At 39.0% G+C, this 72,089-nt stretch overlaps 1 long non-coding RNA gene across 1 annotated transcript; it reads right to left on the bottom strand.

The window, feature by feature from the left end:
• Window positions 1-37,781: 37,781 nt before the first annotated feature.
• On the bottom strand, window positions 37,782-43,786 carry LOC114270098 (uncharacterized). Its single transcript, XR_014337441.1, has 4 exons — window positions 43,711-43,786; window positions 43,500-43,581; window positions 39,893-40,051; window positions 37,782-38,076 (listed from the first exon to the last, which is right to left on the bottom strand). It is a non-coding gene; the product is annotated as an uncharacterized LOC114270098 (long non-coding RNA).
• Between the last annotated feature and the right edge of the window lie 28,303 nt (window positions 43,787-72,089).

The raw sequence follows: 72,089 nt of genomic DNA, 5'->3' as shown, positions 1-72,089 counted from the left end.
ATCAAGCATCGGACCAGAGTTAGCGGCGTCGACTCGAAACTTGTTTTTGTCAAGCCAACTATTGTGCGTTACTGCGAGGTTCCGAACCATTGCATGTCAGGGCTTATGGGTGATTCAAATTCACCCTTTTGACATTATGTTTATGTTTATGAGATAAAAATGTTTATTGGGTTTTGTTAACTGTTTTCGATAATAGGATTTAATTCCCTACATTGTGTTTTGTCTTGTATTTGTATTTGGGGTATAGGTGGTTATGAATATGGCTATGTGCATAAAAGTTTATTTCCATACAGGTCCTCACAACTTATTGGACGATGTATATTATTATTGAATGGCTTCCGCGAGCCCCTTTATATTGTAATATTGTCATTATTGTTAAACATGCCTTCGGTAATCACGGATTACTGGCCAGTTACGACGCTAAACCCATAGGGGCGGGTTTGGGTCGTGATAGAGTGGTATCAGAGCATGAGTTCTACAGCGCACACGCGTCCAAATGAGCTATAGGATGTCCTAGAAAAGAAATAGGGACATTACATTGACATGTGTGAGTGTGTGTGGAATTGTTATGTGCATAGGCGATAAAAAAAAATGTGAATATGAATGTGAAAATGTTTGTGAATATATCTGAAAATGAAAATAAAATTACGAGAACCGTCTCCCTGTAATTATTGTTACCTATGTTACATATAGACAATGGAAAGAATAATAACTGTATATGAATTTGAATCCTCTAATGCTCAAATTGACTAACTAGGGAAAATGAACAGTGAAGTAAAACAATTGCTACAAATTATGTGCAAAATCGTTATGTGATAATTATTGTGGGAATCATACACTCCTTGACTTGGAATGACTAGTGAACATGCTGACTGAACTTGGTGAATTATACGAATTATGAATTTGTATTGTATACCTTGGAACACTTAATATGGAGAACTTTTTGATTTGGAAACCTATGTCAATTATCGGCGAATGAAATTTTTTTGTTAAGCATTACTAGAGGGCTAATGATAGACTTGTGAATTTGTGAACATACTGGATTTAAAATAATTGACTCTGATCTTGAATACTCTTGAACACTATTGATGGACTCCGGAATTTGAGAACTTATTGACTAGAATCTGCTCTGAACTATTAGTTATGACATTTATTTTGGGAAAAACAAATGGAACTGGGATTGCCTTCGTAGAATATGAATTTCTGATGGGTACTGGTAATGAATGACTGACAATTGCCTATAGGAACCTGTACTAACGTGAATGTGCTTGTTATCATCTACTTATATGAAACGATTAAACTGCATGACTTACTCACTTGTGTAATGTATTCTGAACCATGTGTGAAAGAACCGAATGGCTGATAATCTGTCACTCTATTGTGCTACATTACCAAATCAGGGTTGAAGACCTCTTCTGTGGCAATGGAATGTTTGAATTTGTTATATCCGGAAGAATTATGCAAGCATTGATGACCTTAAATTTTGAGAATTTGCTGGGTTGGTCATTTACACCGTACTTAAACAATTGAATATGAATTGTTATGAATGACATTTTAAACTCTACTGAAAATGGATGGACATGGGACCATACCATAATTGACTGTGTTGTGAAAATGTTGCGTATGATTTGAACCATGACCTCCTTGAAATATTGTGATGAAGTAATGATGGATTAATGACATTTGCTCCAATTTGTTCATGAAATATTTCCTATCATTTGCTTATATGGAATAACAAAACTGCAAGAACACATGCTTTGAGATATACTATAGACCGATAAGAACTGTTTAGAATGTAAAGTAAGGTTGGAAATTTGTTTGCTACAATATTGAAATGACTATCTTGCCGAGACATATCTTTGTCACACCACCGAAAACCTCTTGGAATTATGGAATCCAGATGGATATTATTCCTGTTGGTCGATATTCACCTAATGGAAATTATGATACTATGAATGAAATTATTGTAATCTACTTATGTTAAATGACCGAACTACATGAATGATTTGCACGTATGATATTCGGGACTTATATGAAATTTTGTTGAACTGTACCACTTCATGATATCAAAATTTTGGGAAAGATCGAGAAACTTCGCTTATTTCTTTGCCGAATTATTGTGATCATGGGTGTTGAGTATGGGAAAATTTGGTTAATCTTGTGTACTACGGTATAAAGAAAGAAATTATTTGAGCAACGGAAAATGAAATGAGAAATGGGACCCGAATTTGAGTTGTGATATGGTAAGAGGAAATGCTAATCAGGGAGAACATTTGCACTTACCCCATAAAACACCCAGAATACTAGAACGATGACCTCAAGAACCTTTACTGTTGTGACTGAATATCCATGTATTAATTGACTATGGACTTATATGCACTTTTACTCGGAATGATTGACATATTACTAGCTTCTATCTATTGAACTATCAAAACCATGATTTTGTGAGCATGTGATCTGCAAGTAAAACCCGAATAGTGAACATTATATCATGTATAATTGTGAACCTTTCCGCCTACATGTGAGGCATATTTGAGAACTGTTATTTTGAATATGACGTGGTACCTATTGATGCAACTTGATATGAACCATTATGACATGACTTAAATATAACCGTGAGAATTGGTGGACTTAAAATTATTGTGAAATTGTCAATTATCTATTCAAGCAACCTGATTGTGACCTCTAAATGAAACCGTGATCAAGATTGATGGGATAGAATCGTCATCTAAATTGATTGTTTATAACAAATGTCCAGAATATATAGCTAAAAAATGTTGAATTGTCTGACTGCTTGCCTTGACCTTTGAACTATTAACCGATTTATGTTCGGATTATGTATGCTAAGGGAATGATTAGAACTTGAATTTGAGACATCACCTCTTTGCTAAGTTGTATGCAGATTGTCAAGAACGAATTACCTTGTTTCTGACTGCTTGTCTCTATTCAAACTCGATGTTACAAGAATTATTAACCATGAACTACATTGATTATGGATACTACTTGAGAGTAAAAACTTTGTACATCTGAGAGTATATGAATTCGGTACATTTTGTGATTGATCGCCTCAGTAGCATATTTGTTGTTATGGGGATAATCTCTAGATTTATTAGATATTCTTGATGACTACCGGAGGATGATGAAAGGCTATAATGAAGCATGGAATTGAATATTGACGTGGACTGTGACCTGTTGATTGGTTAAGAACATATGTGTGATGTTAGAGATTGATTGTTTCAGGAATATCGAATTCTATAACTACCATCATGGGGGAGATATGAAGTATGTACGTCAAGTGACTAATTGTTTCAATGTTATACTACCATGGATGTATACGGGAATTTGATCTATTTATAAATCTGATAACTTTTGAGTAACTGCGAATGGGCAACTTAGCGAATTGTTACGTTTGTTTCCTATAGTTACTGCTGATGTTAAGGAAGTATGTGAATTACCTGTATCATGTATGAAATTGCTTTGATATTACCGTGACAATTTGATTCAAAGCCTGGTTACCTTCGTGTTACTATACTGTGAATGTGATGTTATAATTATTTGGAAATATATAAACTGAGCATGTCTTATGATTGACTCCGTGAGATTACAGTAGCATGCAGTTAAACCTGTGGAAAATGAGATTTATGGATATCATGTGGTTGCTTACGTCAGTATTATATTGATTGCCATGGGATTACTGTATGGATTTATTTTGAATTCAGAATGACTTAACCAATTGTGATGGATCATGGAACTGATGATTGATTTGAACAGTGAATTGTTGAATGGCGTATAGTGTAGACTTAAGACATTTGATTTACATATGAAATATATGTATAACGTAAGTTTGGAGGACCAAACTTCTTAAGGTGGAGAGGTTGTGATGACACAGAATTGCTAATTGTGATTTTAATAAATTAGTTGTGTTAATTCTAATTGAACTAAGTGCCTAGTAATTTAATTTGTGCATATCTGTCCAAATTGGAAAATTACATGATAAGGTCACAACCTTGGAACTGAAATTGACAATCATATTGGGTGCACAAATTGAAATTGAGTACATGGATAGGCTCATGGGAATTTTTAGAGCCATTTGAGAAGTTTAATTGAAAATTGATTCAGTTCACTGAAATTGTCTATGATTGAATTGAGCCTTAATTGGACCTAGTAATTATATTCCTACATGTTAATTATGTGATTAAGTATTATAGATTGTTATGAGATTTATTGATTTGTATTGTTTGAACAAATAGGTTAAAATGAAAATTAAGCCTGTCCGATTCGCTAATTTTAACAAGTTAAAATTAAATCATGGAATATGAAATTAGAGCCTAATTTACATTAGTATAATTTAAGTTAGTGTAATTGAGATTTCAACATGATGAGGGTTAGTTTAAGTTGAGTGAAATTAATTTACATTAATTATGTGATTAACCTAAGTTAAAGTGTAGAATAAAATAAAAGAATTAAAACAAATTCCCACTCATCAGTTTAATTTAAGAGGGGGACTAGTGGGTCTTGTTAAGTCTTTCACTTCACTTACACATAGAGAGAGAGAGAGAGACTTGGAGAGTGAGAGTTCAACATAGATTAGCAGAAGAAGAATTAGAAAAGTAAGAGAAATGAGAGAGGAACTAGCACTTGCAGACCAATCCTCCATGAATTGTTCATTTTAGGCAAGTATTCTCCACCTATTCCATGAAATTGACATGCTTACTTAGAATCCTTTAGGTTTAAGTTGTAATTGGCTGAATTTCAAGATTAATTAAAGGATTTATTCTTATATCTAAAAGCTTTGAATATGCATGTCTTAATTTGGAAGAATTGAATGAATTAGCTCCTACATCTTACATGCAAGCTAATTTACGAAAGAATTGAAGGAAATTGGACCTAAATTCAACATGAATGGCATGAATTCATGATATCTGTACGAGCACAAAATATTCTTCTCGTATAATCCTGTTGATCAAGTTTGCGCCCCTCCAAACGCCGTCGCTTTACTTCCTAAAAACACAAACGTGAGCTAGCCGGCGGGTGTGTGCCGGATACCTCTCTGATGCCTAAGTCAGTAAAATAGACAAATAGACAAAAGCTCTGTGTATTTCGAGAATCAAAGGTATGTTACCTATGCATAGGTTATGTTGTGAGCTTTTATAGGTTCTGCGTGGCATAATCCTAGTACTCCTTAACGTAGAGTCCTCATAGGAATCACATTCCTGAAAGATAATGCTTATCCTTCCACACCCCATTCACTGCTTAAACCATGTGAGATGGTTTTACCTCGGTTAGATGACAGTATGACCAAGCTAACACTAGCCCTTTGCCATGCTTAATCCAGCGCCGTCATATGCAACACATAGCTCGGCTCTTGTTCACTTGCACCTTGGTTTTGCCTATTGAGACCGAGCTAGCTACAACAAACTTTGACTGAGCTAACAGAGGCAAGGTCCACCTTAAGAAGCCCAAAACACCTCAGCTCCGAATACTATGACCAAGCTAATTATCACCACTCCGACCGTGGTGACTGTAACCATTCTAGGACCGAGCTAACAGCAATAGTCCACTTTACTAAGCCCTTTTTACCACGGCCCATAGATTGGCGCATTACTACGCCTGGGCCTAGCTCGGCCCTGATGCACACAAAAACTCCCTCTCAATTGCCCCTTAATTCCATCTGCCATGCATGATTTGGGATTACCTACTACCAGCCGAGCTAAAACTTTAGACCTTCGACTGAGCTAAATTGTCACCGGGCTACCGATTTGTTCGGCCAAAAAATGTCTCTTCAGTCACGCTGTACATCTGAATCGCTTGCTATTCCCATAGACACGTGGTTGGCCCCCATTGGTTAAGTACAGTCGTGATAACCCTGGTCTGTATTATGCTAATTAATCTTAATTATGATTGTGATTATGTGTTTGATGTGATTTTGAGTGCCATCTATATGAATATATGTGGTTTTGAATTTTTATCTATTCACCGTAGGAAAATCTGTTTGATTATCTACTTTAGAATTTAAATTGAAGGCCTTATCGGCCACAGAAACCGAAATTGACTACGCCATTGTGATTAGCGTAATTTTTAGAGCCTACGGTAAAATTTAATTGAAAATTGATTCGGATCAAATTAAATAGATTAAATTAATGAAATGGTGCTCAATTATTTAACATTAAAGAAATGTGTTTGAGAAGGAGCTTATAAAGGGCCAATTTACACCCTCATTCACTTTGCTTGAGCTCAAAATCAGATTTTATACTTTAGAGAGAGAGAGAGAGAGGGTCAGCTAGAGAGAGAGAAGGTGAAGGCAATTGAAGATTGTGCAAGAAACTTGAATAAATTGAAGACCAACTCAAGAATTAACCATAATTTGGAAGATTAAAGCTCCTAGGTAAGTAAATTTATGAGTTTGAGCTTGTGATTTCGTGAATTCAAGTGGTTTGGTAGCTCATGGCAAAGACTGAGTTGAATATGGAGTTAGAATGTGCATGCATGCATAGAATTATCATGAATTGGCAAGAATTGTATAATTTATCATGTAGCTTGTTAATTATGAAAAATTGAGTTGTTGGATCATACATGCAAGCATGATTTGGGTGAGTTTTATGTATGTAAACATCACTTGAGCCATTTGAAATGGAATTGGAGTTAAAAGATTACATGCATGTTTGATTAATGAAGACATGGAGTAATGTGAAGTTGAATACACATGTTTTGAAACTATGAAGAGAAATGTTGGTTAATTTGAGAATTTGATCATGGTTTTGAATAATTGGTCCCTGTAGACACCCCATTTTTGACCGCCCTTAAGCCTTGGGCGCCACTACTGATGGTTTACTTGGTGGTGAAAGTTGTGCAGTGCAAAGGTTCGATTCCTTCGGCAAGAGGAGATTCAAATCCCAACCTTACACCTTATTTTGGACCAAAGCTAGTTTGAATGGTTTTTAGACCTTAAAACCCTCTCTTTCAAAATATTTTTGAAATAAAGTTCCTACGATGTTCTGACGCTCACATTTTGTTAAATGTCGCGCTTTTCGGTAAACCGAGCGAGGACAAAGTGGAAATGAATAAAATAGAGATGAAATCTTTCAAAACACCTTGTTTAGGGATTTGGAGTTGAAGAAAATGAGAAAAGAGAGAAGAAAACTAGTTGAGGAGAAGTTCGACATGAATCCGTGAAGGATCGAAGCTGAGCGGCTTCACCAAAATAGGCATAACTTTGTGTACAGTTGGAACTTTGATGCAAGGATTCCACCATTGGAAAGATTACTTTCGGGGCTTTAATTTGGACACAAGAATGATCTAAAAAGGAGTCCATATGAAGGAGTTATGACCATTTGAAATTGGACTTGAAAAGCAGAATTTTGCCTGGCCGACCAGGAAAACTGGCTGGCCGACCAGAAAAACTGGCTGGTCGACCAGAAAAGTGGTCTGTAGGTCCCAAACTCAGATTTTTTGAAGATCTTTTCCTTTCAGCTGTTGTGCATTGCTCCAGATATTTCCAAACTTGGATATTTCAAACCAAAGCTCTATTCTTGCTATATATGAGGCATTTCACTCATTTTGCAAGGAGAATAACACATTGAAGCAATTTTGGGAGCTTCTCTCTCTAAAAAATTTCTCTCTCTCTAGAAATTCCAGAGCTAAATTTCAGCTTGTCTCTCTAGTTGGTTCTCCCTCTTGACCTTGTGTGCATGCAAGAGATATACTTAGAGATATACCTCTCCTTTGCCTAGGCATCCTTGATCAAACTTGTTCACCATTGGGCTGAGATTCCTTGGAGCCTCCTTTGAGTCCTAGAAGGTGGTTTTAGCTCAGAGTTTGGACCCGTTTTACAGCTGTGCTTCAAGGGTAAGCATCTCCCACTTTTAAGCTCATTTTTGTACACTATCTTGGCCACCTCTGCATGCTTGTTTTCCCACCCTTTCAAACTGTTTTTGGCTTGGTTTTGAACTGAAGAAAACTTTGTTTTTCAGTCCTAAAAATGATGGTTTAGGCCTTGTTTGGCTAGGGGGTGTTTCCTCTTTTTTGCTCCTTGGCTTGTAAGGTCTTTTGAGCTAACTTCCAAGCTTTTCAAACAGCTTCTTTTTGCCCTTAAAACCACTGAATTCCAGAGGAATTTTAGTGGTAGAAAATTTGTTTTGAGGGCCAAAATGGGAGGGGGTTGTCCCCCCTCCTCTTCTCTTGTTTACTTGTGTTGATGGCCCATCAAAAGAGCATGTATTTCTCATTCTTTTAAGCTTAGTTCAAGCACTTTTTTTGTGACTTTTAGGACCTTCCATAACTCTGTTTTAGGCTGGTTTGATCACCTCTTGCATGCTTTATACACTTGTAGTGTAAACTTGCACACTAGCCTAATATGCATCATGCTTTAGACCATCATTCTAGTGTGATTTTGGCTCAACTCCAGGAAGATTTTACTCATGTTTTGCCATGATCTAGCTCTGATTTATGTTGTTTTGGTCATGCATGTCTTGATTTGTATAGCCATAGTGCATTCTAGCTCACTAGTCTTGAGTTTTGAGTCCACTAGTATGCATTACTTGGGCTATTTGTATGATTTGACATAATTTGATATGTGATTTCAATACATGTAGTATGGTCATACACTCACATCTTTTACTCTTTCAATGCTTTCGAGGGTTGGTGCTTCATGCTTTAAAAATGAGCCATTGTGTATGCCATCATGCCTAGGCTTTTGGGCCACCATTTCAGTATGTATTTGGTCCTATTTTGCCATGATACAACTCTTTTTTTGGTTGTTTAGAGCATCCCTCATTTGCTTCTTACACTTGTAGTGTAAGTCCTCTTTGCTAGCCTTGCATGCCTAATGAGTGAGCTTATTATTCTAGCATGTGTTAACACGGTATTAGCCCATTTTTGGTGTTATTTTGACATGCCATAACTCTGATTTTTTTTGGTGAAGTCATCTCATGCTTGGTTTTGGTAGGTGTAGTGTAATCCTCCTTATTGGCCTTGCATACTTCATGCTTCATGCCCTTCATGCTAGCTTGTTTTGGCTTTGCTCCATGCATGTTTTAGCATCATTTTGGCATGCTCTAGGACTGTTTTGGGTTGCCTTGGCCATATGCTTCATGTATTGCATAGCTATAGTGCAAGTGCCTACGCTAGTTTCAAGCTTTGAGCCTCCTAGCAAGCTTCATTTGGAACATGTGCATGATTTGGCATCATTTCACATGATATTTCAGAGCATTTAGTATTGTCACACTTCCATGTTTGTCACTCCTTGAGCACTTTTGAGAGTTGTGCTCTTATGTTTAATTGGTGAGTCAATGCATGAGCATGCATTTTCTAGCCTTTCATGCCATCTTTTAAGAGTGTTTTGGCCACTGTTTTGGGCATGATTGAGGTCTGTCCAAATTCAGTTTAAGTCCATTAAGCATTGTTTTGCATGCCCCTTGTGAGGTGCCCTTTTCTAGCTTTGATGCCTTAGCTTCTAAGATTGCCATGCATGCATTATTTGCATGATAGAATTTTGTGCATGCCATTCTAGCATTGGTAGAATAGCATGTTGTAAGCATGTTGTCACATTATATTGATATTTGCATGCTTGTTGCATTGCATTGTGTTTGGCATGCTCATGTTGCATTGCATTGTGTTTGGATTGGACGTCAATCCAAACACGAGGAACGAGGGACGTTTCATACTTGAAGTGATGAAACGTGCCTCAATTCTCGGTCGTTGACTGTAAACACACTATTTTTTACCAACCTTAAGACTCAGACGTCATCGATTGAGTGCTCGGTGATTGCGCATGTTGTGCTTGTTTCAAGGTTTCGGAGTTTTCGGCTGAGTGCCTTGCCTCCGAGCCTCTGAACTCTTTGTGCTTTAACTCAGTTTGCAGACCGAACCTTGTTTCTCTTCCCTGGAGGGAGGGAGTGGTCTGTAGACCACATTTTTGTGGTCATAGACCATTTCTTGTGGTCGTAGACCACTTTTCCTGCTTGGAGACTAGATTTCGATTTTCGGAGCCTTCGGCCGCGCGCCTTGTCTTGGGATCGCTTAACGTTCTCCGTTTGGCATGGTTTTTGAACCACACCTTGTTGCCTTTGCCTAGAGGGACACTGTGGTCTGGGAGACCACTTTTGTGGTTGCAGACAACTTTTGATGCCCGTAGACTAGTTTTTTAGTCTCCCGGCTGCGCGCCTTGACTCCCGAACCTTCGTCTTGCATCCTTTTTGGTTTGTTTCTGGTACAAACCTTGTTTTCCTTGTTTGGAAGGTGGTACAAGGGTGGGAGACCAGTTCTTCCCCTTGGAGACCACTTTCCTCCCCGCCAGCCAGTTTTCTGGTCGGCCAACTGGTGTTCTTGGTCTTTGGGCCATGTTTTCTGGTCAGCCACCCCACCACTGCATTGTTTTCATGCTTTAGACCTTCTCCCACCATGGCCGACCACTTTTTATCTTGGGAGACCACTTGTGGTGGTTGGCTGACCACTCCAAGTAGCTGGCCGACCACTTCAAGTTGTCAGCTGCTTTTCATCACCTTTATGGAGATATTTTAGAGCTAGCTGTGCCAGCTGAAAGGCACAGAAGCCATCCTCCATACACGTGTATGGAGGGATGGCTTTAGGCCAAAAGCTTGTCCAACAAGCTTGTTCTTTGTTCTCTATAAGAGAGAACCTCCTCCTCCCTCCTCTAGGTTCAGATTTTCTTGCTTGAGCTATAGATACACATATATCTCTATATCTCTCTTTTGGTCTCATATTTGTGCCTTAAAGTGTAATTTCTCCATCTATTGCACACAAACACACACTCAAACACCATCCTTTAGTTGCTGAGGTACCTTGAGGTTGTTTTTGGAGTTTTTGGACTGGTTTTGGTCAGAAATAGCTGCTGGAGTTACAGGTTTGAAGGTGTTCTTCAAGGTTGAGAAACTAGCCCTTTAAACCCTTGTTTTGATTAAGCTTTTGGACCTATTTGCATGCTGATTTAAGCTTAACTTTCTACTAAAAAAATTTCTGATTTTTGGTCCTTAAAATGTTTGTTTAAGGTCACTTTTGTGTTGGGGGTAGTCTACCCCCTCTTGTGCCATGTTAGGCCTCGTTTTGAACCTTCATTTTAAGCTATTGGGACCACCTTTTGACCTTCTCACCACTGAAACTCAGAGGGATTTCAGTGGTGGAAATGGTGTTTTGAGGTCCCAAATAGGAGAGGGTCATCCCTTCTCTTTGTGTCTTGCATGCTTGTTTCATTTGCCTCATGTTTGAGCATGTTCGTTAAGCTTATGTTGGCCATATCTTAGCATGTATTTGGAGTTATTTTGACATGACATACCACTATTTTTACTTGGTTTTGTCATCTCTTGCATGCCTTATACACTTATAGTGTAAATGTCGCAAACTAGTCTTGTATGCTTCATGAAGTAGCATGCCTTTCTAGCATGATTTGTTTCCATTTTAGCATGTTTTTGGTGATGTCTTGCCACGTCATACCTCTGTTAAGATTTGTTTTGGTTGGCGCTTGCATGCTCCTTGCACTTGTGGTGCATTTCCCTGAAGTAACCTAATGTGTACCATGCTTTAAACTGTCATTCTAGCATGATTTTGGCTTAACTCTAAGGAGCTTTTGTCCATGTTTTAGCATGCTCTAGCTCTGATTTGTGTTGTTTTGGTCATGCATGTCATGCTTTGTATAGCTATAATGCATTCTAGCTTGTTAGCTTTGTGTATCAAGTCCACTAGCACGCATTGCTTGGGCTATTTACATGATTTGGCATCATTTTTTTATGTGATTTCAATTCATGTTTTATGTTCATGCACTCACATTTGTCACTCTTTCAATGCGTTGGAGGGTTTGCCCTTTATGCCTTAACATGAGTAATTCCGTATGCCTTCATGCCTAAGCTTGCGAACTATCATTTGAATGTATTTTTGGGGTTATTTTGCCATGATATAACTCTGATTTTTGTTGGTGAAGCCATCGCATGCTTGGTCTTGGTAGGTGTAGTGTAACCCTCCCTTTTGGCCTTGCATATTCCATGCTTCATGCCCTTCATGCTAGCTTGTTTTGGCTTCTCTCTATACATGTTTTAGCATCATCTTAACATGTTCTATGACTGTTTTGGGTTGCCTTGACCATATACTTCATGGTTTGCATAGTTGTAGTACAAATGCCTATGCTAGCTTCAAGCTTTGGGTGCCATAGCATGCTTCATTTGTGTTGTGTACATGATTTGGCATCCTTTAACATGACATTTCAGAGCATGTAGCATTTCCATGTTCCCATTTCTTCAACCCTTTGAGTGCCTCTAAGGGTTGTGCATTGTTTCCTTGTTTGTGGCCTAATGCGCATGCACGCATGCTTAGACCTTTGAGCTCCTAACTTAGCATGTTTTGGTCCTTGCTTAGACCTATTTGAGCTCTGTCCATGTTTGGTTCATGCATTTGTGCCATGTGCTGCATGCCCCCTTTATAGTCCTCTTTGCTAGCCTTATGCCTTAAGGACCCTAGCATGCCATGCTTGTGTTGTTTAAATGATTTGACATCATTTCTTGCTTAATTTCAGAGCTTATAGTATTGTTACACTTTCGTGTTTGTCACTCTTTGAGCATTCTTGTGGGTTGTGCTCTTATGCCTAGTTGATGGGCCATTGCATTGAGCATGCTTGTCTTGATCTTCATGCCTTAGTTTCATCATTATGGCCACTGATTTGGGCATGACTGAGGTCTGCCTATTTTGGTTTAAGTCCATCGAGCATGATATGTGAATGTTGTTACATTGCATCATGTTATTGCATGCTTATGTTGCCTTGCATTGTGTATGCATGCATTAGCATTGTTTGCATGTCATTAGCTTTGTTAAGTTGATCATGTCGCATTGCATTGAGTATGCCATGTTGTTCTTTGCATTGTGTATGCCATGTAATTGTATTGTGTTTTGCATGCCTTACATTGCATGTTTGCATGCTTAGTTGCATTACATGTTGTTGCTGCATGTGTTTGGATTAGGTGTTAGTCCAAACACGAGAAATGAGGGACGTTTCATACTTGAAGTGATGAAACGTGCCTCAATTCTCGGTCGCCGACGCTCTTGATCATACATGATAGAGTTCTAGGCTTTATGTATTTATGTGTGCATTCATTTTACATTGAATTGTGCAATTTGACTTCTCAGCCATCATGCATCGAGATGCGTGATTGGTGGCCTAAGGGTCGAGAACCGCACTCCCTTGAGCTTATGAAATGATAGGGAGGGTGGTTGTGCACACATACCTTGCAAATACATTGCCATGCCTTTTCTTGCTCTCTGTTACAGCAAAGTGGAGAAGTGCAGCAAAACTGGTCAGCCGACAAGAAGAACTAGCTAGCCGACCACTTTTTCTAATCTGCAGCAATGGGAAGTGGTTGGCCAGTGGCTGGAAACACCCTTAGGTGGTCGGTAGCCCTCCCACAGGTCCCCAAGGTGAGTTAGAAGCTTTCCGGAGCTTGATGCAAGGTTCTGAGAACAGCTGCAAACAGAGGCAAATCGGGGCATCACGACGGATTTCAGAACGAGGCAGCTGAGCATGCATGCACTCCTCATCCCGAGGACCTCTCTTTAATGCTTTCCTTAGCTAGTTTATGCTTTGGTTTGTACCTAATTAGTTAAATGTGTTTAGCTATTCAATTTGTGTTGTAATAGCTTAATTAATTAGCTTGTTAGTTAATTAGTTTTGTGATGCAATAATTAGTTTAATTAGCTTAGATTAGCTAGTTTGCTCGTTATTCGGACCCTCCGCCGAGAGGGCCAATTGTTGTAATAAGCGTGCGTGTGTGTGATGCATGTCTTCCAACCCCCATTTCTTTCTCCCTTTTACTTAACCGCTTACGATGGTTAGTTTTAGGGCATGTTTCAATTAGCATACTTATGCTTCGCATGCGTGCATCCATTCATCTGTTTTGCATGCACCGGGCTCGGCACATCATACTAACTGCATTGTATTTCAATTCCAAGTTGAATACATGTATCGAATTGTCACATTCATATGCCATTCTAGGTAGCCGAGACTATCTTAGCTGCATTTTGCATGTGTTGCATTAGCCATCTTAACATGAACTAGGATCATGCATGATTCTAACTAGTTCTCTGTTTTGGTTCGGAGTACACTGTGAGTGTTTACGCTTTAGCATACTGCATGTGTGTAAATGCTTCCATGTTTAGCATGCTTGCCATGAGGCTAACTGTTTATTTGATTAACTGCCTGAATGCCTGTGGGTGAAGGTTGGATTGCTTGAATTGGAACAATTCATCAAAATATGTGTCTTAGCCTACTTGCGAGTTGCAAACTTCAAATAATTTTCACAAATGAACATGCAATGTTTTGTTCCAACTTAGGCGATTTAGTCTATACTTGTATGCTGTACGCATCACATTGTAATTCTAGGTTAATAACTAGAATAAGAACACATGTGTTTTCAAAAATAAAATATCATGCTTAGTACAGGCCGATCTTTGATCGGGCGAGCAGGGGTGCTCATTGCATGACCTTTCCTTCTCGTACCCAAGTTCCCGAGCCGAGGCAACTTTGGTGATGACGGACACGTGGCCTTAGGCACGAGTCAGGGTTTACTAAATTTCCCAAAAATGAAACATTTAGGTGGCGACTCTGTATCTGGCAAAGCAATCCATGTTTGGCACTTCTTTATAAAAATCAGTTTTTCAAAACGATTTGCCAGATTTGGACTCTTTGGTGATTTATTAGTCTTGCATTGCACTTTGCGAGATTAGATTCAGAACCGTGACACGAGTCCAAACTGTAGTAGCCTTAGAACAAAACGAATTCGTGCCCTCGCGGCGCGGAGAGCGAGAGTTCTCGGGGGCGGTCTACACCGACCTTCTTGATCATGCATGATAGAGGTTAAGGCCCTTATGTGTTATTTGTGCATTCATTTACATTGAATTGTGCAGACTTGGCTTCTTGGCTATCGTGGATTGCGACGCTCGGTTGGTGGCCCGAAAGTCGAGAACCGCACTCCCTTGATCTTAAGAAATGATAGGGAGGGTGGTTGTGCATACATACCTTGCAAATACATTGCCATGCCCCTTCTTGTTCTCTGTTGTAGCGAACCAAAGTTGTGCAGAATTTTCTGGTCGGCAGACCAGTAAAAGTGGCTGGCCGACCACTTTTTTGGTCTGCTGCAAAGGTAAGTGGTCGGCAGGTGGTCTACACCACCAATAAGTGGTCGGCAATGCTCCTGGAGGCCCCCATGATAGAATAGAAGCTATCTGGAAGCTTGTACAGTGTTCTGAGAACAATTGCAAACAAAGGCAAGTTGGGGCACGGTGATGGATTTCCGAACGAGGTGACCGAGCATGCATGCACTTCTCGCTCCGAGGCCCCTTTTATTTGCTTTACTTAGTTGCTTTGCTTAAGCTAGCTAATGTATTGGTTTTTGTACTTAAGTAGTTAATGCGATTAGCTATTCATTTGTATTTAATTAGCTAATTAGCTTGCTTTGTAATAATTGGTTAACTTGTTAGTTAATTAGTTCTGTTTTGTAATAATTAGTTTAATTAGTTTAGATTAGCTAGTTAGCTTATTATTCGGACCCTCCGTCGAGAGGGCAAATGTTGTAATAAGCGTGCGTGTGTGTGATGCATGTCTTCCAACACCCATTTCTTTCTTCCTTTTATTTACCAACTTTCGATGGTTAGTTTAGGGTCATTTTCAATTAGCATCCTTATGCTCGCATGTTTGCATCTATTCATTTGTTTTGCATGCACCGGGCTCGGCACATCATTCAAACTGCATTGTATTTCAATACACTTTACTTGAATACGTGTTTAACAACATGTTATCAAGTGTTGCATTCATATGCCATCTTAGCTAGCCGAGCCTATTTTAGTTACATTTTTGCATGTGTTGCATTAGGCATTGTTGACATAGCTAGGATCATGCATTGATTACTAACTAGCTTCTTTTTTGGCTCGGAGTATACTGTGAGTGTTTATGCTTTAGCATCCTTGCATGTGTGTAAGTGTCTGCCATGATAGCATGCTTGCCATGAGGCTAACTGCTTAAGTGTTTAATTGGATGAATGCCTGTAGATGAAGGCTTCATTGCTTGAATTGGAACAATTCATCAAAATGTGAGTTTTAAGCCCACTTGAAGTGGCAAATCATCATGTTTTAAGTCCAATTGAGGGTGGAAAATCCGCGACTTAGCCTACTTGCAAGTAGCAACTTCAAACCATTTTCAAAAACAAACATGAGATGTTTTGTTCCAAATTGAGCGATTTAGTCTATACTTGTATGCTGTGTGTATCACATAGTAATGTTAGCTAATAACCGGAATAAAAACACATGTGTTTTCAAAAACAACATATCATGTTAGTAGAGGCCGATCCTTTGCTCGGGCGAGCGGGGGTGCTCATTTTAGGACCTTCCCCTCTCGTACCCAAGTTCCCAAGCCGAGACAACTTTGGTGATGACGAACACGCGGCCTTAGGCACAAGTCAGGATTTCCTAAATTTTCCAAAAATGAAATATTTAAGTGGCGACTCTGAAATCGGGGCAAAGCAGTCCATGTTTGGCACTTTTTGCTTCAAAATTGATTTTTCAAAACCAATTGTCGGATTTGGACTCTTTGGTGATTTATCAGTCTTACATTGCACTTTGTGAGATTAGATTCAGAGCTGTGACAGGAGTCCGAACTGTAGGAGCTAGAACTGCAATTCGCGTCATCGCGCGCGGAGCGGAGTTCGGGGCGGTCTACAGTCCCAAATCTCCTATGCTCTCATGCTATGTATGCATTTCTCATGTTTTTGGTACCTAAATTTGAGCTTTGGAGCCTTTGAATATCAAGTTTGAGCCTTAAGAACAATTCTGGATTTTCCAGAATTTGGCATATCCGCTCGAGCGGGAAATACGAGCTCCCAGAACTTTTTGCAGACATGGATGTCCGCTCGAGCGGGGATATTCACGCTCGAGCGGGAAGCCATGTAGCGTGACCTTCAGCTCGAGCGTCCGAATTCACGCTCGAGCGTAAAATGAGGCAACCCGTACTTTTGCAGACCATGAGGGTCCACTCGAGCGGCGGAACCCAGGCTCGAGCGGGGACCCCTATTTCAGAAATTTTATAAAAGTGTTCTGTGTTTCATTTTTCATTTTCTTTCTCTTCTAAGTACTCTTAGGCATGCATTGAGCATTATGAATGAATTAAAAGAATAAGAAAGAAGCCTAAGAGGGATGTATGAATTAAGAACAGATTGAATCGTTTATGACCCATATGTGTTATGTAATGTGTAGGGTCGAGCTCAAGGGTGAATCCTCTGGCAGAACACTGTGAGTAATATCTTAACAAAGATATCTGAAGTATGTTATTTGTCCAATTGCTTACTCCTATATAAGTCTTATAGGTTTGTTACATTGAATTGGGGGACAAATATTTGTGTGACATGAATGAATGGGCCAGAGGTCGTATGACATGAATGAATGGGCCAGAGGCCGTATGTTATGAATGAATGGGCCAAAGGCTGTATGACACGAATGAATGGGCCAGAGGCTGTATGACATGAATGAATGATAGTTTGACACGAATGATAGTTTGACATATGAACGATTGGGCCAAAGACCGTCTGATATGAACGATAGTTTGGTATGAATGATTGGGCCGAAGGCCGTCGGATACGAACGATTGGGCCAAAGGCCGTCGGATACGAGTTAATTGGACCCAAGGCCGTTCGATACATCTAGAACTTTAGTCGGTTGATACATTAAATGGAAACATGAATTGGGCCCAAGGCCGTCTTTCAAAGATTGTTCATGTATCTTCTTTATTTGATATTATTCACTGGGCTTTCGCTCATGCTCATTCATGTCTATGTAGGTGAGCCACGGGACGTCCAAACCCAGCCTCGGTGACATATGTGAGAATCAGTCAAGGTTTTGGAGAGTCAACCCAACCTCTCACGCACGAGACTTGTCTTCGCCTCTTTTGTCCTTTTGATATGGTTTTGTCATATTGGTGAAAACATTGGATCACTTTTGTATATAAACTTTGGGTTTGACTGACTTAGACTCAATGATCCTGTATGTACAGAACTTTGTGTTATTACTTATTTTGACGTGACTTATAGCATGTATGTATATGGATTGTTATGATGTGCCATGTAGGCACAGCTCTATGAACAATTTGTAAGTTTACTTCCGTGTGGCCCCTTTACTTTGATGAATTATGTCTGGTTTGGTTTGAGGCCGTAGGTAATCCCTTGATTACTGGCCGGTTATGTCCTTAACCCATATGGGCGGGTTCAGGTCATGACAGAGTGGTATCAGAGCACGAATTAATAACTCACACACTTGTCCAAATGAGCAATAAGCATCTAGAAAAGATCTAGGATGCATTCATGTGATAAGTATGAATTTGAAAGCATCGAGAATATGCTTAAATGTTTTAATGTGAATGATTATGTGCTATAAGTTTGTGATTTGTTTACATTGCAAATTATTTGAATATATATGTTCTTTAGTATATGCATACCTGTGAATCTTTTGTATAAAGTATAATGCAAGTCTAATCAGATGCTGAGAACAAGAGGTGATGAGATAGAGGAATCCTCTATTGCCAGAATGGATAGAATGGAAAGATTGATTCAGGTAATGGCAGAGACATTGAGGCAACAACAACAGTGGCAGCAACCACAATCTCCACCTCCGGCACCACCCATACCAGACTTATAGAATGATGACCGAATAATAGCTCTCACCAAAGAGTTTAAGAAAATGAAACTGCCACAGTTTCATGGGGGATTGGATCCGTTAAAGGCCGAAGAATGAGTTCTCGGCATTGAAAAGTTGTTTGAGGTGTTTCCTTGTTCAGAGACACAGAAAGTACTCTTCGCCACCTTTATGCTAGAAGATGAAGCAAGAAGATGATGGATGTTAATGCGTGAAAATCATAAAGACATCGGCTGGGCAAAATTCCTGAAAGTTTTCTATGATAAGTACTTCCCTCAGTATGTTCGTGACAAGAAAGTATCAGAGTTCATGAAACTTAAACAAGACAACATGACAATGGCTAAGTATGAGACCAAATTCACTGAATTGGCCAGGTTTGCACCACATGTGATCGACACCGACTACAAGAAAGCGAGGCATTTTGAAAGTGGGCTTCGAAGTGACATTCTAAAAAGGGTAAATGTCCTAAAGCTAGAAACCTATATTAGGGTGCTAGACCAGGCCATAATATCAGAGGCTAACATAGCTAGACAAACTAAACCAACAATAGACTGGAGGGGCAGTAAGAGACAAGGCTTCTTTTCGAAGAAGAAATTTTTGAAGAAGCAGAATGCAGGCTCCTCAAGTACTTCGAATTCTTCTCGAGATACATCCCCAATGTGTAATATTTGTAGTAAAAGGCATCATGGGGTTTGTTACCGTGTGTCGGGAGCCTGTTTTAAATGTGGTAAACAAGGGCATATGGCCAGAGATTATAATCAGAACAGTGGAAAATTAGCTGCTAGTTCAACGGCATCAATTCCAAAACCGGGAAATACTATGAGATCCGCTACCACTGGAGATACCGTGAGGCAAATGAGAGTTTTCGCTCTTATTCCGGGCGATACACGGAATGCTAACGCAGTTGTCTCAGGTACTATTTCTATATGTAATCAGGATGTTTTTGTGATAATTGATTTCGGATTAACACACTCTTTCGTAACATCTGCATTTGCATTTGCATCTAGATTGAGTAGGCCTCTAGAATTATTGCCATATCTGCTATGTATATCTGCTCCATCTGGGGAATCTGTGTTGTGTGAATCTATATATCGTTTTTGTGACATGTGAATTAGGAATGCTAGTCTGTATGTGGATTTGTTGCCCTTGAACTTTAGGCACTTTGATGTAATTCTGGGCATGGATTGGTTAACTAAATATTGTGCCACCATTGATTATGTGACAAAACAGGTTGTGTTTAGACCACCAGAATAGGAAGAAATTGTTTTTGTGGGTAATGGGGTAGTACCTCCACCTTATTTAATATCTGCAATGAAGGCATGTAAACTTATCAGGAAAGGGTGCCAGGGTAATTTGTGCTATGTGTTGTCTGAACAATCTATGAATATTGAATTGAACAGTATCCCTATTGTTAGAGAATTTCCAGATGTGTTTCCAAATGAATTACTAGGGGAATTGGTGGACGGGGAGATAGAGTTTGCAATTGAGATTATGCCAGGCACCGAGCCTATTTCTAAAACTTCCTACAGAATGGCTACTACTGAAATGAAAGAACTGAAATAACAGTTGCAAGACCTGCTTGATAAAGGGTTTATCCGACCTAGTACTTCACCATGGGGTGCACCAGTGTTATTTGTGAAAAAGAAAGATGGAACCTTGCGTTTATGCATCGACTACCGAGAATTGAACAAGGTAACAATAAAGAATAAATACCCCCTATCCCGTATTGATGACCTGTTTGACCAGTTGCAGGGATCACAAGTGTTTTCCAAATTGATTTGAGATCCGGGTACCACCAGTTGAAAGTAAAGGCAGAAGATGTTGAGAAAACCGCATTCAGAACGAGGTATGGTCATTTTGAATTTCTTGTTATGCCATTTGGAGTGACTAATGCTCCGACAGCGTTTATGGACTTAATGAACTGAATTTTTAAAACCTACCTTGATGAATTTGTTGTGGTTTTTATTGATGACATTTTGATATACTCCAAGAATAGACTTGAACATGAACATCATTTGAGAACTGTCCTGCAAACACTTAGAGAAAAGAAATTATTTGCTAAACTAAAGAAATGTGAGTTTTGGTTGGATAAAGTTATTTTCTTAGGGCATGTTATCAACCAAGAGGGGATTTCAGTGGACCTACAGAAAATAGAGGCAATTATGAATTGGCCTACACCGACAAATGTAACAGAGGTCTGCAGTTTCATGGGCCTAGCTGGGTATTACAGGAGGTTTGTGAAAGACTTTTCAAGGATAGCTGTACCTCTTACCAGTTGACACGCAAGGGGCAACCATTTGAATGGAATGACGAAAGAGAATCTGCCTTTCATGAACTGAAAACGAGACTGACCACTGCACCAGTATTGACATTGCCCACAGGTACAGAAAACTTTGTAATTTTCAGTGATGCATCTTATAAAGGTTTAGGTTGTGTATTAATGCAGAACGGAAAGGTTATTGCCTATGCCTCTCGGCAGTTGAGGCCACATGAGAAAAACTACCTAACACATGATTTAGAATTGACCGTAGTTCTTTTTGCTTTAAAAATCTGGCGACACTATTTGTATGGGGCGAAATGTGAAGTCTACACAGATCACAAGAGCCTGAAATACTTCTTTACACATAAAGAGCTAAATATGCGGCAAAGGAGATGGCTTGAACTGATAAAGGATTATGATCTTGAAATTCAATATCACCCCAGGAAAGCTAATACAGTCGCTGATGCCCCAAGCAGAAAGGCGATGGGGAGTATGGCTTGTTTGCTTACCGAACAGAAAGAGATCTTGTAAGATTTTGAGAAGTCTGAGATTGAAGTGGTATTGTGTGAACAGGGCAAATTGATAGCCACTATTTCAGCCGAACTAGTAATCATTGATGAGATTAAACAGAAACAAAAAGAGGATGAATTCCTCAAGAAAGTGATTGATGAATTTGAGACAAGTCTGAAAGCAGAGTTCAGCATTGAAGGCGAAGTGTTGAGATTTCGAAACCGAGTGTGTATCCCAGTTATTCCGGAACTAAAGAAAAGGGTTTTAGACAAAGCCCATAAATCAGTGTTTGCTATGCATCCAAGTAACAATAAAATGTATCGGGATTTGAAACAAAGCTATTGGTGGCCTAAATGAAGAAAGAAATTGCAAAATATGTGTCCAAATGTCTTCAATGTCAGCAAGTTAAAGCTAAACATCAGAAACCGGGCAGTCTACTTCCACCTCTTCCTATTCCTGAATGGAAGTGGGAGCATGTGACTATGGATTTTGTTGTTGGCCTACCTCGGACTCCGCAAGGTATGGATTCTTTGGGTTGTAGTTGATAGACTGACTAAATGTGCACATTTTCTACCTGTTAGAACTACCTTTGATACTTATAGACTGGCTACTATATATGTTGATGAAATTGTCCGTTTACACGAAGTTCCGATATCTATTGTGTCGGATAGAGATCCGAAATTTGTATCTAGATTATGGAAGAGCTTGCAGAAAGCTATGGGGACGGAACTGAGGTTTAGTATTGCATTCCACCCACAGATAGATGGGCAATCAGAATGGACTATACAGACATTAGAGGATATGCTGAGAATGCGAACCTTAGATTTTCAGGGGAGTTGGGAAGACTATTTGTCACTAGCAGAATTTGCATACAATAACAACATCCACTCCAGCATCGGTATGGCACCATATGAGGCTTTGTATGGTAGAAGGTGTAGATCACCAATTTGTTGGATAGAAGTCGGGGATAGAGCTTTACTTGGGCCTGAAATTGTGCAAGACACTTCTGAGAAGATCAAAACTATTCAGTAAAGGCTCAAAACAGCTCAGGACCGACAAAAGAATTATGTAGATGTTCGAAGGAGACCTCTTGAGTATGAGGTTGGTGACCATGTATTTATCCGTGTGTCTCCGATGAAAGGCCAAGTCAGGTTTAGAAAGAAGGGTAAGTTGTCACCTCGTTACATTGTGCCGTTTAAAATTCTGGAAAGGTTTGGTCCAGTTGCTTATAGAGTTGCTTTGCCACCCGGATTCGAACAAATCCATAATGTGTTTCATGTATCAATGTTGAGGGGTTATCTTCGAGATCCGTTTCATGTGATTGATTATCACTGGGTAGCTCTTAATGAAAATATGGAGTACGCCGAATGGCCGGAACGAATCATTGACCGGCAAGTGAAACAATTAAGAAGCAAGTCCATCCCAATGGTGAAAGTGGAATGGAAAGAACACTATGGGACAGATGCCACGTGGGAAAAAGAGGATGAAATGCAACTACGCTATCCACATTTGTTTCCCGACGAAGGTAAAATAAGTTTGGAGGACCAAACTTCCTAAAAAGGGGAAGACTGTGATAACCCTGGTCCGTATTATGCTAATTAGTCTTAATTATGATTGTGATTATGTGTTTGATGTGATTTTGCGTGCCATCTGTATGAATATATGTGGTTTTGAATTTCTATCTATTCACCGTAGGAAAATCTGTTTGATTGTCTGCTTTAGAATTTAAATTGAAGGCCTTATCGGCCACAGAAACCGAAATTGACTACGCCATTGTGATTAGCGTAATTTTTAGAGCCTACGGTGAAATTTAATTGAAAATTGATTCGGATCAAATTAAATAGATTAAATTAATGAAATGGTGCTCAATTATTTAACATTAAAGAAATGTGTTTGAGAAGGAGCTCATAAAGGGCCAATTTACACCCTCATTCACTTTGCTTGAGCTCAAAATCAGATTTTATACTTTAGAGAGAGAGAGAGGGTTAGCTAGAGAAAGAAAGGGTGAAGGCAATTGAAGATTGTGCAAGAAAGTTGAATAAATTGAAGACCAACTCAAGAATTAACATTTGGAAGATTAAAGCTCCTAGGTGAGTAAATTCATGAGTTTGAGCTTGTGATTTTGTGAATTCAAGTGGTTTGGTAGCTCATGGCAAAGATTGAGTTGAATAAAGAGTTAGCTTGTGCATGCATGCATAGATTGTTAATTATGAAAAATTGAGTTGTTAGATCATACATGCAAGCATGATTTGGGTGAGTTTTATGTGTGTAAACATCATTTGAGCCATTTTAAATGGAATTTGAGTTAAAAGATTACATGCATGTTTGATTAATGAAGACATGGAGTAATGTGAAGTTGAATATACATGTTTTGAAACTATGAAGAGAAATGTTGGTTAATTTGAGAATTTGATCATGGTTTTGAATAATTGGTCCCAAATCTTCTATGCTCTCATGCTATGTATGCATTTCTCATGTTTTTGGTATCTAAATTCAAGCTTTGGAGCCTTTGAATATCAAGTTTAAGCCTCAAGAACAATTCTGGATTTTCCAGAATTTGGCATGTCCACTCGAGCGGGGAATGTGCCGCTTGTGCGGGAAATACGAGCTCCCAAAACTTTTTGCAGACATGGATGTCCGCTCGACCGAGGATATTCACGCTCGAGCGGCGGAACCCACGCTCGAGCGGGGACCCCTGTTTCAGAAATTTTATAAAACTGTTCTGTGTTTCATTTTCCGTTCTCTTTCACTTCTAAGTACTCTTAGGCATGCATTGAGCATTATGAATGAATTAAAAGAATAAGAAAGAAGCCTAAGAGTGATGTATGAATTAAGAATGGATTGAATCGTTTGTGACCCATATGTGTTATGTAATGTGTAGGGTCGAGCTCAGGGGTGAATCCTCTGGCAGAACACTGTGAGTAATATCTTAACAAAGATATCTGAAGTATGTTATTTGTCCAATTGCTTACTCCTATATAAGTCTTATAGGTTTGTTACATTGAATTGGGGGACAAATATTTGTATGACATGAATGAATGGGCTAGAGGCCATATGACATGAATGAATGGGCCAGAGGCCGTATGTCACGAATGAATGGGCCAGAGGCCTATGACATGAATGAATGATAGTCTGACACGAATGATAGTCTAACATATGAACGATTGGGCCAAAGGCCGTCTGACATGAACGATAGTTTGGTATGAATGATTGGGTCGAAGGCTGTCGGATACGAACAATTGGGCCAAAAGGCTATTAAACATGAATGGATGGGCCAAAGGCCGTCGGGTACGAGTTAATTGGGCCCAAGGCCATTTGATACGTCTAGAACTTTAGTCGATTGATACATTAAATGGAAACATGAATTGGGCCCAAGGCCGTCTGATGTAACTGTTTCAAAGATTGTTCATGTATCTTCCTTATTTGATATTATTCACTGGGCTTTCGCTCACGCTCATTCATGTCTATGTAGGTGAGCCAAGGGACGTCTAAACCCAGCCTCGGTGAAATACATGAGAATCAATCAATGTTTTGGAAAGTTAGCCCAACGTCTCATGCGCAAGACTTGTCTTCGCCTCTTTTGTCCTTTTGATATGGTTTTGTTATATTGGCAAAAACATTGGATCACTTTTGTATATAAACTTTGGGTTTGACCGACTTAGACTCAATGATCCTGTATGTACAGAATTTTGTGTTATTACTTATTTTGACGTGAGTTATTAACATGTATGTATATGGATTGTTATGATGTGCCATGTAAGCACAGCTCTATGGACAATTTGTAAGTTTGCTTCCGTTTGGCCCCTTTACTCTGATGAGTTATGTCTGGTTTGGTTTGAGGCCGTAGGTAATCCCTTGATTACTGGCCGGTTATGTCCTTAATCCATAGGGGCGGGTTCGGTTCATGACAACAGCTGTCAATGCCGTCTTCGTACCTCACGAATTTTGAACAGTCCCGCCCACATATTGGTTTTATACAAAAAACCCTATTTTTTCAAATCAAAACATTTTTGTTCATCTTCTCTCTCTTTACCCTCTGAGCCTCCATTTTCCTAAACACTGCACCTGCAAAGCTTGTGCTCCTGTTTGACATCTTCATCATTTGGAACTTCATCCTCTTCTTCTAAGACTGTAAGTGACTCAAATCCTCACTTGTTTCGTTTATTTCGTGAATATATATAGTATAGATGTATATACTTATATATATTACAAAACACTCTCTGTAGTTTTGTTGAAATGGGTAAGAACAGTTAGTACCAAAAACCAGACCCCCCATAGGCTCGTGCTCAAGAACACACCGTTTGGATTCAGAAAACATGAAGTTTGAATCTAGAATCGTGCTGTAACCGAGCTAAAACCTGTTTGGGTGACTCTAGGTTTAAACACAACCGAACTAGGGAACTCCACCTAATAACTGAACTAAAACTTTTACACCTCGCCTTATGTTACAACCGGTCTAAGAACCTTCTTTCACATTTAGCCGAGCTAAAGACTTTCGCTCCAACCGGCCTAAGAACGGGTTGCATCCCACGTAGCCGATCTAGGGTTCTATTTATTTTGCCTTTATACTTAGCACGGTCCATCGATCTGGCCTTAACACTTTTCATCTCCACTTTGCAGACTCCGACTAGGTTGGCCAGGAACTCATTTGCACGCTCAACCGAGATACTCCACATCATCTTAACACCGAGCTAGGACTTCGGGCTAAGTGTATACATAATTTAAATCATAAATGGGTAAATATCGATTCCTAGTAAATTCACCAGGGGCTATTGCCGAATTCCGTAAGGATTACCAAATTCCAGACGACGTCCATCTTTCCCTAGCCAAACTTGATACCACACCCTGGGGAAAACAAGGTTTGGTTCCATTTACCGTACTACCCATTGTTGAAGCCAGTCTCCGATTCCCAGTCCAGCCACTCCTTTGTGAATTCCTTAGGCAGACTAGAATATGCCCAACCCAACTTAGCACAATTCTTACAAAATAATAAACGGCATCGCCGAGCTAAATCGCCGGCTTGGCCTCAACCTCGGTTTAGCCGAGCTATTCCATCAATATTCACTTGGCCAGAATGAAGATGGCTGGGTATACTATTTAAGAATAAGAAGACGCCGAGAAAAAATAATAAAAAATACACCGGAGAAAGACGTAAATGACGATGACTTTTTCTAGGTCTCGGGCAACTTCGAAGACCAGGAAGCCCAGATACCGGGCGATCGAATTAACTGGAATAAGGGAGTAGCCAGTATGAATACCTCGGCTTAGCTTTGTGCATTCTTAAATCTGTTTATAAGTTTTGCACCGTGCTAACCGTTCCCTTTTTCTTTATGTAGACTTGAACCAACTAAAGTTGTAGTACCAATACCCTAACTTAGACGCACTCCGTGCTGCGCTTCGGTACCACGATAGAGGTTGGGCCGAGCTACTCAATTTTGAGCCGACATAGAGATACAGTAGCAAGAGGAAGACCAAGGTGACATATTTCCTTTTGGAACCTTCACCTGAACCTGATCTAACCCTTCCACAAATCAACCTTATTCCATTAACCGAAGAACAAGAGATGGCAAAGCGCCGAGCTGTGCGAGCTCTTATTACCGAGACAATCCCAATCCCAGACAGCGGGGTTCAGACCGAGACCACTCCAGCTGGTCAAACCGTTGATGCAGTGGTGGCTCTCCCAACAACCCAAGCCTCGTCATCTCGGTCGAGGAAGCGCACTCGCACTCCTTCAACCGAGCCACAATATCTTGTGAATGACGATGACACCCTGCTCCCCCAGTCTACGCAACCGAGCCAAGAGTCCGTAGGTTCTGACCGGGCTAGCCCTTCTGAATGGGCACCAAAGATCACATACAAGAACCGGCCTATTTCCAGCACTGATTCAGTGATAGCACACAAGGACCACTCGCTCGCTTTCAATCTCGCCAAAAGCATGTGTCTACCCACCGATATGGAACATCATGACCATTTGACCGAGCTAAAGGCCATCCGGTTGGTGATGAAGTCAATGGTGTTGGTAAGTGCTTTTTTTTTTATCCATCTTTCATTTTACATCATCTGTTTGCTTAGCTTTTATTCATAATTGCTATCTCTCATTTTGTAGGCCATGCAGAAGAACCACGTTGCTCACAAGCGTGTGTTAGAACTGTGCAAGACGACAAGGTAAGCCGTGGCAGAGGCCAACAGCAAGACGACCGAGCTAAATGAGGCGAAGCAGAAAATGACCGAGCGGTCGCCCGACTTACCGGGATGGTTAGTTCGGCTAAAGCAAATAAGAAGAAAACTTTGGCCGAGCGGAAAGACAAGTACCTACGCGAGCTGGTCAAGCTCGAGAAAAAGAAAGACGCCGAAATAGCAGAGGTGAAGAAGAGCGCGAAAGACGCTGAAGACCACGGCTACAAGGACGGGGAAGCCACCTACATCCTACAGTGCGAGGCTGCGAAGGACATATTTTTTAAATGCGGATAGAAAGCGGCTGTCTCAAGCCTCGGTTTCGGCCAGGAAACCGAGGTCTTCTAGAACCCCCCGCCCCACTTCATTCCGAGCTATATGGCGGACTATGCCAATGCTATCCAGGAGAAATTGCTGCAAGTAGGGGAGGAAGATGAGGCATCCCTAGAACCAGAAGACGCCCCAGCTGCCACAATTAACCCCGGTCTTCAGACTGCTCAGTCAGCTCGGGTTGATCCACCGGTGCCCATTACTGTTGATGATGTGGCAGTGACTGACCTACCTGCCAACACCGGGCTACCGAGTGGTGAAGCTCAGGTTGACTTGGATGCCGATCTGGATGACCTGTTTGCTTAATCATGTAATTTCTTCTTTTTACTTTTGGCCAGAATTTGTAGCTGGGCTGAATTTGTAACCAGGCTGAAGTCCTACTTCCTGTAACTTTAATTTGAATCTTGAATGCAATCTTCGTCTTTTTGCTCGGTTTATTCCATCTGCATTTTTATTTTCTTCTGTGATTTGCATGAAGTTTAGCTTTTTCTGGCCGAGGTACTTATCTCGGTCTTGGAACCTTGTAATCTGTTTGGTCATACCTGCCAAGTCTCCTCAGCTTAGATCCTTATCTCGGCTGAAGAGTACTTAAAGTTGGTTATTCCAGTCAACCACTCTTCAGCCTAGATCTTTATCTCGGCTGAAGAGTACTTAAAGTTGGTTATTCCAGCCAACCACTCTTCAGCCTAGATCCTTATCTCGGCTGAAGAGTACCCCAAGTTGGTCATTCCAGCCAACCACTCTTCAGCCTAGATCCTTATCCTAGCTGAAGAGTACTCATAGTTGGTTATTCCAGCCAACCTCTTTAGCCTAGATCCTTATCTCGGCTGAAGATAAACAAATGTTGGTTATTCCTGCCAACTTCTTCAGCCTAGATCTTGATCTCGGCTGAAGAGAGCTCAATGTTTGGTTATTCCTGCCAAACTTCTTCAGCCTAGATCTTGATCTCGGCTGAAGAGAAACAAATGTTGGTTATTCCTGCCAACCTCTTCAGCCTAGATGCTGATCTCAGTTGAAGAGTACTCAAAGTCGATTATTCCAGCCAACCTAGAGCCAAGTGTTTGGTTATCCCTGCCAAACTTCTTCAGCTTAGATCCTGATCTCGGCTGAAGAGAGCTCAAAGTTGGTTATTCCTGCCAACCTAGAGCCAAGTGTTTGGTTATTCCTGCCAAACTTCTTCAGCCTAGATCCTGATCTCGGCTTAGGCTGAAGAGAGCTCAAAGTTGGTTATTCCTGCCAACCTAGAGCCAAGTGTTGGTTTTTTCGGCCAACTCTGTGTTCATTGCCCCTAGCTCACTAAAACAATTCTTACAAAAGAAAAGAATTGTGCTGAAAAGGAAACTACTTGTTTTATTGAAAAAAGAAAAAAATTACAAGGACTTCAATGGAAAGCTAAAAATAAAATAGTTTAAGATTGGCAGTGTTCCATGGCCTGGGAATAGCCTTGTTATCTCCGTCTTCCAAGTGATATGCCCATTTTCCTGCTAAGCCAACCACTTTGTATGGTCCTTCCCAATTAGGCCCTAACCTGCCATCCCCGGGGACCAGAGTGTTTCCCATTACTTTGCATAGCACCCAATCTCCAATCTTGAATTGCCTCGGATGTACTGTCTTGTTATATTTTCTGGATAACTCTTGCTGGTATGAGGCGATGTGAACCAGTGCTCTTTCTCTTCTCTCTTCTGCAAGGTCGAGTTCCAAGGCTATGGCTTCTCTATTTAAATCTGGGTCAAAATTTTCACTTCTAGTAGTGGGGAGGCCTATTTCTAATGGGATTACTACTTCCATGCCATAGGCCAAGGAAAAAGGTATTTCTTCAGTTGACCGCCGAGGTGTGGTACGGTAAGCCCATAAAACATGAGAAAGCTCCTCAGCCCACTTGCCTTTTGCTTTCTCTAGCCTTTTCTTCAATCCATCTAAGACGACTTTGTTTGATGCTTCCGCCTGGCCATTTGCATGGGGGTATGCCGGTGTAGAATTGTCGAATTCTATCTTGTACTCCTTACAAAAGCCTCTAAAATTTTTGCCATCGAATTGAGTGTCGTTGTTAGATATTAGAGCTTGGGTATGCCGAACCGAGTGAAGATATTTTGCCAGACGAACTTCTTAACATCTTTCTCCTTTATTAAGGCGAGTGCTTCTGCTTCCACCCACTTTGTGAAGTAGTCTGTTGCTGCAAGAAAGAACTTTCTGTTGCCGGGTGCCGTTGGAAGTGGTCCTACTATGTCCAAGCCCCACATTGCGAAGGGCCATGGGCTAGTTAATGGTAGAAGCTCTCTGGCTGGCTGATGTATTTGGTGTGTGAACTTTTGGCATTTCTCGCACCTCTTGACATACTTTTCTGAATCTGCTTGCATGTATGGCCACCAATATCCTTGTGAAATTGCTCTGTAGGCCAATGATCTTCCCCCTTGGGGGCTTCCGCATACGCCTTCGTGTATCTCGAACAAGAATGCTTTGACCTTGCTAGGATGGACACATTTCAAGTAAGGTCCTGTGAAGGATTTTTTGTACAAGGCCATTGATGGGGAAAGCCAAAATCGCTGTGACTTTGCTCTTATTTTGTTGGCCTCTTTCTTCTCCTCTGGTAAGACACCGTCTTTTAAGAATACTATAATGGGATCCATCCATGAAGGGCCTAGTTCGGCACAACACACCTCACCTACTTCGTGTTCTTCAATGCTTGGTCTTGGTAGAAAGTCGATCAGTAATGGATGTGGGATGGATGTATTTGCCATCGAAGCAAAGCCAGCTAGTTCGTCTGCTCTACTGTTTTCTTCTCGGCCGATCTGTTCTATCTGCACTACGTCGAATTTCATGATTTCCTTTCTGACTAACTCTTGGTACTTAGCCATCCTTTCATCTTTCACCTCGTAGTTGCTTGAAATCTGGTTTACTACCAACTGGGAGTCACTGTAAACCATTAGCTCGGTGACCTTGATGAAGAGGGCTGATTTTAGGCCTGCTAAAAGCACTTCATACTCTGCTTCATTGTTTGATGCTGGGAAGCCAAGGTTGACTGCTTGTTCCACTATTAGTCCATCTGGTGAGATGAGGACTATGCCAAGTCCTGCACCGTGCATGTTGGATACTTCATCCACGAAGAGTTTCCACATCTCTCCAACGAATAGTTTCCAGCAAGTGGATGGATCGGATGACGTTTTGGGATCATGAATGTTACCGGTGTTTTCTCCAAGTCCATGCCGGTTGTAGGTGTTGTGTCTTCATTATCAGACTACCTCTAATCTCTGCTTTTTGATGACTCCTCATTGGGAATGGCTTGGTTTGCCTCTTCCTCACTTTCTTCAATCCGGTATGCCCTAGATGTGGCTGGGCATCTTATTTTGGGGGCTATGTAATTCCTGTGGCACTTTCCATCCCCTTTTCTGTTGTACTAGTCAAGTCAACTGGGCAGATGTGATGACTTCCTGGTGTGAACTCTGCCACAAAGTCTGCCAAAGCTTGAGCTTTTATTGCGGTTCTGGGTTGAAACTTGATATCAAATTATCCCAATTCCACTGCCCACTTCAAGATTCGCCCAGAAAACTCCGTCCTCTCAAACAAAGCTTTTAATGGAAAAGCTGTTAGGACGGTTATGGTGTGGGCGTGGAAATAATGCGACAGCTTTCTTGAGGCCATCATCAAGGCTAAGGCCAGTTTCTCCAATGGTAGGTACCTGGTTTCTGCGCCCAGCAAGGTTTTAATAACATAAAAGATGGGCAGGTGTTGGATTCCTTCCGCTCTAACCAACACTGCGCTGACTGCGTGCTGTGAAACTGCTAAGTACAAAAAGAGCTCTTCTCCAGGTATTGGGGGTACTAGCAACGGTGGAGAAGACATGTATTCTTTCAAGCTTTCTAGGGCGCAGTCGCATTCTTCATCCCACTCAAACTTGGCCTTTAATGCTTGGAAGAATGGTCGACATCTGTCTGACGATCGACTTATGAACCGGTTGAGCGTGGCTACTAGGCCGGTAAGATGCTGTACCTCTTTGATTGTGTTGGGCCTCTCAAGATCTTGGATTGCTTTGATCTGAGAAGGGTCTACTTCTATACCTCGGTTGGTCACTAGAAAGCCTAGGAATTTGCCTGACCCTACACCGAATGCACACTTGGATGCATTTAGGCGCAACTTGTTTTTCTTCAGAATCTGGAACATTTCACCTAGGTCCCTTAGATGGTCCTTCTCATCCTTGCTTTTGACCACCATGTCATTTATGTAAGCCTCCATTGTTCTGCCTAACAATGGTTTAAACATCTTGGTGACCATCCGTTGGAATGTTGCCCCTGCGTTTTTTAGGCCAAAGGGCATGACCTTGTAACAATACAATCCTCTAGGCATTGTGAAGGATGTGACCTCCTGATCTGGTTCATACATAGCGATCTGATGGTAACCTCTGTACGCATTAAGGAAGGTAAGTCGATTGTGTCCTGCTGTCAGGTCTACCAGTTGGTCTATTCCTGGTAGGGGAAAACTGTCCTTTGGGCATGCCTTGTTGACTATTTTGAAGTCCATGCAGACACACCATTTTTCGTTCTTCTTTGGCACTACTACGGTATTGGAGATCCACCTGGGATAGTGCACTCCTGCCTCCAGCAAGTTTCCCACTTCTTCCGTGCACTATCTCGACATTGTGAAGTGCTGATTTGCGAGTGCGCTGTATAACTGGTCTGGGAGTTAGGTGGACATTCAATTGGTGACAGATGAAGTTTGGGTCAATGCCAGGCATGTCATATGGTGTCCAGGCAAACACTTCAATGTTAGAGGTTAAGAATTCCATGACCTCTATTCTCTCAATGCTAGACAAAGACGAGCCGAGCAAAAGGAACTTTTTTGGGTCTTTTTCATCTATCCTTACCTATACCAAGTCTTCCACTGCCTTCTGTTCAGCTGCCTTGCCAACATCCGCAAATAGTTCATTGTGCTCAGGGGCTTCCACCATCTGTACATACCCTTTGGCAGCGCGGCTACCATTTACTGTGACGAAGCACTGTTTGGACATAATTTGGTCTCCAAAGACCTCCTCAATTACTCCGGCTTCGTTGGGAAACCGCAATACTTGATGGTAGGTTGACGCTACCGAACGCATGGCGTGTAACCATGTCCTTTCCAAGATTATGTTGTAAGTGGAAGGGACTTTTAATACCCAAAATTCCACATGTTTCGTCATAGTTCCTGCCTTGATTGGGAGGATTATCTTGCCCATTGGCCACTCTGGCATTGAGTTGAATCCAATTAGGGGAGATGTTGCAGGTGCCAAGTCTTTGTCCTTCAGTTTCAGTTGTTTGAAGGTTTCATAATACATTATCTCACATATATTTCCTTGGTCGATCAAAATCCATTTGATGTCGAAATTCTTGACGCGTAGAGTGACAACCAGTGCATCATTATGAGGGCAAAATATTCTTGCTAAATCTTTGTCTGAAAAAGATATGACATTTGTGGCCTCTGTTCTCCCCTTTTTGATGGCAGGTTGTGTACTTAATACCTCCCTCAAGTGCTCAGCCTTTTTGATCATCCCCCTGAGCTCATATACCCGCTCAGGTTCGCATATCCCATGTATTACGTTAATCACACCTTGAGGTGGAGCGTCGACTGGCATCCCGTTTGGGTTGTTGTGGTTCTCGGGCTAGTTGTGTTCATCCTTCTATGTACTGGTCCAGGTGCCCAGTTGCCACTAACTCTTTCAAATGCTGCCTCAACGGCGTGCAATTTTTAGTGCGGTGCCTTTTTTCATCATGGAAGGTGCACCGGGACCTCTCATCATAGTCTTTTTGTGCTTCTCCCAACTTTGCTGGCCATCGGACGAAAGGTTCATTGCGTATCTCACTGAGAATTCGGTAGATTGGTTTTTTGAACACTGTGGTAATGGCAGTGCGGACTCTTAACCTCCTTTTGTCTGGGTCCTCTCTGTTGGCCCGCCTGCCTCGCCTATTCCTGTTAGGTTGCTCTACCGTGTTGACTTTTGCTGTAGTCTTTTTATCTGGCATTGTTGTTGTGCCGGATTTTGCCTTAGCACGGGCGCTATCTTCCTCTATGTGAATATATTGGTGCACTCTCTCCATTAAGGCCTCCATCGTAAGGGGTGACGTCATAGTAATTGAGTCTCACAATTTGTTACCGACTGGCAGGCCCCGTTTGTATTGTGCAATGGCGAGGTTTGTAGGGCAATCCCAAATCTGGTTGAAGGTTTCCTAGCAGTGACTGTTGTAGGATCTCAACGTCTCCTTGTCGCCCATGTCAATGGAGAGTAGCTGATCAATCTCCACTGGTGTCTTGGTGTTCGTTCTAAACCTAGTCACGAACGCCTCTACCAATTGTGCCCAGGAGGCGATGCTGCCTTCTGGTAGCCTTTCGAACCAGGTTAGACCTTGGTCGCCAAGGTTGGATAGAAATAGAATGCACATTAAAGCCTCGTTTAGCCGGTATACTGCCATAACCTGGCAGAAGTGGCTCAGGTGCATGTAGGGGTTGGACTTCCCCTCATAAGTGGTGAATTTGGACTGGTGGAAGCCTGATGGTAATGGTGCGTTCTCAATTTCTGGAACGAACAACGATCTTTGTAACCTTGCTAATACTTTGTCTGCTGGTTCGTAAACAAGACACGACATTAGCATTCCTACCTCGACGCTACCATGTATCCGAAGGGCTAACCACTGAAGGGCTGAAACTCTGCGCGGGTCGCGAGCCCTGGTGTCCTCCTTCCATCGGGCCCTTTCTTCAAGCACAGTTCGCAAGTCAGATGATCTAGGCAACTCCGTGTGCCTAGATGACGTCTGGTGCGTGTGCAAGGGCCGATAGGTGCTTCCCTCAGTACATGACCTCTCAGTTCTCGTTCTCTCAGACCTGGAGTAACAAGTCCTAGAAGTCCGCGATTGAGTGTCGCCTGTTCTAAGACTCCTACTTTCTGCTTGTGATGGTGCGGTATGCCTACCACGATCTTTCGAGTGGCGAGGGGCCATGTTGCCTTTGTGCCCCTCTCCTGTCGCCGCCCCTCTTCATTTTATCTGGCACTTCATTGACTCCATGTCTGCCGTCATCCTCTTTATTAACTCATCCTGCTCTTTCACGCGATCCTCCAGAACTTGAGAGTCCATCCTCTGCCTCTATCTTTCAGGACGTTGAGAGCGACGGAGACTGCCGCCCCATCTCCCCTTTACATCCCCCCGGGGGTTCTGTCATTGGGGTTCTAAATCTGCCATGGGAGGGATAGAAGGTAAACCTTCGCGCCTCCCACCCCCCTCCGGGGTTTGCCTATCAATAGCTGATTGTGGCAAGTCTTCATTGTGCGCCATTGTTTCCAACTAGAAAGGAAAGTTTGATCAAGAGGTTTTGTTCTTTGTGTATTCCCACAAATGGCGCCAATTGTACGAGCACGAAATAATCTTCTCATAGAATCCTGTCGATCAAGTTTGTGCCTTTCCAAACGCCGTCGCTTTACTCCCTGAAAACACAAACGTGAGCTAGCCGGCGGGTGTGTGCCAGATACCTCTCTGATGCCTAAGTCAGTAAAATAGACAAATAGACAAAAGCTCTGTGTATTCCGAGAATCAAAGGTCTGTTACCTGTGCATAGGTTATGTTGTGAGCTTTTATAGGTTCCGCGTGGCATAATCCTAGTAGGACTCTTACCCCTTAAGGTAGAGTCCTCTTAGGAATCACATTCCTGAAAAATAATGCTTATCCTTCCACACCTCCCTCACTGCTTAAACCAAGTGAGATGGTTTTACCTCGGTTAGATGTCAGTATGACCGAGCTAACACTAGCCCTTTGTTATGCTTAATCCAGCGCCTTCATATGCAACACATAGCTCGGCTCTTGTTCACTTGCACCTCGGTTTTGCCTGTTGAGATCGAGCTAACTACAGCAAGCTTTAACCGAGCTAACAGAGTATGATATCTTTGTTTATATATACATTTTCTTGCATAAACTTCATGAATTCTCTAAGCTTTAAAGAGCTTTCATCATAAAGTTTGGACCACATGGTTCATAGTTTATAATAGTTTTGGAGTCTTTGATTAACCAATTGAAAGAATTAATTCTAGTTTTGAGCATGCATGATTTTGTTGTGTTCGTACTCATTTCTTCTTGCATGGGTTTTCAATTTGCAAATTCCATGGGATGTAAAGTTTTAAAGTTCAAATATGTATATCTATGTCTATACATTTTATTTCAAAAGTTTATTTGATTTTTTTTATTGGAAACACTTGTGTTTGAGGATGGAAGTTTGAGTTTAAAAGTTTACACTTACATGCTTTATGCAACTATATACCCAAGTGAGGGTTTGATTTCTTTCTTAGAAATTTGGTTATTGTTTCTAAGTTTTACCTTGTGTTTCATGGACAAGGTTTAAGTCCAACATGTTTCTATGAGTTTTTGGGAATGAATTGCATGAAAATAAACTTATTTTGGCAAAGAAACGCACTGCTCAAACAGAGCTATTTTTCGGACTGTTTCTGCAACAGCCCCGCACGTGCGCCCATTTTGGTAAGACCCGGCTTGTTTTTCGCTTCTCTCTTTCACCTCCTGGGCCTCCGATTGCATGGTTTTAAAATGTTTTCACAATCATTTGCATCTCACGAGTGCATTAGAATGAATAAATAAAACATTAGAACCGCACGAATAAAGACGAATGGTAATTGAATAAGTAAACAATCGAATCAATGGTATTGGCTAAGGATTGAATGTAATTGTATCGTTATGCTTGAATTTATTTGTCTAGGTCGGACACCGAATAAATAGTACGTGTATCAAGGAGCCCACTGTGAGTAACAATGTTGTAAAGATATATTCAATCGTATTTATTTTCAAATTGATAAATCATATTGCTTTCTGAAATTATACTTCTTGTCGATTGAATAATGATCTTATTTTGAATTATATTCGTGGCATCCATAGCGTATTGTGATTGTTATTGATATTGATATCGTTATTGTTACCGTTATTGTTACAGAGATCTCTATCAGTTCCAAATCTTGGAACTATTGTTATTGTATGATGGCCATCAATTGATTGTTCAGTCTTTTAAGACCAAGTGTATCGTTGTTATCGGATGTACCACGTACGACTTATATAATTATTGATTGATTGAATTGATTAAATCGAATGATTGATCGACAAATTATATTGATTGAAAATGTTCTAATGCTAATCGATTGTTTCAAGGATTGAAGGACATCATTCTTAACCTCTTTACACACTTGTTATTCACTGGGCTCTAGCTCACTGTTTATTATATATATGTAGGTGATCAAGCATCGGACCAGAGTTACACTACAACAAAAAACACATTTGGTGACCCAAAAATTGGTCGCCAAAAGTACAAATTTCGTCGCCAAACGAATCGGCGACAAGTATACAATTGGTCCAAAAGCCTGTCACTAAACGTATTGGCGACAAAATCAGAAATTGCCACCGTATATAGACATTTAGCGACAAGCAAAATTTGTCGCCAAAAATCATATATTTTGTCACTATAAAATTACAATTTGTCGCTAAAAGGTTAAAATTTGGATAGGTTATGTAGTTTTAGCGACAAATAAATGCGTCGCCAAATGTACTATTTAACGACAAAATTAATTTGGTCGCTAAAAATCACGTTTTTAGCGACGAGTAAGTTTTGGTTGCTAAAAGTTTTTGGAATAACCACTAACTTTTAGCGACAAAAACAATAATTTGTCGCCAAATATATTAACAACAACCAAAATACCACATGTCACTAAAAATTCACTACACAAATTTTGATTTTAATAATTTTCCTGTTCAAAATAATCCAAAACACCTGTTTTCCTGTGCACAATATATACACAAATGTAATGTAAATAATAATATACCTGTGCAAGACATTCATACTAATTCAAAATTAATAGCTACGAAAAATCCCAATAAACATAATTATAATTCTCTGACAATCTAAAACATACATACCAAAGTACTTACAAACTACTAACATCAAACCCATAAATACATTACTAAATCCTATGTCAAAATATTTTCAAAAACACAACCAAATATTTTGATGCTAAACATTTAATCCATAAATTATTTACCAAAATCCTATGTCAAAATATTTCCAAAAACACAAAATAAAATCTTCTGATACAGCCCAAACTGTTTTCCACCATTGCCAATCTGTCACATGAAAAAAGAAAAAACAATATTAGATTGACAAAAAAAAAAAACCTTGATATGAATTTCACAATTTTGATTTTAATTTTGTAACGAGAAGTCCAATCGGGTGCTGTTTACTCATACAAGTTTGCTCATACAAGCCTATTTAGGCTTGAACAAGTTGCCCGTGCCAAGTTTCGGAAGTTTCTGTGGTCATTTTGCAATTTCGGCCCCCGAATGGGCATTTTAAGTCTTGTGCTTTACATTTTTTCTTGTAATTTTCTAACCAGAAATCCAATCGAGGTCCCGTTTATTCCTACGAGTCTATTTAGGTTTGAACAAGCTGTCCGTGCCAAGTTTTGATGGTTTCAGTGGTCATTTCGCAATTTCAGCCCTCGAACGGGCCTTTTAAGTCTTGTGTTTTACAATTTTCCTTCTAATTTTCTAACCAGAGATCCAATAGAGGTCCCGTTTGTTCCTACAAGTCTATTTAGACTTAAAAAAGCTGTCTGTGCCAAGTTTTGGTGGTTTCGGTGGTCATTTCAAAATTTCGGCCCCCCGAACGAGCCTTTTAAGTCTTATGTTTTACATTTTTCCTTCTAATTTTTTAACCAGAAATGCAATCGAGGTCCCGTTTGTTCCTACAAGTCTATTTAGGCTTAAACAAGCTGTCCGTGCAAAGTTTCAGTGGCTTCGGTGGCCATTTCACAATTTTGACTCCCGAACGGGCATTTTAAGTCTTGTGTTTTACAATTTTCCTTCTAATTTTCTAACCGGAGATTCAATCGAGGTCCCGTTTGTTCCTACAAGTCTGTTTAGGTTTGAACAAGCTGTCCATGCCAAGTTTCGGTAGTCATTTCGCAATTTCAGCCCCCGAACAGGCCTTTTAAGTCTTGTGTTTTACAATTTTCCTTCTAATTTTCTAACCGGAGATCCAATCGAGGTCCTGTTTGTTTCTACAAGTCAATTTAGGCTTGAACAAGCTGTCCGTGCCAAGTTTCGATGGTTTCGATGGTCATTTCGTAATTTTGGCCCCTGAACGGGCATTTTAAGTCTTGTGTTTTACAATTTTCCTTTTAATTTTCTAACCGGAGATCCAATCAAGGTCCCGTTTGTTCCTACAATTCTATTTAGGCTTGAACAAGCTATCCGTGCCAAGTTTCGGTGGTTTCGGTGGTCATTTCGTAATTTCGGCCCCCGAACGGGCATTTTAAGTCTTGTGTTTTACAATTTTTCTTCTAATTTTCTAACCGGAGATCCAATCGAGGTCCCGTGTGTTCCTACAAGTTTATTTAGGCTTGAACAAGCTGTCTGTGCCAAGTTTCGGTGGTTTCGGTAGTCATTTCGCAATTTTCGGCCTCCAAATGGGCATTTTAAGTCTTGTGTTTTATAATTTTCCTTCTAATTTTCTAATCGAAAATCCAATCGAGGTCCCGCTTGTTCCTACAAGTCTATTTAGGCTTGAGCAAGCTGCCCGTGCCAAGTTTTGGCAGTTTCGATAGACATTTTGCAATTTTGTCCCCCGACCGGGCCTTTTAAGTCTTATGTTTTACAATTTTGCTTCTAATTTTCTAACCGGAAATCCAATCGAGGTCTCGTTTGTTAATACAAGACTATTTACGCTTTAGCAAGCTGCCCGTGTCAAGTTTCGATAGTTTCGGTAGTCATTTCGCAATTTCGCCCCCCAAATAGGCCCTTTAAGTCTTGTGTTTTCAATTTTCCTTCTAATTTTAAGGCTTCCGTTTTACAATTTTGGCACTTTTATTCAACACAACAAGACATATAAAGTTAAATGCTTGACGCGATTTGAAAATTAAATTATGAAAAATATACTTACAAAAGTGTTTGTCAATAAGATTCCTCTGATTGATAATCATCTTCATCAACCTCCATGCCTGCCCGATCCTTGCGCATCCTCATAAACTTCTTAATCTCTTCACAAATTTTGTTTTGCATTTCAATCATTTTAGCTTGCTCTTGTGCTACCAGTTCTGGGCTGCAATTTCAATGGCCTTCACATTACATATATGTTTTATATGTAATCTAATTTTTAGGAGGGGAGATTTATTTATGTACTAATAAACTTACAATAACAATTAATGCCAACTATCAATGTAACAGTGAGACATTAGATAATAAAAAATTTATGATGTATAAATGTGATAATTATAGCATTTTTGATAAACTTATTATTAGACAAATAGTAACCATGTCAAACACTTTTTACTAGGTCCATGACTTGTAGTTTCTAGTTCCTCAAAACTGGAACCCCAAGAACCAAGTGTCAAAAGTGGTTTTGATTTTTTATTACTACTTACTACTGTACTTCAGAACATAAAATAGAATAGAATAGAATAAAAACTGAATCATTAGATACTCTCTGGACAATCACCCAAAACTGGGACCATGCTGTCCTTGTATGCAAAACCTAAAACAAAATCAGAATGTTGGCCTCAAAATTCTCTCAATAGTTGGGCATTTAGTGTCACATCTCAGAACAACAAAAACATACACAAATAAATAAATAAATAAAAGGCAAATCCTATAATGTGCAAACCTAAGACTGTGTTTGGAGCATAAATATAATGTTGAGTTACAACAAAATTTAATTCATACCATATGCTAATTGTAATTGTGTCATAACTTCAACAACACAACCCATGCGTTCTCCTGTATGAATGCAACTATCAAATGTTACCAGTGATTTTTCCAATAAAATAACACATACCAAGTTATTAATTTCAATTTTCGTCAAATGAAAACAAGATTTCACAAAAACCGTCATGTTCATCATTTACAAACAGGGAATTTGCAGATAGTGATGCCCTGGTGAACATTTTTTAATTAATTTTGTTATATGCCTCTACTAATGGCCCCGTTTTTAGCAGGATATGACAAGCATGGAGTAGATTCAACAGTAATAAATCATGTACAGCTTGTCAAAGATTTGAGAAATTTGAATTCAATTCAATTACCTAAACGAGCTGAGGTTAAAGATTTAAGAAATTCAAATTCAACTCAATCACCTAATGGTGCTGAGGTCAAGGACAAACTAGAGCTTTGAAAAACAATTAAACTTGAATTAATATACACTTTCATAGAGAGAGAGAGAGAAGATTACAAGCATAATATTAAAAAAATGATGATATCATTAACAATTTTCATATATCAAGTAGAGAGAGAGAGAGAGAGAATTGTTACCAATTGCTACAGTGACAAAATAAGTTAATTTAGCTTAATACATGGATCCTAATATATCCTAGCTCACAAATTTATCAGCAAGTAAATAAATGACATTAGACCAAACTCCAAGAAAGAAGAGGAAAAGCCAGTGCATGTTCAATAGATCTCTAAAATTCAGATTGAAACATGGATGTGCCATGTATGGAATTAGTACATCAGCAAACTACAGCTCCAAGCATTGCAACTCCAGAAAATCCATCCAAAGAGAGAAAAAAAAAAGAAAAAAGAAAAAAAAGAACACAGAAAAAAAAGAATCAATCCACAAACAACACTTGAATGGGGAGAAAAAATGAATCAACTAAACCGATTCTTTTCTATTTCATTTTCCTTTTTTCTATTCTTTTTTAAAACGGAATCCATACTTTTATGTCAAAAAGCTTCAGAATGCAGCAAAAATAGACCGAAAACAGCAGCAAAAACATCACCGAAATAGCCCAAAAACAACCCCAAAATAGCCAGAATAGCAGCAGCATAGGGCTGGAAAAAAAAAAACAAGTGTAGAACTGCAGCAGCACAGAACAGAAAAGAAAAAAAAAATCAATAAGAGTAAAACTGTAGCAGCACAGAGCAGGAAAAAAAAATCAGTAAGTGTAGAACTATAAAATATGAAAAAGTCATTCATTCTTCAGGCTATTCTTTCAGGTTGAGTTTGGCAAATGCTTTTTTAGTATCTTTAAAACTTAATTCCCAAACGGACACAACTTTTTTGGCTAAAAAACAATGCTATTTAAGCCATTGCCAAACAAAGTAAATAAAAAAAAATTGAAACAGAGCTTAGTTATATATTTCTAGCCTCATATTATCTGAAAAACTCAATACAGATCAAAGCTATGGCTAAACTAACTCAGGTGTGACAATTAGAAAGTTAGACATTCATCATTTGAGTTCAACAACCAATATCACTTCCAAAAGGTGCATATAATTGTCACTGATAAATCTAACATAGCCTATTGTTTATATTTTGCTCTTACATAGGCTATTTGAAAATAATATTAACTGATCTAATGGTCTCTGTGTATGGGGGGGGGGAGGGGGAAGAGGGGATAGTAGATGCCAATCTCAGTTATGTGTTCATGACCTGATCAAAACCAAAATAATGCTAGAGAATCAGATGTTAAAATAAGCTTAAATATCTTCTTTACACTAATTATCTTTAATTTGATTTAATTTTTCATGATAAAAATTTCAAACTTTTTAACGATCACTGTCATTGTCCATGCAGGCTAACACGTTTGTGATTGATCAACACACTTATCTCATGCAGAAATAGTCCCCAAGAACAAATGCATAACAGGATATTCCCAAATGCCAAGAAACTGATGTTTCATAGAATAAACACTTCGTCATGATGATCAATAGTAAATGGAATCACCAAGCCAAGGTGGAACAAATTTAGTGGCAACCATAACATATTCTCGAAGGTTCTATTTCTGTTTTTGCTTAGAGCAGGAAAAAAAAAATCAATTAGTGTAGAACTGTAGCCACATTATTTCTTCTTCTAAGTGTAGAACTGCAGCATAGACCAGAACAACAGCCACATTTTTTTTTCTTCTTCTAAATTTGTAGAACTGTTGCACCAAATAATTTTCTTCTGGAAGTGATAAAATTTCATGCAATCAATAAGTGTAACCAATTAAAAGATAGAAGAAAAAAAATGTACTCCAGATGTTTAGCTCTAGGCTTCAACTTGGTCAGTGTAGAAAATTGAGCACTTCTCAAAACATGTTATATATGTTTATTTATTGATGCTTGAACCAATTAAAACAACAACAACAACAACAAACAAACAATGAAATGATTACAATTATTATTGGAGAAGCTCTTCACCACATATCAGTTCGAAAATCAGTCCCAAAATTAGAATATCAGTCCCAAAAATCAATAAAAATTGATCAAGTTTACTGCATCAAAACAAAGGAATTCAATCATCCCAGAACAAAAGTGGGAAAACAAAACAAACCCAGAAACGAAAATTCAATAATCAATGCATTCACACGAAACCCATTAAAATTTTCAATAAACCCATGTCGATATGAGCAATCAAAATCAACCCATAGATCGATAAAACACAAAAACACGAATTAAATAATTTATATATATATATATATATATATATACATTCAGTGTGTGTATGCACGTGAGAGATCTCCAAGTGAGGAAAATCTGATATTTATTGTGGGAATTGCTCGAGCGAGACATACCCGATTGGAATATCATAATATCAATCCCAAAAATAGTCCCAAAATCAGAATATCAGTCCCAATATCAGTGTTGTGTTGTGTTCTGCCATGCCGAACAAGAGAATCGAATTGAAGACAAACAAGAAAAAGAGGAAGATGAGGCAGTGTGAGAGAGTAAGAGTGAGAGGGAGAGGGAGAGGGAGAGAGAGACGAAGAAGAAGAGAAGACATACCTCTGTGTGTCTTCTGTTGTGCCGCTTGAGGTTGTGAAGTGAGAGAATGAGAAAAATATTAGGTCAATCCTTGTTTATTCACCTAAAAGGGCCTGTCAACTGTTGAATATAAAAAATAAAAATAAAAAAACAGATTCAAAACGATATCGTTTTGACCCTTAATTTATTGGCGACGAAAATTATTAGGTTGCCATAAATATCGTTCCGCGAATATTTTAATTCTATCGCCAAAAAATTACAATTAGCAACCAAAAATTTCGTCGCTATATGTTAATTTGGTCGCGAAAACATTTTTAGTGCTCCCGCGCAAAAATTTAAGTTGGAGCCAAACGTTTTTAGCGACCAATTGAGATATTGGTCGCCAATAGTTTATTTTTTGGCGACCAACAAGTATATTGTCGCCAAAAATATACAATTGGCGACTAATTCAATTTGGTTGCTAAAAAACGTCGCCAAAAATGCTTTTTGTTGTAGTGGCGGTGTCGACCGGAAACTTGTTTTTGTTAAGCCAACTATTGTGCCTCACTGCGAGGTTCCGAACCATTGCATATCAGGGCTTATTGGGTGATTCAAATTTACCCTTTTGACATTATGTTTATGTCTATGAGATAAAAATGTTTATTGGGTTTTGTTAACTGTTTTCGATAATGGGATTTAATTCCCTACATTGTGTTTTGTCTTGTATTTGTATTTGGGGTATAGGTGGTTATGAATATGGCTATGTGCATAAAAGTTTATTTTCATACAGGTCCTCATAGCTCATTGGACGATATATATTATTATTGAATGGCTTCCGCCAGCCCCTTTATATTGTAATATTGTCATTATTGTTGAACAGGCTTTCGGTAATCACGGATTACTGACCAGTTACGACGCTAAACCCATAGGGGCGGGTTTGGATCGTGACAGTTTTGCTTTTCCCAAGAAATTTTGCAATAAACTAAATTCATTATTAGTAAATTTTAGTAGGAAGGAGACTCGAAAGGGAAAGGAATTCATTGGGTGAGTTGGGGGCATTGCCTTTATCCAAATTCCATGAAGGCTTGGGATTTAGAGATTTTAACGCGTTTAATTTGGCCCTTCTACCTTGCCAAGGATGGAGGTTGATGAAGTTTCCTAAGTCATATTGTGCTAGGATGTTGAAAGACATCTATTTTCTCTATTCGGATTTTGTTAATGCTTCTAGAGGAAGGCGAGCTTCCTAGGCGTGGTCTAGTATTATTCATGGAAGGAGTATTTTGTTACAAGGAGTCAAATGGCAAGGTCAACAATGCATGCGGCCTCAATTTTGTTTTGGGACGACAAGTGGATTCCATCTATTCCTGGGTTTAAACTCTTTTCTCCAAAACCAATTAATTATGGGGTAAACATAGTAGTGGATGTGATTGATCTGGTACACGAGTTGGAAGGTTGAGTCCCCTAACAGCATAGTTTCAGTGAAGGAAGTCGAAGCTATTCGTACTATTACCAATTTCAGAAGAGGACAATGAGATTTTTTGGTTTGGTAGTTTGAGTCTAAGGGCTCTTATTCGGTGAAGTCGGGTTATCGTGTAAAGAAAGAGAGTTAGCTTAGAGACAATCTTCATCTTTCCAGCTTCCTAAGAATTTATGGAGATTCATTTGGTCCTTAAATGTCCCTCCAAAAATCCATCATTTCTAGTGGAGAGTGTGTAAGAATGTGCTGGCTACAAAGGAAAATCTGCTCAAATGAAAATACCCTATGTCAGGTCTTTCCCTTATTTGTCACAAGAACGTAGAATATGTAGAGCATATGTTATTCAAGTGTGATTAGGTTCGAACGGTGTGGTTTGGGAGTAAGTTTGGTTATCGAGTTTCTATGTCAGCGACACTATCAATTTTGAAGTGGTCTTGTGAGATGATGGAATATTTCAATGAAAACAAGGAGTGCAATTTTTTTTTTCAGCTTAATTGCCTGGATTGGTTTGTTTGTTTGGAAAGGACACAATGAGTTTTTTTTTCTCTCAGAAACCAGTTAATCCAATCTCGACGTTGTATCGAGCAGGAATGGCTAAAAAGGAATTCGATTTGAGTGCCAACTCGAATGGGGCAAGTCAATGTCACAGCTCAAGATGTAACCATCAAAGGGAAGATAAATGGCAACCTCAAAAGTTTAAGATAAATTGTGATGTGGCTATTCAAAAGGGCTCTAATCTTGAAGAATTCTAATCTTGCTTCAATTGTAGTAATTCTTCAAGATTCGAAAGGGAGGCCATTGGATGGTTTGGTAAAAAAGATTGTGTGTTCTTCTTCTTTCCAAGGTAAGGCCTTCGCTTGTTGGTTAGCTTTTCAATTAGCTCTAGTTTGCAACCTTTCGGAGGTGGAAAATTGAAGGAGACAACAAGTCTGTTATTCATCTGAGTGTATCTGAAACTGATCCTCCATGGGACTGTGGCGCTATCATTTTTTATATCAAACAGCTAGTTGTGCATTTGAACTTTTCTTGGAGTCCTATAGCAACAAACAAAGCAGTTCATTTTATTTTGTTTGGTTGTGTTTCCTGTTTGTTTTCATCTATTCAAAAAACAAAAAAAAATTAAAAATTAAAAAAAAGGAAAAAAAGGATTGAACTAACGAGAGATCAACAACGTATAAATGTATAATGAAACAAATTTCATTGTTATCATCCAATTTTTTTTTCCTTAAAAAAAACTAAAAATTAGTTTGATAAAAATAAAAACAAACGCTTATAATTTTCATATGATTTTATCTTTTAGCGGTAAAAATAATTTTTGAATTTTTAAGTAAAAATATGATATTTATTTTTGTCAAACTAATTTATATTTTTTTTCTTCATAAAATAAATTTAAAAAATCAAACCTGACAAAATGTATATCATTTTAAATTTATATATATTTTATAGGCAGTGTGTTTGTGAATCATTTTACTAACAAAAAGATAATTAATTAACTTTTTAGTTTCCAAATTTGCAATTGTATCATTTTGATTTTCAATATTTAATGTGGGTCAATTTAATTTTCAATATATAAAAAGTGTTACCATTTGGTCTTATAATGTAGATACACTTAAAGTCAAGAGTGTATGTCAAAATTCAATTAAAAGAAAAAAAATGATATACAAATTCACTTTCTAAACCCATTTTTTAGACCTATTTTCTAAACCCAATAATATGTAAGTGACATGATTTATTAATGATTAGAGAGGATATGAGCGAGAGTGTTATTCTAAATAGCTTAATTGATTAACATATCATTGGACTTAAAAATTGGATCTAATGTTTTGATTTGTATTGTAATGCCATTAATAAAAGAACTATATGTAACGCCCTCAAAATAAACCCATTATATATATATATCATTGACATGCAATATTTAAAGAAAACAATTCATTAATTCATTCATCAGAGTATTACTAAATCAAAGCGTTACATGTAACATCAAATTAAATGCCCTACGGGCTAACATCTTTCCAAGCCAACACTTGGACACAGAATATGAGTTCTAACTCAAATACAAGTAAAGCCCTAGGCTTGAATGTTTATATGTAATATCAAATAAATAAATAACAACTAAACTAAACAGAGTCTTCAACTCCAATTCCTTCCAAGCTAAGTCCTTGGAGGTAGCTTATCACCTGAACCTGAAAATGATGTTCCCATAAAGGGTGAGCCACAGCCTAGTAGAAAAATACTAAACCAAATATAAGCATTGAATAAAGCTATAGCATTCAATAGATGGTTAACCAAGATAATCAACTATAACTTAATACCGTCTCATGACACTAATGTTTATGGCATGTTTCAATTCCCATTATTTTCAATATGGCTCAGAACCTGGCCAAACTTACAACAGTGAACTATATAACATATTCACATTACTTCCAATATCAACAACACAAATGAGACTCAGGCTCATATCAAAACACTTCATACTTCTCATTTGATACACATTTTAGTGCTGTATCAATAACATGTAAAAACACTTCAATATAATAAGCACACATAATAGTAATGCTAATGGAGTCCATCCCCTATCTCCTCCCAAACAATATGCATATGCAATGCTCAATCAATACATGTAATTTATGTATTAATTCAATAGTCTAACTTTATGACTTAAACAAATTGATTAGTTTCAATTTTCCCTAATCCACATGCAATGTCTACAACAAACACGACTATCCTCCACCGATAGCCCAAAACAGTTATTTCTAGACTGGAAATAAATATATCAACAATTCAATAGGCGAGTGATTTTAATTATCCAACTACACCATTTAATCAATGAATTCCTCAATTTCATGCATTTAACCAATTTCCTCAATTTCCTTAAATTAATTATACAAATTAATTTATTAATACAACTAGGGTTTTTTCCCAAAATTATCAAAGTATCCCCAACATATCAAAATACCACAACTTAGAACAAAACTTATAAGATAGAGTAGGAAATCCCTACCTTAAAGAGAAGAACTCAAATGGAGAAGATGACGAAAGTCGAAAGTGCCCCAAACCCTCTCTTTTTTAGATTAAAAGAAAGCTCTCGCGAAGCTCTACCTTTCTTCCAAAGGCACTAGGGTAGAAGACCACAAGGAATAGATCAAATCTTAGAGAGAAGGTGAGAGTAGAGAGAGAAACTCTCAAGTGGCGGTTTTTAAAGAGTTAGGGAAAAGAAGTAGGTCAAAAAGTGATCCAAAAAGTGAAATCACGGACTAATGTAGTCGATTCCCCGCTCGAGTGTGGAAAACCCCGCTCGAGCGTGCCCGCTCGAGCGTCAGACACAGACTCACGCTCGAGCGTGAAAAGAAACGCTCGAGCGTCGATTACACACTTCCAGAAGTTTTGCAGGCGATAGTATCCGCTCGAGCGTCAAACTCTCCGCTCCAGCGGAGGAACAAAATCAAGGGATCACACTCGAGCGAAACAGAACTACCGCTGGAGCGGACGAACTGCAGAGCAAAGTACTGAGAGATGGAAAATCACGCTCGAGCGTCAAAACTCCCGCTCGAGCGGAGAAGCAACAACGAAGATCCCGCTCGAGCGTTAAAACTTCCGCTCGAGCGTGAAGGACAAAATCTGGACATCACCTTTTGGTTTCAAAGTGCAACCCACCTGTTTCAAACCTGCCCATCACAACCCAAGATTCAAATACAAAGAGGAAAGACTAGAATTGATAATGATACAAAAACAAGTCCACGGAACCAAGTCCAGAATACAATATACAAAGGAAGGAAAAACCGGGATCGCTATACTATACTTCTAGTTTTTCAATCCATGTCATTTTAATTTTTAATGTTTAAATATTGTGTCAATTTAATTATCAATATAAAAAAACAATGTTTAAATATTAGGGATCCAAATGATAGATCACATGCTTTGAAATCTAAAATTGTCATTTTTTAATTTAATTTTTACATTTAGTACTGACTTAAAGAGCGTCAAAAAGTAAGGTTGAGGGATCAAACAGAAATACAATTCTGCACATTACTAAGTTGACACAAATGTCATATTTTAGGACTTAAAAAAAGTAATTAACCCAAAAAAAAGGTAAATCACACTCACCTCCTTGAAATTCAGGAAAAAAATATAGTTGTAATATAATTGTATTGATTTCTTTTTAATAATATAATTGTAATATAATTATATTGATTCTTTTTAATAATATTAAAAGTGACTGAAAAATATAGATGGTGTGTAGATAATGAAAAAAAAATAAAGACAAATATAAATTTTAGTAGAAACAAAAAATAACAACTTTTTTTTCCTTTACAGAACTAACAAGTTATTGGTAAAAAACGACCTAATATGTAAATTTTAAAAAATATCAATATAATTATGTCAAAAAAAGAATTAAATATATTCTTTCTAAGGATTAACCTTCCCTATCGTCCATAATCTGAACAGAAAGGTATTTTGTGAGACCCACCATGGATCTCATTTTTTGATGTGAGTATAATTTACTAAAAATAATAGGGCGAATTATATTAACAGTTCATGTAATTTGAGGCTTAATTTGATCTATAACTTTTCAATTATGATATATTGGACTGTGAATTTTGAATATTGTTCTAAATAAGGACAATCGAAGATATTTCCTTTGCAAATGGTCTATTTTAAGAGCAAAGTTGTCATACAACTTATTTTGTGTTGGTTAACTTGTATGTGGTTTGAAATGTAATGGCATTTTTTTTAATAAATAATATTGAAATTTTCTTGGTTGTAAAGTTCTACTAACAGTTGACCCGTGAAATGCATGTGCTATTTTTTTAAAACAGATGTTGGATAGTACAATGTGTGTTATAAAAGAACAATTTAATTTTAATTAAAAATTAAAATTAAAGTATGATTTTAATTATTTATTTTGATAATATTGGCACTATCATTCTATAAATAGTTACTTAAAAACTTATATTTATCAATTTTAGTTAAATTATTTGTGTATTTTGATAATTTTTGTTCTATTGTATTATAAAAGTGCAATTATCATATAATAATTTTGTATGATATATATTAAATTATAAAATAGTAAAATAAATACTCATTTTGATATTAAAAATAATAGTTAAATTAAAAGAAGAATTAGTAACATAAAATTAAAAGTAATTCTAACTTTTATATTCATTTAGAAAATAAAAATATATAAAAATAGAAATTATATAAAATTTATATAAAAAAAAATTAAATGTAAATATGTTGTAGTTGAATTATCATATAATCATTTTATATGATATATATATATATATATATATATAATAGGGCAAATAACACTAATAGTCCCTATAGTTTGGGCCTCGTGTCACTTTAGTTCTTGACTTTTCAGTTGTGATACATTTGACCCTGAATTTTGAATCTTGTTTCAAATAAGGATAATTGAACATACCATTGCTTAATTTCAAGGGCAAAATCGTCAATTTGATAAAATATAAACTAATTTGACAAAAATAAATGTCAAAAAAATATTTTAAAATTTTTAAAAATTATTTCTACCCACCAAGGATAAAATTATGTAAATTGATAAAAATTAATAAAAATTACATGATTAATTTTTTAAAATTAATTTTACATGATCATCATCCAAATATATAATAAAAATTAATTTGGTAAAAATAAATAAATGTCTAAACGATTTATCAATTTTATATAATTTTATCTTTAGCAGGTAGAAATAATTTTTAAAAATTCAAAAATAAATTTTTGAAATTTATTTTTGTCAAATTAATTTATATTTTATCAAATTGACGAATTTGCCCTTGAAAAATCTAGTAGTATTTTCAATTGTCCTTATTTGGAATAAAATTCAAAATTCAGGATCAAATGTGTCACAACTAAAAAGTTAGAGACCAAAGTGACACAAACCCAAATTATAAGGACCGTTAGTGTAATTCACCCATTATAAGATTATAAAATAAACACTCTTAATTAAATTAAAATATCGGCTATATAAAAAAAAAATAAACGACTACTAATCAAGAAATAATTACATAACAACATCTAAACCTAAAAAGAAAAAATAATGAAAACATCCAAACGATAGTTACATCTCAGTATGTGAAGTGATTAATCATATATAATATGATATCAGAATATAAAAGACTCACTGTTTAAAAATTGAAAAAATAACTTAAGCAGTAAATCCAAATCTTAGAGGTTCCTTAAGAATATCATTATTGTGTAGGTTTTTCTCCCTGTGAGTTGTGATTTTATAAAATAATGTAGAAAAAAAATATAATTTCATATATAGAACCATTATAAAATTTAAACGGCAAATCTATAATCTATACAAGGAAAAGAGAGTTTCTAACCCACAAACCTTGTGGGAGCTCCAAGTTCTCATTCTCAATCTAAATTTCATAATTTTTTGATTTTTAAAAATTAAAAAAAAATTCTATTGGCTAGCTTTTATTCAAGCAAAAATAAATAAATAAATAAAAATTAATATCCCCGTGACTTATAACTTTCAAATGAAAAGTATATCAAAACTAAAAAAAATAAAAAGTATACTAATCCATTTCAAAATTTAAATTTGAGGGTCACTAAATATGGAAAGTAATCTATTAATTTAAATTTAAAATTGACACAATATAAATTTAAAATTATAATGATCTATCCCATGATTTATAAGTTTTAAATACAAATTTAAAATTATTATAATTAATTCATAATTTTTGTATTTAGGAGCAATGTGAGTGACATTGAAATTGTTTATATATTTTACAAAAGAGTGTTTTTAAAAAGAGATATTATAAAGATTTTTAAAACCTCATACAAAATCTATGTACTATTATAATTGGAAAACGTTGTTGTGCCTGTTTGGCAGAAATTATTTACAGCTTATTTCAGCTTTCAGCTTAATTTAAGCTATTTTGATGTGTTTGGTTTAACTTATAGCTTATAGCTTATAGCTTTGTGGAAGTCAGAAATCAGCTTATTCTTTGAGTGGGGCAGGAGATGCTTTAAGAATAAGCTGGAAATCAGCTTAAGCTGAAAGTTATAAGCTATAAGCTGTTTAGGCATAAGCTATAAGCACTTTCCCACAGCTCTACCAAACAGGGCTGTTATCCATTAAAGCTTAAAGTAGCAATTCATTTTTATTTTTTTTATTTTGTTTAATTTTTTTTTAATATGTATCACAATAAAATTGGTTTATAAATTAATTTTATATTCTTAAAATAAAATTTTTAATTTAGATTCTTCCTTAAATTATGTTACCAGGATAAGATCAATATTCATTCCTTAATTTATGTATCTTTTATTAAATTATAAAATAATTTTTAATTTTTTTTAAAAATTATGTTACTACAATTAGAATGAGATCAATATTCACATATGTCGTAATGATGTGTCATAATATTATTGGTCTAAACATAATATGTTATTAAATACGCGTATTCAAATTACTAATCATTATTAAAAGTTTATATTTTTATTTTTTGTTTTAAATTTTATAAATAAAAAAATTATGTCATTCTAAACTACAAGGACTTAAACAATAATTTTTTTTAATACAAACATTTTTTTTTAACAAAATACAAAAAAATTAAGAAAATGAATCACTGTGTTTGTTTCCAGTTTTCAGAATTCACTTTTCAGAAAATTCAACTTTTTCGTTTTTTGTATTTTTTTTTTTTGTTTTCATTGAATTTTTTAAATATTTTATGCAATTTTTTTAATTTTTAGACACACCTAACATAAATACACATAGAAAGTATAATATTTGTGAATTTTTTTTTTTAAAAAAAACTTACTAAATGCCAAAAATACAAAAAAAAGAAAAAGAAAAAGAAAATTCAATAAGTACAGTTTTCATATTTTTGTATATTTATTAAATTTTTAAAATATTTTTTCACAAATAATTTACTATTTAGATACATCTAAGTAAGGCACATCTAAAAAAGTAAAAAAAATAGTTAAAATTTTTAAAATATTCACTAAAAACAAAAAAACACAAAAAATAAAAAAACTTAATTTTCAAAAAACTGGAAAAAAAAAAAGAAAAAAAAAACCAAACACACTGAATGACTTTTTCAAACATAATGGATTCTATTAATTTTTGTTTATCTCAATTGCCAATTAAACAAATTAAAATAAAAAAAAATTAATTTTTTTGGCTTAAATAGTTAAAAAGTGACTTTTGTTAAAAGTGATAGTTGGTGAAATTTATTTATTTTATATAATAAAAAAAAATGAGAATTACATGTGATAATTTATTATTTCAACAATGCTACAAATCTACACTTTCATCCACAATGATATAACAATGGAGTTGGGCCCCATATCATTGAGTGTACAGCAAATCAAGAGCTAACATATATAATATCACATCATTGTAAATACAATTGTGAGTGTTTTTTTTGTAAGTCTCAAACATTTTTCTTATTATTCATCTAAACTTTTTTAACACTTGAGAAACACGGTAGTTCCTGTTAATTTTATTTATTTATTTTTTGATTCTCAGTTGCCTATTAAACAAATTAAAATTAATAAAAAAAATTGGCTCAAATTACTAAAAGTGAGTTTTGCTAAAATAAATAGAAATAAATGCTATTTGTTTTTAATAAAAGTGATGGTTTGTGAAATATCATTTTTTATTTTAAAAAATAGAGTTATAGGTGATAATTTATTAGTCATCTATAATTATTTTCAGATCAAATAAGAATACCATTCCAAATTTTTTTTTATCTTTTTTATTTGTTTATTTTTATACAGATACTTTTATTTTGTAGAAATTTAATTTTATTATATTTAAATATTTTATTATAATTTTTTAAAAATTATTTTTAGATTATTCTATGCCATTATAAAATATAATTTTTTTAATATCGACTTATTCGATGATCTTTTTTAAGAGGTATATTTGCTTTTGTTCATTAATATTATTTATTATTAAAAAAAAATTAGCAAATAATTTTATATATTTATATATAATTTTGTTTTGATTATTCAAGTTATTTGGTGTCTCTGTCCAAATCTATTTAAATTTATTCGAATTTTTTAATTTTACATAGGTTCTTATTGAATTAAAAATTATGTTGCACAATCTTTAAAAATTTATAGATTTGACTTGAGTTGGTTAGGTTCAACTCGTCCAAATTTACAACTTTAACAAGAGAGTTGAAAGTTACATAATTAAATTTGTGAGAAATTAAAAATTATATAAATTGTGATAACATTGTAAAACTTAAATTGTAAGTTTGAATATATATATTTTTTATTTTTATAATTTACATACAAAAATCTAACTATTTATATTATTTCATATAAATATATTTTATTATTTTTTTCACATTCCATGCATGACACAAATTTTCACTAGTACAGAATAATATAAAATTAGTATTTAATATAAAATTATGCACGAGAAAATAAGAAGAAAAAAAAAAACAATTTTGTATTAAGAAAAATTCTAATACTATTGAAAGAATTAATGAGAAAAATATGAAACGTAAAATTGGTATTGAATTTATGAATTATTTCAATTTATCATGAAAAATATAAAGAAAAGAAACATTTGTTAAATAATCTATATAAATTTAAATTTGTGTAGAACTTTATAAATTATTAAGAAAATAGAGGCCGATAATTATTATAACTTGTCAAACACTACTTTTAATCGAGGAGGACTAGAATGGGCGCCAAAAGAATATTGGAAAAGAGTCGGTTGAATTATGATGAGAGAACCAACCATCCCTTGACGGTTTAACATCAGCCGGAAAAAAAGCTGTCTCGTCGGGACTGTTATTAAAGACATGGGCAAATTATATATACTTTCTTCGAGATTTAACTAAATTATACATGTTCTTGAGATTTGAAAAATTACAGATATTCTTTTAAGATTTGTATTTTCATAACAAATTACTCCTGAGATTTATATTTTCATAACAAATTATCCCATAATTTGTTATGAAAATATAACTTTCAGGGGAGTATCTGTAATTTCTCAAACCTCAAGAGATATCTATAATTTAATTAAATCTCGAGGGGAGTATATGTAATTTGCCTTAAAGACATCAATGAGCTGTGATCTCCATAAGTACTACATAAATTGTGGATATAGCGAGAAATTGGATGATAGACGGAATGTAGATGGATACTATGGCACATAATCTCCCAATCCAACTTAGAAGCAAAACTTATCAACATCTTATCAAGCCATCTGATAACATCGTGAGCAAGAAATCCTTGCTTTTGATTAGATTAGCCAGTGCCTTTCCAAGTTGTTGCTTCAGGGGATGAATCCCCAGCAATTTTTTGGTCTGGCAATAAATAACAACACAATACAACTTAAAAGAGAATCAGTTATACTACAAAAAGAAAAATTAGTTAAATGACAAATAAATTCTTTACGAACAGTGAAAGACTGGACTGTAGCCCAATGGTCTACTAGTTACACCTTAGGGTGTAGTGAGTGAGAGGTCAAGAATTCGAGTTGATGAAGAATAAATGGCCCTTCAGTTGTAATCTGACTATACTAACATACTAACGCTACCTCAGAATAAATAAATAAATAAATACACCACTAAAATTTCATTTTACACAAATCGTAAGTGCATATTCTACTGCCTGTCAAATGAAAACTATACACTAAACCTGAAAACCTTTAAAAACAAGAATTTGGAGAATTTGTGAATCATATTGTATTATAAAATTGTAATTATCGTATAATAATTTTGTATGATATATATTAAAGTATAAAATAGTAAAATAAGTATTTATTTTGATATTAAAAATAATAATTAAATTAGAAGAATAATTAGTAACATAAAATTAAAAGTAATTCTAACTATTTAATTTTCTTTTATATTCATTTGGGGGGAAAAATTGTAGAAATAGAAATTATATAAAATTTACTACAACAATAAATATAAATATGTTTAGTTGGATTGAGAGGGAGATTTATGATTTGGATTGGGCCGTGGTAAGGGCTGGACAAATTGTGGGCCGAACACATTTGGGCCCTGGCAACCTTGGCCCATCCAGAAAGGATTTTCGCTCGGTAATGGCACAGTTGCTGTGAAACCGAGCTACTTGCTCGGTAATGGCATAGTTGCTCGGTAATGGCATAGTTGCGTAATTGATGTCGTACTAGCGGTCAAGTGAGGTTCGGCCGAGATGTCCGCTGCCTCACTGGGTTCCACGGTTCATGCGTTAGCTCGGCAAGAAGGCCGACGGCTAACCAGCATGACTTGTCCCGAGCTCGGCTAAGCCGGAATGCAACCGAGCTCGGTCGTCATTGAGCTTGGCGAGCGGAGCGCTCTGGCTAGCTGCGCAGCACGGCCGTTGACAACCGAGATGCTGCAGCCCAGCTGCCGAGCTCCCAGTGGTGTGGGCTGGCAGTTAGGTGATGTTCAGCTAGATTTGTGCTGATAGATGGGATAGCAGCACCACGTGTCGAGAGACTAATGGGAGTAGATTTGGGACGCAAAAGGTATATTAGCGAGTCTGCGCCCCACACGCTGAGGCAGATGAACATTTGGTGAGATTTACACTAAACACTCAACTCTTTCCTCTCTCTCTATCCCTGTGTGTGTGTGCTGACTTGATCGTTGGAGGGGTTTTTCGACTACACACCGTCGGGTAGCTTACCGCTGTTGTGCTCGCAGGTCGATCGGACAAACAGGAGCTTGGAAGAAAGGAGTACGGGCTTGCCTGAATATCTGCTCCCCGTACAATTGGCGCCGTCTGTGGGAACTTGACAGACAAAACCTTGTCTTCCAGGCTCATCTGATCGCCGTCCATGGCGAACAACGACGAGATTCCGTTGTCTGCCATCGACGGAGTTACCTCGGAGTCAGGCAGACGGAGAGAAGGACATCCCGCCATCCTACCTATGGCGGACCTAGAGACTTCTCTAGGAGGACATTCAAGAGACGCGCGAGATAAGCGCGGAAGAAGTTTTGGTCATTCACGGAGTCCAGACGGTCACCGGCAGCGGAGAGAATCGCATGCCAGACGACTGGAACACAAGCTAAGGGACCAAGACGACGTCATCCGGCGAATGGCGGTGGAGATGGAGGATCTTAAGAGGCATGTCAAAGGGAAGGGTGTAGCTAGAGTGGGAGACCACAGTGAGCGCACCCAACCCTGCCATTCAGGCAGTCAGAGCCAGCAGCGTACTCCGTCCATCTCGATCACCAGAAGTTATAAGGTTGGAGATTCTGACGCGCACGTAGAGAAGTCCAATGCGCAAGACAGCACCTATCAACCCTCACGTCCGGCGACGACGTCGAGGTATTCGTATTTCGCTCTTCAGAGGATTTGCAGGTGGTCTTAAAGAAACGGGCTTGCCGGCGGGAGGCTTAGAGGGTGCCGGCGTTCCAGCGGCTATCCTATGGAGTTCACGCCAGTGAAGAGGTCGGAATGCCTCCACCCCGCCTAGCTGCGCCTCTCCTTTTAGACACAGACTTGATGAGGCTGAGCGCCACTCCTTTCTCCCTGGAGATAGAAACAACACCGCTTCCGACGGGCTTCCACCAGCCAAAGTTCACGCTCTACGACAGAAAAACCGATTCATATATGCATGTAAGCCACTTCCAACTGGTCATGGCCGAACATAGGCGAAATGACGCCCTTATGTGCCTTATCTTCTCGTCAAGCTTGGGTGAGCTGGGCTTGAAATGGTTTGAGAGGCTGCCGGAGGGGCACATAGAAAGGTGGCATCAGTTGGCGGAAGCCTTTGTGACGCGCTTCAAAACCAACACTAAGACGCCGAAGGAAGTTGACCACCTTCTCAGTGTCAAGATGGAGCCGAGCAACATGCTCAAGGCATACAACTCCAGATACTGGGAAACCTCCAACGAGATCTTGGATTGTCCGGTTAACCTTGCAATCACGCAGTACAAGCGTGGTCTCCCGGTAGGACATAGACTGCGGGACTCGCTTACGATGCACCAACCGACATCCATGGGCTATCTAATGCAGCGCATCAATAAGCACATCCGAGTAAAAAATGATGCAGCAGCATCTACCGCGAAGGCAACACCGGTAGCAACAGACAAGAGGTCAGCTGGCAAGGTGCACACGGTCGGACAGGAGACCAACCGTTCAAATGATCGCGCTGAGGAATCTGACTGAGGTTCAAATCGTCGAAACCGGGGTAGGGGTCGACGGAATGACCGAGATGAATACCCCCGCGACGACGTAGCTGATGCAAACAGAAGGTTGAAAGCTAGGACAGGCATCACCACGATCTTTAAGATTCCAATTTATCACATACTTAGTGAAATCCGTGACGAGGATTATTTCCGGTTTCCTACTAAGTTGGGTGACGGACAGAAAGGTTTCAATCCGCGGTACCGTTGCACATTTCACCGGGAGCGCGGCCACCGGACAAAGGACTGTTTGCCTTTGAGGCAACACTTAGAAGAGCTAGTCGCAGCCAGACACTTGGACCTTTACATTGATGGGGGTGTTAAAGCCGCGCATCCTGCTCCGGTTGATCCGCGTGGACCGGATGACTTGGAGGCACCCCCTCAGGGCATTGTTAATGTTATCCACGACATTGTGGAACCGGCGCGTGTATATGAACTCCGAGGTATGATCAAGAAAGCAGAGCACATGAGGGAAGTTTTGTCGATCTAGCCCGCGATCAAAATGGGCAAGACCGAAGAAAAAGACATGATCAGTTTCTCTACAAGGGACCTAGAGCGCATTCAGACGCCGCACAACGATGCCTTAGTGGTCACACTCCGCGTCAAAGAATTTGATGTCAAACGCATCTTGATCAATCAGGGAAGCTCGGTTGAGATCATGTATTACGACGCATTCAAATAGCTCAAGCTCCGGGATACAGACTTGACTCCGGTAACATCGCCACAGGTTGGTTTCAACTCACAACCTGAGTCGCCTTTGGGAAAAATTATCCTACCGGTCAAAGCGGGATCCGTGGTCAAGCAAGTGGAGTTTTGGGTGTTGCAGGTGCCATCTACTTATAACCTGATCCTTGGAAAGGGATGGCTTCACGCTATGCAAGCCGTAACGTCGACCTTCCATCAGGTGATGAGATTCCCCTCGGCTATGGGGGCAATTGAGGAGATTTGGGGCGATCAAGTCATGTCGAAGCAATGCTTCGTGGCAGTCAACGGGAGCCGAGCTGCTAAAGGCTTCATCCAAATGATAAAGGGATCGGAAGACCGAGAAGTCCTTGACGATGTGGGCACTAGGGCCGAGGCCAAAGCCGTCAAAGAATTGGTCGAAGTGAGAATTGATACAGAGAGTTCGGATAGGTTCTTCTTGCTCGGCTCAAGCCTTACCGCACAAGAAAGGACAGAGATGGTTGAGTTTTTGATGGCCAACATCGAGGTCTTCGCATGGTCGCCTTATGACATGCCCGGCCTCGATCTAAGTTTTATTTGCCATCACCTAAACGTCTTTCCCGGAGCCAAGCCGATCATTCAGCGAACAAGGAGATCGGCGCTGCATCACGCCGAGGTAGTTGCAGAGGAAGTGAAGAACTTGCTTGAGGCACGAGCTATTCAGGAAGTTCACTACCCTAGGTGGATTTTAAACACAGTTGTTGTACCAAAGAAGAACGGGAAGTGGCGAGTTTGTGTCGACTATAAGACTGTCAACCGAGCTTGCCCTAAAGACAGCTTTCCACTGCCCAGAATAGACCAGCTCGTGGACTTAACGGCTGGACATAACAGGCTTAGTTTCTCGGATGCCTACCACAGTTATCATCAGATTGCCATGCATGGCCCCGATCGCGAGATCACCTCCTTCATTACACCGAGGGGACTCTTCTGCTACCGAGTCATGCCTTTTGGTTTAAAGAACGCCCGGGCAACTTTCCAAAGGATGGTGACCAAGATGTTCGCTCCTCTGCGAGGTCGGACAATGGATGCTTATATTGATGATATGGTGGTTAAGAACCGGCATCAAGCAGACCACTTGTCCGACTTGGCCGAGATGTTCGCCATTCTAAAACAACAGAAGCTACGTTTGAATGCGTCCAAATGTGCCTTTGGCGTGGGATCCGAAAAATTCTTGGGCTTCCTAGTCACAAACTGAGGCATCGAGGCAAACCCTGCACAAATTCGAGCCGTACAAGAGTTAAACAGCCTAGCTCAGCTAAGGACGTGCAACATCTGGCCAGCATGGCCGCCGCGCTTAACCGATTCATAAGTCGGTCATCAGATCGCTGCCGCCCTTTCTTTCAAGCTTTGAAATCAAAGTTCTCTTGGGATGAAGAGTGTGACTGGGCTTTGGCCGCGCTCAAGGAGTATCTGTCTTCAGTGCCACTGTTGGTCACACCGAAGCCCGGCGAAGAGCTCTACCTTTATCTGGCCATTTCACAGCATGCGGTCAGTGCGGTGCTTGTCTGGTCGGAAGGAATCAGGCATCTCCCTATCTTCTACGTCAGCAAAACCTTGCTACCAGTAGAGTCGAGATACTTACCGCTGGAAAAACTTGTATTGGCATTGATGATGGCCTCCAGGAAATTGGCGCACTACTTCCATGCCCATACAATCATCGTTTTGACCGAGTTCTCCCTCAAAGCTTTGTTCGAACAGGCGGACTTCTCCGGTCGAATCCTCAAGTGGGCGATTGAATTGGGACAATTCGACGTCAAATCCCAGCCACGAACTGCCATAAAAGCTCAGACATTGGCCGACTTCGTTGCTGAATTCTCACCTGGAACTCATCTGATATTCCCGGTGGATATTGCCGCGACAGATGAGGAGGTGAATGCAGGCCAAACCGCAATAACACAGCTAGGCGATGACGGCGACGCGGAACTTGCGCGCCCCACCGAAGAACCTTCGGTTAGTACAATACCACAGCCCGGCGATACGATGACGGAGTTGGGTATCGCCGACCAACCTGCTCTGTCCGGTAGCGCATCACCAAGGGGGAAAAAAGCGGAACCGCTCAGCACAGAGCCTGCAGCTGGCATAATACGGCAACCCGGCAATTCGCCTATGGACTTAGGCATTACGGATCAACATGCTGAGTCCATAGCCGAATCACCGAGGGGGGCTGAAGTGGAACCGCTCATTGAAGTCGAACAGCCGAACAATTATGATCCCATCAACCTTCAAGCCTGTCAGGACCCCTCAGACTGTTGGAAGCTCTTTGTTGGCGAAATGTGGAAACTTTTTGTTGATGGAGCCTCGAACCATCACGGTGCCAGGCTAGGTATAGTTCTGATTTCGCCAGACGGGCTGACTATCGAACATTCTATCACCCTCGGATTCCTTGCCTCAAACAACGAGGCTGAGTACGAAGCGCTTTTGGCCGGGCTCAAGAGTGCGCTTCAGATGCACGCATCCGAGCTAATGGTTTACAGTGATTCTCAACTTGTGGTTAACCAAGTTTCTGGGATTTACGAAGCAAATGATGACAAAATGATGAAGTACTAGGCTCTGGTCAAAGACCACATCAAGCGATTCCAAGCAATAAGGGTCCAACAAATTGGCCGAGAAGAAAACGGCCGAGCAGATGAATTGGCCGGCCTTGCTTCCATGGTCGATAGCACATCTCCCAACCCTCTCCTGATTGAATTCCTTCCGCGGCCTAGCATTGAGGAAACCGGGCAGATAGAAGTACTCTGCGCCGAGCTAGGTCCTTCATGGATGGACCCTATTATCCTCTTTCTCAGAGACCGGACCCTTCCAGCCGAGAAGAAGGAAGCACATAAAGTCCAGGTGAAGTCAGAGTGGTTTTGGCTCTCTCCGTCAGGCGCTTTATACAAGAAGTCTTTTACCGGCCCTTATCTAAAGTGTGTGCACCCGAGCAGCGTGGACGCCTTCCTGTACGAAATTCACAAAGGCATCTGTGGCAGTCATATAGGGGGAGATCTTTGGCCTACCGAGCTATTTCGCATGGCTACTGGTGGCCGTGCATGCAAGTTGACGCGTAGAAGTATGTTCGCAAGTGTGAGAATTGCTAGAAGTTTGCCTACCAAATTCACCAACCGGCCAGAGAACTTCTTCCCCTCACCAGTCCTTGGCCCTTTGCGATGTGCGAGCTCGATATAGTAGGGCCACTCCCAACTGCACCAGGCAACCGGAAGTTCTTCATCGCGCCCACAGACTACTTCACCAAATGGGTTGAAGCAAAGCCTTTGGCAACAATAAAGGAGAAAGACGTCAAGCGGTTTGTCTGGAAGAGTGTGATAACGCGGTTTGGCGTCCCAAAAATTTTGATCTCTGATAACGGCACCCAATTTGACGGTCGCCTATTCAGAGGATTTTGTGAAGACTTGAAGATTGAATTCTACAACTCTACCCCGGCTTACCCACAGTCTAATGGTCAAGCCGAAGCATCAAATAAGACCATCCTTGATGGGTCGAAGAAAAGGCTTGAGAAAGCCAAGGAAAAATGGGCTGAGGAACTCCCCAACGTCCTTTGGGCATACCGAACAACCCCGCGGCGATCTACCGGGGAAACACCTTTTGCTTTGGCATATGGCATGGAGGCGGTCATATCTTTGGAAGTTGGAATGTCCACCCTCAGAAGTGAAAGTTTTGAACCCGAGCTGAACGCCGAAGCTATTGCCCTGGAATTAGACCTCGTGGAAGAACGCCGCAACAAGAGCTCTCAAGGAAATACAACAAAACGGTGCACCCCAGACCGTTCAAAGTAGGTGACTGGGTCTTGAGGAAGGTCATGGGCAATACCCTGGTGCCAGGGGAAGGCAAACTAGGGGCAAACTGGGAAGGACCCTACAAGATAATTGGTCTGGCGGGCAAGGGGGCATACCACTTGGAGGACCTGGAAGGCAGGGGAATACCCCGGCCATGGAATGCGGCCAACCTCAAACTGTACTATTTTTAGCTTTTGTTTTCTTTTTGTGCAAAGGAATTTTTTGCCTTACATTTCAGAATGTAATATTCTTTTTGTCAATATATAGAAGTGTCTCATCTTTGCCTTAGCATTCTGATTGTTGCTTTTCAATTTTGAGATTCTCAACCGAGATGTTTTATTCCGGTTGATTTTGAGATTAAAACTGAGATGATGTACTCTGGTTCAATGAGTTGATGTTTTGCTCAACTTTTAGATGCTCAACCGAGATGTTAACTCTGGTTGAATGAGTTGATGTTTTGCTTAACTTTTAACCGAGATGTTAACTGCGGTTGAATGAGTTGATGTTTTGCTCAACTTTTAGATGCTCAACTGAGATGTTAACTCCGGTTGAATGAGTTGATGTTTTGCTCAACTTTTAGATGCTCAACCGAGATGTTAACTCCGGTTGAATGAGTTGATGTTTTGCTCAACTCTGAGACTCTCAACCGAGATGTTAACTCCGATTGAATGAGTTGATGTTTTGCTCAAATTTGCGATTCAAAACTGAGATGTTTTACTCCGGTTAAAGTGGTTGATGATTTACTCAACTTTATGCTGGAAACTGTGATGTCTTTTCCGGTTAAATAAGTTAGATAAAGTGGTTAGTCTTGCCAAGGTATTTTGACAGCTGACGTTATCTAGCATGAAGAACGTGCAAACACTTGAAGAAAACAGAGCTTTTTCATTGATGTGAAAAGTAATTACAAGAGGAGGGGCGGATACCCCGATTACATGTGTAAACCAAAAAGGAAGAAAGAAGACAAAGAAAACTAAGCTAGGGGGGAAAGGTCAGTGAATTCGTCCTCGGCTGCCCCCAGGTTGACCGTTGGTGTTTGGTCTTGGACACCGGTCTCCGTTTGGCCGGGCTGAACTGTGTGATTTTCCCCCTCCGTATTTTCCTCGGTTTCCTCATCGCCTTCTTCCTCGGCCTCAGCCTGCAACACGGCGAAGACGTCGTTGGCGTAGGGCATGAGATAGCTCGGTAAGGAGGCAGCTGGAGGAGTGGCGAACACGTCGGTCCCCGGTCCTTGGCCGAGATGTTCACAAGCAGACTTCCACCCAGCCTTAAAGAAAATGTCTTGGATGGCGCGGACCTGCTTTGTGTAACTCTCCTCGGCCTCAAGGAAACTGGCGTTGTTTGCACCCTTCAAATCCTCTTCCCATGATTGTTTCAGCGCATCTAGCTCGGCCCGGAGCGCATCTCTCTCCTTCTCGGCAGAGCCAAGCTGGCCGAGCAACCGAGAGTTGTCGGAGTTTGCCATTTGCAATGAAGACTAGGCTCTCCCAAGCTCGACTTGGAGGCTTTAAACTTGGCTGGAAGAGTCAGTTGCCTTCTGTCGAAGCCGGTGAATGCGCTCCATGACCAAGTGCTACTTCTGGATGGCCTGCAAGAAGAGAGATTGATCAGAAAGAAAACCAAACAAACACTTGGTGAAATTTTGAGCACAAGTTTGAGATTCTTACCCTAGTCATGGATTTGACCGACGACTTCACCAACCGGGTGTCTGGAACATGGTCGCTGCCGACCACGTCGCTCGGTAGGAGAAGGGCCTTGGTGAGGTCAAAGGCGAGAAGATGCTCTTTGTCGCCCTTAACGGAAGCTGTTGCCGGGATCTCCTCGCTCCGGTGTTTGAGTTGGGGCCTCCATGCCGGTGTTGGGTCGACAGTGACGGCAGGCTGCTCGGTGTTAAGCTCGGTTACTAGCTCGGCAGAAGGGTCTGCACGAGGCCTTTTGCCAGCCTGGCGGGAATCATTGCTGGCTTGCCCGGCGGTGGGAAAAGCCAACGTAACCACGATCCCACTGGATTGACCGGCAGCTGGAGAGCGGGCTGGAATGCTCGGGATCTCGGATGATGTGGCAGTGAACAAGTTCTCAATGTGGCTCCTCTTGGCCATTTCTTCTGTTTTGGTTAAACGAATGAAGGGGACGTCTGGCAGTGTGGGATCTGGCGGCGGAGATAGAGCGCAGAGAAAGTCAGTGACTTTACTCCGGCGAGGAGCTGAATACCGGTATGTTGGACTGTAGCCGAGGAGCTCGTTACAATCCTAGTTGCGGTAACGGAGCACGGTCTTGATGGCTGCTTCGTTAGGGGAGTAGTAGTTGGCTTGCAAGGCTTGGATCGCTGCAAAGGAAAGAAGAAAAGTGTCAAGTATAGAATAGTGAAGAAAGATAAATTGACCGAGCAGTTAGCACGGCTTACATGTCTCGCCGAAGTTCTTGCTAATAAACTAGCCCGGTACATCGGCCGTTTCATAGTTGCTAGACACCCAGAAAAAGTCGTCGTCGTGTAAGTCCTTGTTTGGGGTGCCGGTCACTATTTTATCTTTGCCTGGTCGAATTTTTAACTAATAGGCGAGGCCGTCGCCCGTGTGCCCAATGGTGTATTGACGGAGTATCTCGGCTAAACCTAAGTTGGTTCCTAGCCGGTTGTTCAACTCGTGGAATCCGTTGATTATTCGGTAAGTGTTGGTTAAGACTTGAGTGGGTATTAGCCCAGTGCGGCGCAAGAATTCGGTCATTAGTGGGTTGATCGGGAAGTGGAGGCCTCCTTCAATGATGGATAGCACGGTGATGGGGCACTGGTCTAATCTGTCCCAAGGGATTGTCTCATTTTTGCCGAGCTCTAGGTAGACGTCGGCCGGGATACCGTACTCTTCCCGGAACACGGCCAGGGCAGCCGGAGTATCAACAAGGAAGTGGAAGCGCCCCATGTGTAGCCGGCTGGTTTAGCTCGGTTGGGGTGGTTTGGCACAGACTGGTGTTTAATGGCTGCTCAGTCTTTGAGAGCCTCGATAATTGGTCAATGGTCCCCTTGGACTCTGCAGGAAAAGGATGGCAAGTGTAAGTGGAAGCGCGGTCGAGCAAAATGAGCTTGACTTTAGCTCGGTTATAAAGAGTGCCAGACCACCTCGGTCGCAAAGGCAAACCAAGGAACTCGGTCGCTCAAGCAGACCAGTTGTTAGCCCGGTTGAGCGGCCAAGTCCTCTGACTACCTCGGTTTCTACTAGGGTTTTGGCAAACTTGTAAATTGCTCGGTCTAATTGTTTTTTTGGATCAAAAGGCGACCTAGAGCCCGGTCCGCTCCAGTTCTTCGTGTGTTCATGTGTTCATCACTAGGATTGAAGAACAACGAAGAGAACAGGGGCAAGTGTGGGTTTTGGGAGGTATATCCTAAAACCTACGGATTTAGTGCCCTAAAATGTGAAATATCAAATGAAATAGAAAAAAGGAGGCTCGAAGGACTTACCAGTTAAGGGCAGGAGCTTCCTTCTCGAACACAAATACAAGGAAAGGCAGGAACGAGGCTTGCAAGAGGCACAAGAGCTCTGGAACACTTGGAATGGAAGAGAAACAGTAAGAATGAAATGAATAGGAAATGGCATATATGTGGGAGGAAGACCACCAAAAATTTGAATGTGAAGGGACGGTTGGCTACTCGAGGCCAATGAGCAAGCGACACGTGTCCCTATTGACGGCGGCGTCAGTACTGAGGAGACAGGATGGCAAGTCGAAGCGTCGACCGAGCAAGTTTGAAGATAGGTATGTCAACTAGCCTGGTCACCGTCTAGCAGACTATGAACCGATAAAGAGTTATCCCGGACAGAACAGGTAATCCCAGTCATGCTTGCGCGAACGGAATTACTGGGCAATTGAGAGGGAGATTTATGATTTGAATTGGACCGTGGTAAGGGCCGGAAAAATTATGGGCTGAACACATTTGGGTCGTGGCAGCCTTGGCCCATCCAGAAAGGATTTTCGCTTGGTAATGCACAGTTGCTGTGAAACCGAGCTACTTGCTCGGTAATGGCATAGTTGCTCGGTAATGGCATAATTGCGTAATTGATGTCGTACTAGCGGTCAAGTGAGGTTTGGCCAAGATGTCCGCTGCCTCACTGGGTTCCACGGTTCATGCGTTAGCTCGGTAGGAAGGCCGGCGGCTAACCAGTATGACTTGTCCCGAGCTCAGCTAAGCCGGAATGCAACCGAGCTCGGTCGTCATTGATCTTGGCGAGCGGAGCGCTCTGGCTAGCTGCACAGCATGGCCGTTGACAGCCGAGATGCTGCAGCCCGGCTGCCGTGCTCCCAATGGTGTGGGCTGGCAGTTAGGTGATGTTCAGCTAGATTTGTGCTAACAGGTGGGATAGCAGCACCACGTATCGAGAGACTAATGGGAGTAGATTTGGGGCGCAGAAGGTATATAAGCGAGTCTGCGCCCCCCACGCTAAGGCAGATGAACATTTGGTGAGATTTACACTAAACACTCAACTCTCTCCTCTCTCTCTCTCTATCCCTGTGTGTGTGTCGTCGGAGGGGCTTTCCGGCCACACACTGCCGGGTAGCTCACCGCTGTTGTGCTTGCAGGTCGATCGGACAGACAGGAGCTTGGAAGAAAGGAGTACGAGCTTGCCTGAATATCTGCTCCCCGTACAGATTATTATATAATGATTTTATATGATATATATATATATATATATATATATATATACTAGTGTATGTTCGTGCCTAAAGGCACGGTGTAAATAATGTTAGGATCAAAATGTAATTTTAATTTATACCTATGTTGTTGAAATTTGTGAAGTTTGTGTTATTTTTTGATAAAGATACTGAAAAAAAGATATTGAAATATTTTTCTTCTTAGAGAACTTGTAACAATTTTTCTTATATTACACGTTTGACAAAACTCAAATAAAATAACAACTCCCTCTAGCCTTAATGCAAATTAAGAAACAAACATATAAGATTTATAATATTCACCAATATTGCAAATGAAAATATAAGAGCAAGTAAAAAAATTGTAAACACTAAACAAAATACAGAAATCAAAAATATTGTATACATTGTTAACGTTCTGTAATAAAAAGAAAAAAAATACCAAAATACCACATAAAGCATATCAGTAAGTGCTCTGCAATATTAAACATTAAACAATGCATACCAGCCTGTACTCTACAATTCTAAAAAAACCAAATATAAAAAAGTTAAATATCAAATAATGCACACCAACCAATGCTCTGCAATCCAAAAAAATTTAAATTAAAATAAACACCTGTTAGTGCTATTGCTGCCAATCAAATTATAACTATATAAGAAAAATAACATTATATTGTCATACTCTAAAAAAAATATGAAAATTAAAATTAAAAAACTATAGAACTCCAAAACCCAAGCCAAAAATTAACATAAAATTAAGGAGCATCAAAAAAATAAAATATAAAAAGAAATTACCTCATACATGTTCAATCTCTACTATCCATCTTCAAAACTTGACCACGAATTCAACAAATTTCCCAGAGACTAAGAGAAAATCTCCACCAAACAGCTTTCGTGGAAATTCAGAGTCTTCAGCTCTAGAAGCTCTATAGTTTAGGTAGGATATCTATTGAATGTAATCTTTCTTAATAATAAATAAAAAATAAAAAGAAAGAAAAATATTTATGTTCTTTTTTTTTCTTTTTCTTTTTCTTTTTTTGAGAGAGGGGGGGGGCTGAGTAAATAACATGCTAAGGGGCAAGGGGACAACAACGGAGCACCAAAAAAGAAGCAAAACAAGACAAAATAGAAACCATAAAAACAAAAACAAACAAAGCTAGAGGACTGCATCAACAACATTCAACTTTACAGCCTTCTGACTGCAATTGGAGCCTCTACACCAAAAAGGGAACCTAAAAAATTGATCCAAGAAGCCCAAGCACCCAACTCATGCACAGCTTGATTTGCTTGTCTAGGCCAATTCTTCTTTGAAACTAACAGCAAATTAATGTCACCCACCAATAATGGTATCAATAGACCAAAAAGAAAAATATTTGTGTTCTATTTTCTTTCTTTCTTTCTTTCTTCTTTTCTTTTCTTTTTTTTGGGAGGGGGGGGGCTGAGTGAATAACAGGCTAAGGGGCAACGGAGCACCAAAAAAGGAGCAAAGCAAGACAAAATGGAAACCATAAAAACAAAAACAAACAAAGCTAGGGGACTGCATCAGCAACATTCAACTTCACAGCCTTCTGACTGCAATAAGAGCCTCTACACCAAAAAGGGACCCTAAAAAATTGATCCTAGAAGTTCAAGCACACAACTCATGCATAGCTTGATTTGCTTGTCTAGGCCAATTCTTCTTTGAAGCTAACAACAGATTAATGTCATCCACCAATAATGGTAAATATAAGAAAAATATATATATATATATTTTTTTTTTTTGGGCTGAGTGAATAACATGCTAAGGGGCAAGGGGACAACATATCTACCTCGTCATTGATTACCACCGCATCATCTCCCATAACAATCAAGCCACATACATCACACCTCGCATTCTCCTCCTCATTATTACATGCCAAGAGGAACTCACTTCCCATCCTACCATCATTGACCACCTCTCTCAAACTGTTTGAAACTCTCCTATTCTCCCTACCAATAATTGCAACAAAAGCTATAAAAAAATTCAATTCAAGATTGCAATTAGAGAAAGCCAGTCAACATCATTAAGCATATCACAGAATCATAATAATTGCATTCCATCGAGGCAATATAATCAAGTATTAATATAATTACAATGCATGTAAAACAACTAAAGTTTTCACTACCCAACTAATCAATCAGCAAAAATTAACAAAGAAAACACAACAAAATAACACCAAAACTCGAATTTACCTAGCTAAATATGGTCGCTTTCACTACTGTTGGTCATCGTCACCGCCCTCAAAATTCCGTTTCCCTCTACTCATAGAGTTTGTCCTCTCCGTGTACCTGGTCTGTATTACCCTTAATTTCCAAAACCCCTCAAAATTCACAGATGTGCAACACAAATTACCCAAAAAAAAAAAAACCCCTTAAAAACCGTAACAATCAAACACACAAGTTTCCTGTTCATGGATCTACAAATTCAGCTAGAAAATGAAGGAAAGTGGGAGAAAGTAATAGTAATTGAGGGATTGGTGATGATCCAAACACATACATGTATATGCATGATTGAAAGTTTATAGGGTGTCTTCAAAAAAAATTTAAAACCAAAATGAAATTAAAAAAATAAAATAAAATAAAATTATTCAACAACAAAGAATAAAGCATTATTAGCTAAAAATACAAATATAATACAGATTGTAAACTGCCTTATCCACCCCTTTCAACTGCACTGAAATAAGACCCTCAGTACCAAGCCAAACCTTTTTTTCCTCCTTATCGATGGCATTTCCAAAACAGCGTCGATTTGCTTCTAGGCTTGACAGATGCAACAATCTGATTCGTCAAGCTTCCACAAAAGATTCCCTAGATTAGGATGGTGATTTCGTGCCATAGTTACAGAGGTCTTTCAACTCACCTCTAACCAAACTCAAGAAAACAACCAACCCTGAGATACAAAAAATTGAAATAAATCAAACCCAAAACCCAAACTACATAGATATCTATATATCTTTGAAACAGATAAATAAAGCAAAAAAAAGAACTTCAAGATGAAGAAACTGCAATGAAAAAAAAAATATTTGAAACCAAAATGAAATCAAAAAAATAAAATAAAAGTATTCAACAACAAAGAATAAAACATTATTAACTAAAAATACAAATATAATACAGATTGTGAACTGCCTTATCCATCTCTTTCAACTGCACTGAAATGAGAACCTCAATACCAAGCCAAACCCATTTTTTTCCCCTTACCAATGGCATTTCCAAAATGGGGTCGATTTGCTTCTAGGCTTGACAAATGCAACAATCTGATTCGTCAAGCTTCCATAAAAGATTCCGTAGATTAGGATGGTGATTCCGTACCATAGTTCCAGAGGTCTTTCAGCTCACCTCTAACTAGACCCAAGATAACAACAACCTAAGGATATATGCATATATGAAGATGTTTATGCAAATTGTGAGACATTCATATAACTCAACAAATCAAGAATATAATAAAAAGCAAATTACACATGCAAACTATATGCAACTCACTGAACTGTGCATATCTTTTCATGTCTGCCAGGGGGTGGGGATGAATATTGATTTTGAAATTAAATGACAATAATGTTAAACCAGATGAAAAGTTTTCAAATAAAAATTTCTCAATAAAAATAAGAGTTATATATTGATTCTGAAATTAAAAGACAATAATGTTAAACCATATAGAGATTAAACACTTATTTACCCCAAAAAATAAGTCTATGTTCAAAATAGAAGTCGTGTTCAAAATATGTTCAAAATAGAAGCTGTGGGAGTTTCCAATAAAAGCCATTTGTGGTCTTAGATAGAAAGATACACTTATGGATTCAAAAAATAAGATAGAATCAATAAACTCTATTCATTAACAATCAAACAATTAGTAGTAGTCAATGATTCTTCAAAATTAAGTGAAATTAAGGTTTTAGTTCACTCACGATTAGGGTTCTTCACTTTGAATCTTGGAATCTCCTTCACCCGATAGAGAGGGAGTTCGAGAGCAGCGAGAGGGAGGGTTACGAGGGTTACAGATCATAAAACCATGAATCAAACGAAAAAAAAATCAGAAATCGAAACAGAGAGAGAGTGGGAGAGGCAGAAATTGAAACAAAGAGAATGAGAGAGATAAAAATAGAGGACATCTTACCTTGCAAGCCGTGCGATGAGGGAATGAGTAGCGTCAGTATGTAGAGGAAAGAAGAAGAACAGAGAGGGCGAGAGAGATAGAGAGGGAATGGGGAGAAGATGTGGGTGAGAACAAAGAGGGAGAGAGAGAGAGACGTGAGTATGTGGAAGGCTGAGGGAAAGAGATGTTTGAGCGGGAATCACATTCATTTGGACAGTTAATATATTTTTAGGATTGATCTCAGCCATTCAAAAGAAATGTATCTCTGATACATTTTATATATTTTCAAAATCCATTCTACTTTATTTTATAGATATATTAATTATAAGATTATAAAATAAGAACTCTTAATTAAATTAAAATATAAGCTATATAAAAGAAATTCAACAACGACTAATCAAGAAAAATTACATAACAACATCTAAACCCTAAAAGAAAAATAATGAAAACATCCAAACGATAGTGTAGACACCCCATTTTTGACCGACCTTAAGACTCAGACGTCACCGATTGAGCGCTTGGTGATGTTGCATATCATGCTCGTTTAGAGGTTTCAGAGTCTCGGCTGCGAGCCTTGC

Source organism: Camellia sinensis, chromosome 8 (assembly GCF_055761805.1).
Source record: "Camellia sinensis isolate YWXY chromosome 8, ASM5576180v1, whole genome shotgun sequence".
In the NCBI taxonomy this organism is placed as follows: Eukaryota; Viridiplantae; Streptophyta; class Magnoliopsida; order Ericales; family Theaceae; genus Camellia; species Camellia sinensis.
Note: the sequence above shows the minus strand (reverse complement) of the source record. Positions and strands in the feature narration are given on the sequence as shown.